Source organism: Felis catus, chromosome A1 (genome assembly GCF_018350175.1).
Source record: "Felis catus isolate Fca126 chromosome A1, F.catus_Fca126_mat1.0, whole genome shotgun sequence".
Lineage (NCBI taxonomy): Eukaryota > Metazoa > Chordata > Mammalia > Carnivora > Felidae > Felis > Felis catus.
Window position 1 is genome coordinate 204,516,973 of NC_058368.1, and position 72,089 is coordinate 204,589,061.

Consider the following 72,089-nt stretch of genomic DNA (forward strand, 5'->3'; position numbering starts at 1 on the left):
ACAAATACCATATGATTTCACTCATATGTGGAATTTAAGAAACAAAACAGATGAACATATGGGAAGGGGGAAAAAAGAGAACAGAGGAAAACAAACCACAAAGACTCTTAACCATAGAGAACAAACTGAGGGTTGACAGAGGGAGATGGGATGCGCTAGATGGGTGATGGGCATTAAAGAGGGCACTTGTTATGATAAGCACAGAGTGTTGTATGTAAGTGAAGAATCACTGAAGTCGACTCATGAAACCAATATTGCACTGTATGCTAACTAAAATTTAAATTAAAAAAAGAATAAAAACAAGGGTGCTTTGCAGTAAAAGATTAGGAAAAAAAAATCATCGTACATCTGTACAATCCCAAACTATGCAGCCCTTAGAAATACAATGGAAGGCATGATTTTGAAAAGCCATCCTAGAGGCTAAATAGGCTCCGGGCCTCTGAATCCTGGGAAGGCAGTGACTAGCAATGGGGCCAAGCGGGTATTATTCTAACCCAGGTGGGGAGGGAAGCACTGAGGCTCAGCCACCCAGGTAGGCTTAGAGAAGGGCAAAGTCTGGGGACTCTTCCCTATGTGGATACCCTCTTGCAGTTCTCTCCACAACCACCTGCCCTGGTGTTTTCTGGGTCTAATTCAGCCCCTGACCTCCAGTATTAGGCTCCATGAGGCTAATGCTGGACCAGAGGAACGCAAGTATCAGCTCTAAGGCAGGCCAGTCTGGTAGCTTTCCAGCTTCTCACTGCACAAAATCTCTGAGTCCCCATCATTTTCCCCCCTGTCCCGGCAGTTCTCATTGCAGGAGGTGTGCCATTCCCCCGAGCCTCCTCTCAGCTGCTGGAGGTGGCCCAGACCCGGGCTTCTGTGGTGTGCAGGGCAGGCAGTAGGCAGGGCTCCTGCCTCCTGCAGGCAGACAGCCAAACCCTTGCAGCACGATGACAGATGAAGCTCCAACCCCTCAGGCTTGTAGATGGTAAAACAATATGTCGGGGCCAAGAGGCCAAGAGAGATGAGAAGGAGGCACCAGTCTTCTAGCCTAGGAAGTTTAGTCGTTAGAAAACAAGGTGCTGCTGGGGCGCCTGGGTGGCGCAGTCGGTTAAGCGTCCGACTTCAGCCGGGTCACGATCTCACGGTCCGTGAGTTTGAGCCCCGCATCAGGCTCTGGGCTGATGGCTCGGAGCCTGGAGCCTGGAGCCTGCTTCTGATTCTGTGTCTCCCTCTCTCTCTGCCCCTCCCCCATTCATGCTCTGTCTCTCTCTGTCCCAAAAAAAATAAATTAAAAAAAAAAAAACAACGTTGAAAAAAAAAAAAAGAAAACAAGGTGCTGAAAACAGATGTTGGTGTTAACCTTCAGTGCAGATTGTTTCAGGAAGCCTGGCTTGGTGAGAGGAGATACATAAACATGCTCTTCCTGAATGACGTTAATCAGAACTGCGTCGAGTGCGGTTTTGGTTGAGTCTGCTGATTGGGTCGTGCTAGCATTTAGGTGGTCATAGCAAGCTTACTAGTGTTTTCAGAGAAGCAAAATGGAAAAAAAAAAAAAACCTTCCAGGAAAGGTGTTTTTCTCTTTTTTTCAGTGGCATCTACTTTTCCTCTCTTCGAAGCAACAGACAGTAAGCATGCCAGCAAATAAATGCATTAGACTATTTTAGTATAATAAGTGCTATCAAGAATGTTCTACAAATCCATTGAAAAGAAGGTAACAGGGAGGGTGCCATGTTACCTTGGAGAGTCAAAATAGAATTATTAGAGATATGGGAGTGTCTTTTCAAGTTAAATCAGAATAATGTGATGAAAACGCGACACAAAATCTGAGGGAGCAGTTATCAAGAGAGAACATCAAATTTAAGGACTCTGAGTCTAGAACAAGATTAATAAAGTCATGGACAGAGGGCAGGCAAATGGTGACTTTCTGTGGCCCAAATAGGATCTATATGGACCATAACAATCTCAGAGTCCTCTATCCAAGAGGACCTACTTGCATAGTCATACTTGATAAATAATTTAAAAGAAGGATCAAATTTTTGAGTTCATTTTGATTGAAAGATTTAATTACTGATAAGAACACTGCTCAAATATATGATCTTGACCTAATAAATTATGAAATTGATCAGAAATATAACCAAGGGATTGATAAGAGAGATCTGATAGTGTTGGAAAGTGTGTTCACATTTTTTTTTTTCTTCATTTGGTCAGATTATATGACCCTCCCCCCCCCCCCCCCAACACACACACACCCGCTGAGCTTTGTAGTTTTTAGGTATTGTGACACTATACTTGCCAGGTAGAATATAAAATAAAGAGAGTATTAAAAAAAAGTGTTATAAGTGGCTATTCAAGAAGCCTTTCCTGGCACTAGAGACCCATAGAATTTTTAAATTTTTTTTTTCAACGTTTATTTATTTTTGAGACAGAGAGAGACAGAGCATGAACGGGGGAGGGGCAGAGAGAGAGGGAGACACAGAATCGGAAACAGGCTCCAGGCTCTGAGCCATCAGCCCAGAGCCAGACGTGGGGCTTGAACTCACGGACCGCGAGATCGTGACCTGAGCTGAAGTCGGACGCTTAACCGACTGTGCCACCCAGACGCCCCGAGACCCATAGAATTTTGATTTAAAAGTAACATTGTAAATTTAGATGGTGTTAATTCCAGATCCCCTAATAAATTATCCTCTGTCTTAGCAGTTTCTGCCTAGGAGAGTTAAGAAGAACTGGTGCCCTGTTTGGTGCAGTTTGGAGGGAGAGGCATGTGAACTTGTGGGCTGCTCATTAGGTCTTCGCCTGGGTAATGGAGCTTCCCGTTGGGAAACCCCACTCTTATGAGTGATAGCCACCCAGGCCCCTTTTTCTCTCTACAACACAAGCATCCACTGACGGTTCACACCTGGATAGATATATCCCTGCTATCTGACACAGAAAGCTGAAGCCTGCTTTTGGGGATCACTGCTGAAGTAGATGATAACTTGCCAGTTGAGGCTGCTCCTGCTCTCAGGACCCTTTATCTAGACACCCAGAGTCCCTTTACAGGGATACTTTCCATTTCTGGTTGTAAAAGTTCCCATTATTTTCCTGATATCTTATAAGAAATGTGCATCACTTACGGTGATGGGTATTGAGAAGGGCACTTATTTTTAAAAAAAGATTTTTTAATGTTTATTTTTGAGAGAGAGAGAGAGAGAGAGAGAGAGAGACAGAGAGAGAGAGATAGATACACAGTGTGAGCAGGGGAGGGGCAGTGAGAGAGGAAACACAGAATCCCAAGTAGGCTCCAGGCTCTGGGCTGTCAGCACAAAGCCCAGCTAGGGTCTCGAAATTATGAACTGTGAGATCACGCCCTGAGCCAAAGTTGGGTGCTTAACTGACTGAGCCCCCCAGATGCCCCAAGAAGGGCACTTCTTGTGATGTTGTATGTTTGGGTGTTGTAGGTAAGTGATGAATCACTGAATTCTACTTCTGAAACCAAAATTGCACTATATATGAACTAACTAAAACATAAATTAAAAAAAGAAATGTGCATCATTTTAATCCTTATTGAAAAAAAGGGAAGTTAAATAGATTGCATAGGCACTCATTAGCCATGTGACTTTAAATGTGTGTCTTCAGACATCAAGAATGTGTGAACACCTGCGTTGTAGAGAGTAGACAGTGCCTGGGTGACTACAGCACACAGAGGGGGGATTTCCCAATGGGGATGCACATTACTCAGCCAAACATTTGCTTGGCAGTTCCTCATGCTGAAATATTACTTAAATTTTGCACCTCTACATTTTTTGCCTGTAAAATGCATTTAATACCAGCACCTAATGAAATAGGATAATAAAACCTGTTAATATAATGCCTCTCATATAGCAATTTCTCAGTAAATATTAGCTATTATAATTTAAAGGTAAAGTAAATGGGCATTAGAATCCTTTTATTTGTCTCTTAATAATTTCTAAATACTTTTACTGTTAAAATTTAAATATATTTTTACATGAATAGAACAGTAAGGTGTCAAGTGAAAACAGAACTTCCCCCCTCCTTCTCCCAACCTCCTAAATGATAGGTAACCAGTATTGATACCTTGGAGTGCATTTATAGTTTTATACAAAATCAAACACACAAATACAAATGCAAATATGTAAAAATCATTCCCCTCCAGAAAATCATATCACACACACACATCAATAATTTGACTTGTCAGGTATTACTGTTTGGGACACCTTTCTGTTTTTATTGGAAGACACTGTCTTCTATTTAATGCAGCATGGCAATCCAATTTATATACTATACTCCAGCATGAGTTGCTAGAACAAAAATTGTGTGAAAAAGTCAGCTTTGCCAAAAATAGTATTATTCTCACAGTCTTCATGCTTAATAGTGGAAGAAGTAGCCTCTGGTGCATTACTGTGGGATTCACCATCCAACCCCTCCCGTACTTAGACCACTGCTCCCCTCTTCCCCATCCATATGTCTGCAGGAGTAGACAAGTTTATGCTTAACACTTGTGTTAATTGGGTACTGGGTGTTGGCCTAAGTCTTGGCATCTTTTCCCAAGCTGAGTCTGTAAGTCCCTATCCTGGTTTTGAAACTGGGACTTAGAATTTAATCATAACATGGACTCCAAGGGTCAATTCCCTTCCTGTTTATTGTTACCTATGTCAAGTTTACGTGCAAACATGAGTTTTTCTCATGTCTTCCTATATTGTCCACAGAGCCATCACATCACAGTCCTCACTGTGGTCCACCCCAACATTCCCAGCTTCTCTGTAAGAAACCCTCACATCACTGCTGGTCACCCGCTGTGTGCCAGGACATAGTCACCCTAAGAGCATACTACTGTCTGTGCACCGATAGCAACAAAAGGGTTATTCTGTTTCAGGATGCATTTCCTCTACTGCCCCTTCTTTAATCCCTTCAATTCACCAAGGGTTGTTACACAAGGTTGAAGACAAACAGCTGTATCAATTTTGACAGGATTGCAGGCAATTATAATATAAAATGGAGAAAATTAAGCTAAATTTTAAATCTCGTTGCTGAGAGTACCCTATGGCCCTCTAGAAAAAAATGAGCCCCTTTAGAAGTAGTCTACTGATAGGGGAAAATAAGGGTTCAAATTAGAATCAGACACTTACTGATTCTATGCAATAACTAGTGCTAACCGGATATCCTGTAAGCTCCAAATCACATCCGCCCCTTCATTAAGTAAGGTGGGCCCACAGCTGTCACCAATTTCTGCACTAGGTGTGAGAGACTCTACTGTGGTTTTCCCCCTTAAGGAGCTTGCATTTTACCTGACTTCTTTCTCAAAAGCAAAAAGATTAGCAATAAGACAGCAATCAGTAGGCAAGGCCTCCTCATTCTAAGACCAGGACCCCAAACCCTAGAAAAAGGAACCCTCTTGCCCCACGCAGAGACTGTCCTTGATTTTCTTACTGAGGAAGTCCAATCCCTGCCTATATATGTTCTTGTTAACCATTCTCACAAATCTATATTCTTTCATGCTACCTTTTTCCTTAACAATAGACCAAAACTTATTTTTGGTATAGGTGGATAAGAAATGGAGTTGTTTTATTCTAAAATCCATCTACATTTTTGCATATCAATTTCAATGATTGTGAAGTCTATAAAATATTCTTTCTGTCTTCTTTTTCAAGTTTTAATTAAGTTCTAGTTAGTTAACATATAGTGTAATATTGGTTTACAGGAGTAGAATTTAGTGATTCACTACTTATATATAACACCCAGGGCTCAACACAACAAATGCCTTCTTTAATCCCATCATCCATTTAGCCCATTCCCCGCCCACCTCTCTCCATCAACCCTCAGTTTGTTCTCTATAGTTAAGAGACTCTTATTGTTTGCTTTCCTCTCTTTTTCCTCCTTGTCCCTTTGTTTCTTAAATTCCACATATAAGTGATATCATATGGTATTTGTGTTTCTCTGACTTATTTCACTTAGCGTTAATACTTTCTAGTTGTATCCACATCATTGCAAATGGCAAGATTTCATTCCTTTTGATGGCTGAGTAATATTCCATTATGGAATATTGTATATATTGACACTTGGACTCTCTCCATAGTTTGGCTATTTTTGATAATGCTGCTATGGACATTAGGGTGCATGTTCCACCTTTTCTTTTTTCTTTTTCCCTTTTTTTATTTTACATTTATTTATTTTTGAGAGACAGAGACAGAGCACAAGTGGGGGAGGGGCAGAGAGAGAATGAGACACAGAATCTGAAGCAGGCTCCAGGCTCTAAGCTGTCAGCACAGAGCCCTATGTGGGGCTTGAACTCACAAACTGTGAGATCATGACCTAAGCCGAAGTCGGACGCTTAACCCATCGAGCCACCCGGGTGCCCCATCTGCCTTGTCTTCTTGAAATCACTTAATTCTTGTCTTGAGAAAATAGCTACCTAGGCAAATCTTGCTGCTTCACATGCCCAATATTGAAGGATGAACTTGCTCCATGCCAACACACAGGGTCAGTGGAACATTCCTAGCTTTGATACTCAGAAAGGTTGTTTATGAATGAAACTTTAAAAAACAGAGGAGGTGCTATACTTAACATATGCTTCTCTTCACAAAATAAAAGGGAAAAAAATGAAAGAGATGGGGATCTCATAGATGAAAAGAGATTTTAAGACATCTCAATGGAATATAATGAGTAGATCTTGTCTGAATCCCGGCGATCCCCACTTTGTTGAGAAGGGGGCTAATCATCTGCAGTCTGGCCACATTGCTGGTTCTCACTGTAGAGGCTTCTTTCTGATGCATCTACAATGCGGACTTTCTCCCCCTAACCTCACTGGTGGGAAGCAGCTATCACTGTGGTTCAAACAAGTCTCTGGGAAGGTTCTACACCACCAAACCCAGTGAGCTGCAGGCTGAGCCTTCAAAGAGAACAGGGATGTTGAACCATGTTTGTCCCACTCTTGGACTCAGCCCAACAGAGCTTTCTGTCTGGAGTATCTGTGTCCCATGCCCTGAGTTAGCTGCAAAGATACCATGTTTTCCAATGAATTCCTTCGACTTAGTGATACTAGCTGCCTTGACCAGAGCTTCCAACCCTCTGCTTCTTCTCTTGTCCATGTTTTCATCCTTACTATGTCCTTATTTCTACCCCCAACCCTCTCTGTCTCCCTCTCTCTCTCTCAGCTTTGACTGCCTATCCTCTTTTTTCCTGTTTATTTCTCATTTTACCTCTACCATTGTCTTTTTTCCTCAGCTCATGAAAAAGACGGTCTTTGGTGGCAGTCATCTCAAACATTAGAAGTTTTCTTTCCTGGCACCAAATGAACCACCACAGGGAGTAAGAGTTGTCTGTGTCTCCATGGTTTCTTGACTGTGACTCTGTTCTCCCCCTGAAATGTGAGTTATGCAAAAGCAGGAACCCGTTCTTCGACTCTGCATGTGCCGTACCAACCACAGCACCCTGCTCATGGCGGGTGCTCAAAACATGCTTGTTATGCTCTTGGAATTAAACTGACTTTGTTACATTGAAGATAAACGTCTGATCAAGGAAATGTAGGTTAGGATACACTGACAAATTTACCAAATGGATGTACGAAGTCTGAAATATTTGAGGAAGGATGTAATAGGATTCAATTTCACGATAGATATGATGCAGGAAGGAAAAAGCAATCCACCACGAGTAATCACATACAAAAAGACATTTTATATTTTATTTATCGATGTTATATTTATCTCAGTGGCCATATCACCAATGATGACAATGAAAATAGTAATTGTAACAGAACAACTTATTTTCTGCCAGGGATATTTAATTACATAGCCTTTGTATCCAATTTAATCATAAAGGCTACCTTGTAAAATGTTGAGTTTTATCTCCAACCAATAGATGAAAATATGTCGATAAGAGAGGCTAGGTCCTAGCTGAGTGTCCCATATAGAGAAATGATGGACCGACCTTGAACAGAAACAGTATCTGGATCCTTAGATCTTGACCCCCTCCCCATCATACATATTGGCTGAAATTCTGAAGCTATTTTAACTTGGAAACAGACAAATATAAGATGAGGGTGTGAATCTGACTTCTGTCACTAACCAGCAGTGTGATTTCATGCAGAGATAGCCAGCCACTTCTCACTCTGGCCATCTGGGTAAAATCTGCTGGCATGTCCATGAGAATCAATGGATGGAAAGTTACCAAAAATTGTCAGGCACGTGGGATTTTTTAAAAAGTTATTATTTTTTTGTTATAAAAAATGTTTATTTTTGAGAGAGAGAGAGAGAGAGAGAGAGAGAGAGAGAGAGAGCGCACAAGCAGGAGAGGGGCAGAGAGACAGAATCTGAAGCAGGCTCCAGGCTCTGAGCTACCAGCACAGAGCCCAACTTGGGGCTTCACCTAACCAACCCTGAGATCATGACCAAAGCCAAAGATGGACACTTAACGACGGAGCCACACAGTTGCCCCTAGGATTTTCGTAAATAAAAGAGTAACCCTGTAAATAGCTTGTTTTGACCAAGCCCCTCCACCCAAATTTTCTTTTAAAACAAACACTCTTTAATGTCAGCCAACAAAATCAATTCAACTTCAGATAACTCCATCCAAGATGATTGACTTTGCCCTTAATTTCATCGGGCTCCGACTTCCGAGGCAATTTACACCTTAGAACACGTCCCCACCCATCCTAATATCCTGTGGGCCTATGCCCTGCGCCCAGGAGAGTATAAATTTGCAAGAAAGGAGTCTGTGCACACTTTCCCTCCCGTGGGCCGCTGAAGCAATGGGGCACAGCTATCCATGGGGCACATCCATCCGCTCTGCGTGCGCCAGGCTTGGGATTTGGCACAGCGGGAGCAGGGACCCAGCACGCCGCTGCCTTTGCACTCATTGAGCTCTGGGCCCTGGCCGCTCCCTTTGTATCCGAAGCTTGGCCAGCTCTCTAGGGACGACCAGGACTTCAAACAAGACCTGCTTCGTCGCCCTTGCGGGCTGCTGCACCAGTACTGCTGGCGACACGGACCCAGAAGCGGAGCACGTGGAGGCGAGGCTCAGGGCCGCCAGCCGCGGCCTCAATGCCCAGAGGCCCGCAAGCAACCAGAGGTGCCCCGCGGCAGAGCCTCCTTGCGCCGGCGTCGCCGGGACCGCCGTTCGCGGTGAAGACGCTTGAGAGCGGCGTCCTCCTCCTGCCAGACGAGCCACCCCTCGGCTTTCAAAGGCTCCGCGGATTGGGTCCCACGCTCTGTGGCCCGGATCCCCGGGGCGGCGGCGGCGCCGCCCGTCTGAAGCGCCCAGGGCCCCTGAGACTTCCTCTGCGAGCATGCCGGGCACGAATCTCCTGGGACAACGAGGCTACAGTAACCGCCCCGTTTAGTAATCTGTTCTAATTACTCAATGTAAGAATTTGGCCTTCACAGACGTTGGGAGATTTTCCTTTAGCTTTCTTAATAAAATGGTACAAAAAGTGCTCTAATTCTGATTTTTCACTTACGTTTCTGGTTGGCTGTTGGGGAAGGACGAGGCGCAGGAGCGGGAGTGGCCGGTGCCGGTCCCCGAGCGGGGACCCTGGGGCGCCTGGTTTGCAGTGCACGGGGTGGGCGGTGGGGGTTTTCTCCGTGCGCGCGGGGGCGGCCGAGTGGGGGCGTGGCGGGTTGTCCAACTTGCCCGCGCGCGGTGGCCTTCCGGGAGACGCGGCACCCGGGCAGCCAGCAGCCGCGAGGACTCCACGCAGCCGGGAAATGTCCCCGCTCCGTGGCCCTGGCCCTTCTGTGCTCAGATTCCATCTCGGTGAGTCTCGTGGCGTCTGCACGTTGCTTCACATGTTCGCAGTTGGAAACTCGCTTAGGTTTCTTTTATCTGCGCAACTCACTCCAATGAAAGAAACTATTGTGTTTACTGTTCTAATGTTAGCAGAATGACCTGAGAAGGAACAATTTCCATCTGTGGGAGGTTTGCTTATTTACAAAAACCATAGAGTCCTTCGAAGGCAGCATAAAACCTTATAGCCGGGCAGCTGTTGAATCCTTCGCCGCATCTCTCAAGGCAAAAACTGTGGAGGCTGCGGCGGAGGAAAGAAAATCTTATTCGGGAAGCTTTAGAACCCACCACCCCTGGAGACTGAGCACCAACTGCCCGGAGCCAAGAGGAATCAGCAGCACAAAGGGCAGGGCTGACTATGCCACTAGGCAAAATGCCTGGGGCCTCACAGTAAGTTCACGGCCTCACAAAATTCTTTTAGTTTCTTTTAAAATCAAAAGGGAAAAATGAAGTCCTTGGTCGAAGAAAATATTTAATATAAATGTAAGGTCTTAAAACCAAAGCCGACCTGAAAGAGATTGGTTTTTTTTCTTTTATGGATTGAGGGGCCAAGGAATGCAAAAGCGTGCCTGGGGCTCTCGAAGACCGTATATAGTCACGGGAAGTGTGGCGCTGTTCAAACTCCCCAGGCTGGGAGCCGCGCCGTCTCTGGACACGGGGCACACGGGGGAGTCAGGAGCTCGGTGAGGCCCCGCCGCGGAGGCGGAAGACGGGCAGCCAGGTCGGCAACTGCGCCTGCGCGGAGTGCTTCCTTGCTGGGTCCTCCAGCTCCGAAACTTTGCTTCCCTGAAATCTACTTATCGAAATTTATCTAACTCTTCAGTTTTAAATCATCTTCATTTCTTCCATAACTGTGTCCCCAAATCATCCATAAAATTAAGTGCCTAAAAATTTCACTGGTTTTGAGGACATCATTTCGTAATGACATTTTACCATATACCAAAACTTTTTTCTTTCGCTTTACGGATGTGGTTGATTCAGAGTTTGACCGTAGAGGCGGCAGGAGCGTTCCTCGGAGCGGGCGGGTGGGTGGGCGTGAGGGCAGCAGAGCTGGCAGTTGCCGCGGAGGTGGGGACGGAAGGGGGGGTGCGGCTCCTCTCTGGACCTAGGCTACCCGGAGCCTCCAGGTAGCGGGGCCGGGCAGCGAGGGCTGGGGGCGCGGGCAGCGCCGGGGCATGGAGGGGAGCCTGGGGGCCGCCGGACGGAGGTAGGACCTCAGTTGTGGGCGGGGACCCGGACGCCGAGCGAATCTTGGCATCCTCCCATCCCACGTCTAGGCTCCTGCATTCGGTTGGGGCGTCCGAGGAAACGGCGCCTGGCCCACGCGGACTCGGGAGGATGACCCGGGAGGAGGAACCGGTGAGGACCGGGCCGAGCTCACCCAGAGGCCCACGGCGGAGGAGCAGATTTGGGGGAAAAGGGGAAAGGCGCCCTTCTTCCAGGCTGTGCCGCTTTCCTTCGTTGCAGGTCTGAGGAAGGGAGGGAGGGAGGAAGGAAAGAAAGAAGAAAAGAAGGAAGAAAGATGACAAGAAAAGAAAGGACAAAAAGAATGGGAGGAGGTTTAGGAGTAGGGTCAGAAGAAAGCAAAATAGGAGTGCTTGGAATGCTTAGGAGGCTTGGCATTGACCCCACTCTGGCCGTTGTTAGGGCTGGTTTCCCGCCCACTGTAAGGACTAACAGCTTTTCTGCTTTCTTTCTCGAGAGTCACGCCCGGTCTTTCTCATTCCTCCACTCTTCGTTCCCTTCTGATGTTAACAACCTAAGCTCACCCGACCCTCCTGCGGTTGTGTTAGATCCCCGCAGTCCGGTCGGGGTCCTCTTATGGTGAAGGGAAGGAGAGTAATAGCTTTCATTTAACAGTTGTTTGATTTGGAGCCAAAAGTGGGAGAAAACTTATCTAGCCGCTTTCCCACAACAGCGTCTCAATGTGACTGCGCGGGGTGCGCAGTGGGGCTAACCGGACCAAATGCCCCGCAGTTTATTCCTTAAAGTTCCAGAGGAGGCTCTCCGCTTCCTCAATAATTCTTTCTTTCTACAGCATGTTTTTTCGGGCGCCACTGTGCTGGATCAAAAACAATAATAATAAAGCATGGTTTATCTGAATGCTTATAGGAAATAAGTATTGTACTAATATAGAAGGTTATTAATAGAGACACCTTAAATTTTTGATTTGTTTAAAAACGATATATATTAGTATATATAGAAACGATGTGTTTTTAGATTAAAAAATAGAAACAAACTGTAATGGTTATCATGAATATTATCTTTCAGTCTATAAGAAATTTCTATGAAAATTTGCACAAAATTTGCATTAATTTTGAAACTAAAATATTACCATATGCCTTTAATTATTTGATCTTAGGCTTCATACCTCCTTTAGATTCCCCCCTTGAAAAGAAAACCTCGGGCGCCTGGGTGGCTCAGTCGGTTAAGCAGCCAACTTCGGCTCAGGTCATGATCTCGCGGTCTGTGAGTTTGAGCCCCACGTTGGGCTCTGTGCTGACAGCTCAGAGCCCGGAGCCTGTTTCAGATTCTGTGTCTCCCTCTCTCTGCCCCTCCCCCACTCATGCTCTGTCTCTCTCTGTCTCAGAAATAAATAAACGTTAAAAATTTTTTTTTTTATAAAAGAAAAGAAAACCTCCTGATGTGGAGAAACGGGAACCCTCTTGCACTGTTGGTGGGAATGCAAACTGGTGCAGCCACTCTGGAAAACAGTGTGGAAGTTCCTCAAAAAATTAAAAATAGATCTATCCTATGACCTAGCAATAGCACTGCTAGGAATTCACCCAAGGGATACAGGAGTGCTGAAGCATAGGGGCACATGTACCCCAATGTTTATAGCAGCACTTTCAACAATAGCCAAATTATGGAAAGAGCCTAAATGTCCATCAACTGACGAATGGATAAAGAAGATGTGGTTTATATACACAATGGAATACTACTTAGCAATGAGAAAGAGTGAAATCATGCCATTTGCAGCAACGTGGATGGAACTGGAGGGTATTGTGCTATGTGAAGTCAGTCAGAGAAAGACAGATATCATATGTTTTCACTCATATGTGGATCTTGAGAAACTGAACAGAAGACCATGGGGGAAGGAAAGGGGGAAAAATAGTTACAAACAGAGAGGGAGGCAAACCATAAGAGACTCTTAAATACAGAGAACAGGGTTGATGGGGGTGAGGGAGAGGGGAAAATGGATGATGGGCACTGAGGAGGGCACTTGTTGGGATGAGCACTGGGTGTTGTATGTAAGCCAATTTGGCAATAAGTTATATTTTTAAAAATTGGAAAAAATAAAAAAAGAAAAGAAAACCTCCTAGGGATGCCTGGTTGGATCGAACCCCATGATAGGGCATTATGTTAAAAATAAATAAAATAAAATAACAGTAAATAAATTTAAAAATTGAGAGAATTGAATTGTTATTTAAAAAAATATAAATAAGTGGGAATTTTTATTTCTGGGGGGTCAATTTTAGAAGTACTTCCTGATGAAGCCTGTGGTTTCAGCTTACAGTTTCTGTTGAAGGAGCTCTTTGTACCACCTTTTGTCAACAATTTCAATATTTCCCATAATTTTCTTTCCTTTTCAACTAAATTGATGGTGGGTATTTTTTGGGTGAGAGCACAATATATGTAGCTTTGTGTATGGTAAAGGTGTCGCTCTTTTTTCTTCCTAGGTTCTGAGTTTATACTCAGCTTTGTAGTCACCAGATTTGGAACAGAAGTTTGTCTTTTCACAGAGTGGTTCAGGAGGCCGAAAGGATTATGTTACTGGGAAATCATCTTCTCCACTCCTGCAATTTCTATAAGGTGCAGTTTTCCAGAAATAATTTTCGTTTCTTGCTTCGTTTGTTAGTTTTCTCCACAGTGCTTGAGTCGATTATCTGTCTGTAGAGTTTGGAAGTGAATCCGCATATGAAAATTCCCACCCATCAATCCCACTCTTACTTGAGCCAGCTATCCGTGGAAAACACATTTTCTAGTGTGCGTGCTGCTCCATGCTCTACAGCCCCATTTGGGGAAGTTTGAGGTGTGTAGCTGTCCGTGTGGCTGGCTGGATGGATGTAAGTTTGCCATTCAGTGTTGAGAAATCCATTTTTGGTGTAGATATATGAGTCTTTCAGTCTAGTTTCTTGTGGGTAAGATTCTCCTGTATTCCATCCTCCATTTTCCTGTATTCCATCCTCCCAACGCTGCATTTGAGTTGATTTATTCATTGCTTTCACTTTTGTATAGTTTTACTTTTTATCAATATAATTTAATATTTTAAATATTATTTTACATATTTTAATGATATTTTTGTTTTTTTTCCTTATAAAACACAACTGTGCTGTATATAGTTTTGAAATTAAAAAAATTTTTAAGTTCATTTATTTTGAGAGAGACGGAGACAGCACAAGTAGGGGAGGGGCAGAGAGAGAGAGGGAGAGAGAGAGAGAATTCTAAGCAGCCTCCACACTGCCAGCGCAGAGCCTGATGCAGGGGTTGAACACATGAAGCTTGAGATAATGACTTGAGCCGACAGCAAGAGGTGGACACTTAACCAACTGAGTCACTCGGGTGACCCTGTGGTCTTTTACCCTTATTATTTCTCTGAATAGTGTACCACCACCATGATTTTGAATATTGTTGTAGTTTATTTATTTGAATTCTTGTAAAATATTCCATTCTGTAAATATACCACAGATCATTTAATCCACTCATCAATTGATGGACCTTTGATTCCTCCCTCTCCACCAGAATTTTGTTGCTGTAGACAGTGAAGATTTGGACATTCTATTCTATGTTTCCTGGTGTACATGTGTAAGAATTTCTCTTGTGTGTAGACCTTGGAATAGAATTGGTTGGTTATGAGATACTCCTAAGTTTTTAAGTTCTTCCTCATTTTACAGGCAAGTTGTGACAACTGAGCCTGATTCTATGTAGGCTTCCATTGAAGAAATACTTTACCCAACTATTTAAGCCTACTGGAGACTTTCTTGCCTGCTTAAGTACAAGAAAGCTAGAAATTCTATCTGCGTCCATGTAAATAAATTTTGTATGTTTCATGTCATGTTCTGACCTTCTTAGTATAGAACCTTTAAGATTCATTTCTGTACACGTTCCAAAGGTTTCTGCCAATGTAAGTTAACTACTTGTTGCAATTGTTTTGATACATGAGCAATAAATCCAAATTCACACTTTATAGTTGTCCCTTTGGGGCATTCTAGTATCTGCAGCTAGTTATGGGTTTGGAATGAATTATGTTGCTTATGACTTTAGGTGAATTGACATTCTTCTAGAAGCTAACTTTCTCAGGTGAGATCTTCTCTGTGTCTTTAATCGAGGAAGGGCTAGCCTCCTTAGATGAGGGACTCGTTCTTCAAGGGAAGCTCAGAGAGATATGGGGATTGAAGGTTCTTATATTGACAAAGATCCACCCACATTAACCCATTTGAATCCACAGAGTCCTATTACTTGCTCATCAGTCCCCTTGCTTGCACGTGAGAGGTGTGGCAAAGATGTGAATTCACCTTCTATTTTAATTCAGCCTCTAAAATGCTCCAATTTTGGGTCTGATTTTTGGCCCTCTCTTCACTGTACCTATGAGAAATAAGGCTTTTTAAAGGGGCATTACTGAAACTTTTTCTTTCAAAAATTTAAATCCTTGTATCTTTTGTTTTTGTGACTCCTACAATTCAGTGGAGGCAGCCATCACACCCTGTGGTTATTGTAGCCCTCACTCTCATCGAAATGGTCTACAAAGACAACCAATTAGACCTCCAGTATTTTGACTTCAGTAAATTTTTCACTGCAGATAATAAAAAGTTATAACCTGTCTACCATGTTTCAGTAGAAATGAAGCATTCATGTTCAAGTTTAGCAAATTTACCAATACTCATCCTCTAGGGTTATGTAGATTTCTGGGTCTGAAAACCAATTCTAAATTCTCCTTTTTAAATTGTTTTCTGAACCCACTCCTGGTCACATACACTCTACCTGTCAAGTTCAGTCAGGAAAAGAGAAACTCAAGCGGCCAATGCTGTGTGAGCCTGAGCAACCGTGCTCCGATTACACTGCCAAAGCCATAAGTGGCTTGACTTTTTCCTGTCTTGTATGCAAGCAAGGATGCCTTCCACGGAGGATGGGTATTCCGTGAAAAGGAAAACACCCCGCAGAGGCTGGAGGAGCTGTAAGACTGGAGAAAAAGGCCAACAAGTCCAGCTTCGCAAGAAATGGTTTATTAAAGGGACTTACAGACAGAGGTATGTCTTGGGTAGCTACAAAGTGAATAGATCTCCACAACCCCACCTCCCGTAAGACTCGCTTTTATAGCACTCCAGGCTGGGGAGTACGTGCCGAGGAGACTACCCAGGAGGAAATGTTTGAGGATCACAGTCATACCTCTACAGCAGGTTAAGGTTGTTCTACCCCAAGAGTGTACTCAAGGGTGCGGTTAAACAAACAGAAAAAATAAGGGGTGTGTTGCTGTGCTGAAGAAGTCTTCAGGTCGCAGAACGATCATCATGGCAGCTTTGTCCAAGATGGTGTTCGTCTGGCTCAGACACTCCACCCCTCAAATCCAGCTCTTGCGATCTCACACGCCCACCTCTTCTGCCATATTCCCTGAGCCATCATGGAGGGGCTTTTGGAGGTAGGTGTTTTTGCCAGATGGCGTTCAAATTGAGGGCTTAAACCACAGCAGCAGTACAGACAGCAGCAGTAAAAGAAACCCCTGAAAAAGGGAGGAAACCTCATTGCTAGCATGAATCCCACTGTAAACCATCTCTGTAGGTCTATGCCCACTGCAGAAAAGGGTTTCCTTCACTAGCATGAGAGAGGAGCAGCAGGCTAAGGACAAAAGAATAAATGCTTAGTGGGTACTGTCTGGGAAAACCCTCTCCCTCAGTATAATGCTAGTGGCTTCACTCTTTGTCGTGAGGACAGAGGGAGTCTGAGGTGCATGAGCAGGAGGGACACACCAGACACGTTGCCTGAGGCCAAAGAGTCAGCCTCTCCGTGTAAAATTAAAGGTGGTGCAAACAAGCATGTCAGGTAACCAGCCATATTGTGCTTTGTGGTATCGATGCCTGTGTGGAATACGTATATGTTGACTGTTTTGGCCCCAACTCCAGCAGGATCAACAGGGACCACTTTAGCCCTCCAGGATATTTCTCACACTCTGGCAAGAAACAGCCTGTTCAACTTGGGGGAAGTTGCCATTCCAAGCCCCATTCAAGCGTCCCCTCCCCCAGGGAGAATGGGCTGAGGAGCACAGAATACAGTTGTTTCTGGCCTGCTTTGAGCTCAGGAACCAGTGCTTCAGGCCTCGTTTTCCAGAAGGCATGCTGGTTTTGGTACCTAACCGTGGGTTTGGGGTGTGGCTACAGGCTGTCAAATTTAACAAGGTCATGGCTTCTGGCAAGATGTGCCACTGTAAGAGGGCTCTGAGTTGAGCTTTGAGAATGTCATTCTTCCTTGCAGTAAGTCCAGCAGCTTGTTGATTATAGGTTAGATGAAACTGCCCATGTATGTCCTGTTCATGAGCCCAGTCCTGTGTCCAGTGAAATATATGTCCTATCACTATGTATCCTTTGAGGTTATCCATACATGACACAAAGTTGTTTGAGGCCATTGATGTTGGCATTTTGATTAGCTCTTTTGCAGGGGTGGCTTGTGTGAGCCCAGAAGCTGTATCACCACAAGTTCTGATGTGCTTTTTTTCTTGACTTGTGGGTAGAAGACCAATACAATCAATTTGCCAGTCTAAAACTGGTTGGATCCCAGGAGGATTGTGTGGTGTGTGGAACCTTCCTAGGTCTCAGACTGTAAGAGATCAGGCAGTTGCTAACAGCTGCTAGGAGGTCAGTACAGCACTTCACTATGCTCCATCCCACCCTTGTACTGAGATGCTCACTGTGCTTATGAACCCCTGCAACCAATTCTAAACTTTGTATGGGGGTAAGGGCCCTGATCTTTGCTAAGGGGTCTGTCTCAATATTCTCAGGGGGTGAGGGAGGCCTATGCTCCGAGACATGGAAATTAGTATAGGAGGCAGCAGAGTCCTGTATCCTTTCCTATATATCTTTCCGTATTTCTGCTACTTATAATGATTTCTGTGGGTCCCTAGCCCATTGGGCCACCTGTGTTGTCAAACCCCTATAGACAGCCCAAGTGTCCATGCAGAGGGTAAGGAGCCAAGGTGCGTGTATATATACCATCCAGGCAGCTCTCAATTCAGCCCATTGGCTGCTTTTAGCCTATTCCAAGTCTCAAACCGGATAGTATCAGTCTGGGGCTAGATCGCTACTGTAGTCCAGTACTAGGATTCTCTCTAATAAACCCATCTGTATAGCAAGCTTCTTTAGGAATATGGCATTTGCCTTTCTTTATGTGTTATGGGGTCTCTCCATAGGAGGCTGGGGGGGCGTTAAAGATTTCACATTCTGCTGCCCAAAGTTAGCATGTAATTCAGCTCCCGATGGACTAGTGGAGAGAACACTCCTTTGTTGTAAGTAAGCATCTTAGAGGCTTGTGCTACTGCAGATGCCATTCTTGCAAATATACCATCTGTCCACCCCTTTATAGGCAAACTGGTCCAGGCATTTATCAGAGGGATGGTCATTAAGGGCTCCCCTTGTTAAAGGACCTTATGGACTCAACACTTGTTCAATAGGAGAATTTCAGCTCTCTGCTCCCTTCCAGAGTTGTGACCAAAAGCTAAATGGAGTTAACTTCCCATGCTGTTCCTTCCATCAAGCCCAGTTCACCTTATCTGGTGTAGCAGTCACATCTAAGGTCGGGGTATACCAGGGAAGGGTGCCCTAAAGCCTGAGCTTGAGCAGCTACTACCTTAGCTCGGTCAAAGGCAGCTTGATGTTCTACCCAATGCTGATGCACTCCCTTTTTTGCCAGATGGTATAGAGAGTGCAGGCATGTTAAATTTAGTCTCAAAGGCTGGAGAGTATGTTCTGGGGACCATCTAGGAGGAAGTGTTTGAAAATTACATTCATATCTCCAGAACATATCAAGGATGTTATGCCCTAAAACTGTACTTTAGGGTGTGCTTAAACAGAAAAAAAAAATGGGGAGGATGCTATGTTCAAGAAGGCTTCAGGTCATGGAATGGTCACCAAGGTAGATTTGTTCAAGGTGGTGTTAGGCTGGCTCACACACTGGTAAATACATTTATTATTGGAGAAAGGTAAAAAGAAGGTATTGGATGCTCTGGCCATAAAAGTTGAACAAAGTAAAAGACTTCTAGAGGTGATTGATTGTATTTTACAGGGACAGGAGGAAAAGAAGATAAATTGGTCACGTGGAAGACTAGAGGATCTTTAGCACCATGGAAAGATCAGAATCTTTGATGACAAATCCAGCAATCTGGAAGGTTACCTCCCTTAGCAATGGCCTGGGAGCTACGAATGAGGCATTATCTTTCCAGGCCAATGCCAAAGTAAAGAAAAGGAAAAGAGGGAGAACCTATTTCATATTTAAAGTATGAAGTCTTGATCCATTGTCTTGGGCAGAAGCAGTTTACCTCAATGCCAGCTACTTCTCTTCCCTGTCAATTTGTTTCAGAGGTCTCCAGTGTCTGTAAACCACCAGATATCAGGTGGATCCTTCTTCAGTTGTTACATGTGTACTCAAGGCTCAATGCCTTCCAATTTTGCAGCAGTGTCAGTGGTCAGGAGCACTTGGTAAGGTCCTTTTCAATGAGGCTCAAACACTGTTTTCTCTAATGCTATTTCCAGAATACCCAATCATCGATCTCCCCACTATGACCAACAAGATCCTTTGAATTGGAGTCTGGAGAGGCTTCTTTAACCTGTTGATGATAGGCTTTACCATAAGACATTGAAGACTTAAGAAGCCAGTCATATTAGCATGAGATAATAAAGGATCAGGAGAAAGTTGTATACCCATAGACATTGGTCTCCTGGCGACTATCTCATGTGGAATGAGTTTGTGTTTCCCAAGAGGGATACCGTGAATAGTCAGCAAAATCAAAAGCAATACCTTCGGTCAGGAAAGTACAGTTGTTTTGGCAAGTTTAGTTTAAAGTTAGAGGATCCCATTAGTTCTCTCAGCCTTACCTGAAGATTGAGGATGATAGGGACAATGATAATTCCAAGAAGTTTGCAAGGTTTTCATCCAGGTTCCTTGATTTGCCTGGTGAAGGTGGGTTCTTCTGTCGCTGGAGATTGGGAAAGGTATACCAGGTGGGAAACGCAATTTCTAACAGTTTCCTTGCTGCCATGAGGACATCAGCCTTGTAGCAGGAGAAAACTTCAACCCTTCTGGAAAACCACATACAATAACAAGAACATATTCATAACCAATAATGAGTAGCAGTTGAATGAAGTCTAGCTGTAGGTGTTCAAAGGGTCCAGAAGGAGGTCTGAAGCCTCTGGGAACAAAACCAGTTTTATAGGATTATGGACCTAGATGGAAATCAGACATTGCTGGTAAAAATTTTTTTTGCAACTTTATTGAAGCTTTTCACACAATGTTTATTCATAAGTTGGGTCATTTAGGATGGTGAAGGAATGCAAAAAGCAAAAAATGGGGTTTTCGAGGGAGGTAGGAGGAACCAAACAAGTGTCTTGGGTTTCCCATATCCCTGGGTGTTCATTTAATTTACAACCATTGTTTACCCATCTCTTTTTTTAAAATTTTATCTTTTATTTTTTAAAGCTTACATCCAAATTATTTAGCATATAGTGCAACAATGATTTCAGGAGTAGATTCCTTAGTGCCCCTTACCCATTTAGCCCATCCCTCCTCCCATCACCCATCCAGTAACCCTCAGTTTGTTCTCAATATTTTTGAGTCTCTTCTGTTTTGTCCCCCTCCCTGTTTTTATATTCTTTTTGTTTCCCTTCCCTTATGTATCTGTTTTGTCTCTTAAAGTCCTCATATGAGTGAAGCCATATGATTTTTGTCTTTCTCTAATTTCACTTAGCATAATACCATCCAGTTCCATCCATGTAATTGCAAATGGCAAGATTTCCTTCTTTTTGATTGCCGAGTAATACTGCAATTGTTCACCCATCTTAATTTCTCTGATTCAGGAGCAAAACGTTGCCATGTCATAAACACATCAAGATGGCAAAAGTCTGGCAGTGTGGGCCCATTTCTTGCAGAAAGAGAATGGACTTCCTCTACATCTTACAAATACACAATCTTACAAATACAATGTAAAGAAGGCTTAGTATTATTTGACAATACTTTCCATGAAATATACATATCAAATAAGCCTAATTAGTTTGGCAAATACTTTGAAATATTGTAGGTCAAAAAGACTTCATTTACAATTTGACTTTGGGAAATTTGTAAAAAATATTTTAAAAAAAGTTTTAAAGCCCTTCTCTACTTAGGACCACAGATAATTATGAAACCTAATAGTTGAAAGGTAAAGAAACTTGGGGAGTATAGCCAGTTGGTGGAGCGAGGCAGTGAGGTGGAAGAGGTCAAAGGTTGATGGTGGTATAGGCTCAGAGGCTCTCTAATGCTCCCTCTGTCCTAGAGCCCCTTGAAGGATTCACAATGACATCTTTTCAACAAGTCCCCTTGCAGACTTCCAACTTTGCCCATGTCATCTTTCAATATGCGCCCAAGAGGGGGGCCTGGGTGGCTCAGTCGGTTGAGCATCTGACTTCAGCTCAGGTCATGATCTCACGGTCTGTGAGTTTGAGCCCCACGTTGGGCTCTGTGCTGACAGCTCAGAGCCTGGAGCCTGCTTTGGATTCTGTGTCTCCCTCTCTCTCTGCCCCTCCCCCACTCATGCTCTGTCTCTCTCTGTCTCAAATAAATAAACATTAAAAAAAATATGTGCCCAAGAGTTATCTTCCTAATTCACACCTGGAATGTCATTGCACCGTAACTCCATATGTCCATCTACATCCAAAAGATTGGGTTGATATATTCAAGGTCGGATGGAGTACTGCTTGTGATTATCACACATTGTTATGGCCTTGTATGCCTGAACATTATGTAGAAGGAACCACCGTTAATTGTGTATTTGCATTTCAAGGATATTGCCTTCCAAATGATGATGGAGCATTTTATTAGTTCTGTTATGTTACCCATTAGGGTGAAATTCGTGGAGCAAGTACACCTTTCCAGTTGAGAACTTCTCCAGCTGAAGAGTTACTTACTATGGAAGAGGAAGGAAATTCTGACATGTTAGTGGTGACCACAAAAGTTGGCCTTCTCGAGTTGAAAATTGAGAAAACCATGAAAGAAAAAGAACTCTTACATTTCATTGATGTTCTGGAAAAAGAACCAGCACAACTTGCAGAACAAGTTGGAAGAATGCAAAGAGAAGGTAACCATGAGAAAGAAAGATGTGACCAACTAATTGCAATCTGAGCAAGAGGGTCTTGTTGAAGTATCACAAAGTTAGAAATGGAAAATGAAGGGTTTAAGAAGAGATACAGTGATGTTACATGCAAAGCTCTCCAGCTTGAGGAAGATATTGTGTCAGTGACACAGAAAGCAATTGAAAAGAAACTGCATGAGGCAGTTTATTTTTTTATTTTTATTTTTTTTTGCATGAGGCAGTTTAAAGGACAAACTCAGGAAGGCATGATATGAAAGAGAACAACTGGAACATTAGTTGAAGATGGAAAAGGATGAGAAGGAACTTTATTAAGGTACCTTTGAAGAATACTGAAATATAAAATACCAAGCCGTGTCAGAGGTCCAGACGTTAAAGAATTTAGATGGGAACAAAGAAAGCATGATTAGTCAGGCTCCTGGCTGACTCAGCCAGGGGAACATGCACCTCTTGATCTCTGGGTTGTGAGTTTGAGCCCCATGTTGGGTATAGAGATTACTTAAATTAAAAAAAACAACAACTTAAGAAAAAAAGCATGATTACTTATTGCCAAGAAGATATTGGAAGGCTGCAGTTCTGTTTGGCTGAAAAGGAAAATCTGCAAAGGGCTTTCTTGTTTATAACCTCAAGTAAGGAAGATACGGGGTGTGTGTGTGTGTGTGTGTGTGTGTGTGTGGTTTGTTTGTTTGCTTTTAAAGGAGCAACTTTGTAAAGCAGAGGAACAGATTCAGGCAACTGGGCAAGAAATGGTCTTTCTGGCCAAAGAACGTAGTGATGCTGTGAATGTGGGAGATCAAACAATGGCAGAGCTGCATGCTGCACAGCTGGAAGGTGAGAAAGTCAAAAAGCAGGTAGCTGATGCTGTGGCAGGACATCAACTAAATGCTGCGAAAAGAGATCAGGAAGAGACTGATACATGGGTGCACGATATGAGAAGAGAAGTGGAAAATTTGAAACATCATCTTCAGATGGCAGCAGATCATTAATTACAAAGATAATTCAAGGAATGCCAGAGGGGCCCCAAACAAATAAATACACTTTCAGACCAATCAGCCAGTAGCAACAGCGTATTCACCATGAAAATTGGGAATCGGCAGAAAGTAAAGGATGCCTCAATAAACACAGACCCAGCTACTGCTGGCTCTACTGTAGATGTAAAAGCCATCGCTGTCTGCAGCTGAGACAGTTTCTGCCCTTGTAACAAAGGGGCAAGTCTGTGAAATGACCAAGGACATTGCTGACAAGACAAAAATATAATAAATGTAAACTACTCTTGCAGGATGAGAAAACAAAATGCAATAAATATGCTGATGAACTTGCAAAAGTGGAGTCAAAATAGAACAAGTGAAGATTGCTGGAAACGTAAAACCAGCAGTGGTTGAAGTACAGGACAATGACAAACTTGAGAGAGAGACAAGGAAATAGATGGTCTAACTTCACATTTGGAAAACCTTTCCAGGAGCAAGGAACTTGAAAGAACTCTAGAAAATCAAGCAGAAAGGAAACGGAAGGTCAGAATTTCCAGGGTTCTCAGAAGATTTCACAGTGTCTCAACATATGCTCAGAGCAAAATGGTCATGTTGCTGCAGTGCTGAATATACAACCCGTTCTGCAATATGTTCATCCTTGTGCAACACAGGAAACCAGAGATGGAGCAGATGGTGCTTTTTTTAAAAAAAATGTATTTTATGTTTGAGAGAGAGAGAGCAAGTGGGGGAGGGCAGAGAGAGAGGAGAAACAGGGGATCCAAAGCAGCCTCTGTGCTGGCATCATGGAGCACGTGCAGGGCTCCAACTCAGGAACCCCTGAGATCATGCCCTGAGCAGAAATCTGACTCTTAACAGAGCCACCCAGGCACCCCACAGATGGTGCTTTTTACCCAGATGAAATCTGAAGGGTACCTGTGAGAGCCCACTTGAGGACTGAAGATGATGGTCTTTGCAGCCAGCCTGCCAGATACCTTAGTCGGCCTGATGGTTTAGAAGATCTGAGGACAAGAAAGAAGATGAGAGTGTGCCCACTGCTCCTGACCCTCCAAGTCAAGCATTTACATGGGCACATGGGCGCAGGACAGGCTTTTGCTTTGATTCCAGCTTTGATGTTCACAAGAAGGGTCCCCTCTGCGAATTAATGTTCCCTCCCAACTATAATCAGAGCAAATTTGAAGAACATATTGAAAGTCACAGGCAGGTGTGCACAATGTGCAGCAAGCAGTCCCCTCCTGCCTGTGACCAGCAGGGCTTTGAAAGGCATGTGTAGACCCATTTTGATCATGGTTTAAATTTGACTAGTTATATTTTATTATGAGTTAGTAATCCAGTTTAGCCATTAAAAAAAAAAATCACCTCAAATAGACCACTGTGGAGACCACACGGTATCACTTCCATGAACCGTCTACCACACTTTTCTGAACAAGGGCTACTTTTTAGTTATGTGTTGCTAGTGTCAGGGTCAATCATTGGCTTATCAATAAATATAATTGTAACTTCTGTTACTCTTACCAGCTCAAGATAAGACGTTTTTCTGTGTTTGTATCTTTTTTTTCTAATGTTTATTTATTTATTTTGAGAGTGGGGAAGGGCAGAGAGAGAGGGAGAGAGAGAATTGCAAACTGGCTCTGTGCTGACAGCGCAGGGCTCAGGACTTGATCTCAAGAACTATGAGAGCATGACCTGAGCTGAAATCAAGAGTTGGCTACTTAACTGAGTGAGCCACCCAGGTACCCCTCTGTGTTTGTATCTTTATTTATTCCTCACTTTGCAAAGGTATATGAATAAAAGAAATGGAGTATTTTAACGTTACTGTACTGAAAATGTATGTACATAGAGTGTGTTATTTAGCACAATATTTACAAGTTTCTGTTGACTTTGTTGATTGAGTGTGACTACCAAATATAATGTAATAAAAGTAATTTATCATAAAAAAGGTAAAGAAACTTTACACAGTATATCATAATCATACAATAAATCCCAAGAAAACTGTCCTTTTAACAGAGAGAAAACAAAATTTTAATTTCGCACCAGTTTACTTTTGATATTAAAACTCATTTTTAAGTAAATTAATTTTAATCTTAGTTTGACTACACATTACAACTCCTTTTCAAAGATTCCTTTTCTACGGTGCTGACAGCTCAGAGCCTGGAGCCTGCTTCAGATTCTGTGTCTCCCTCTCTCTCTGCTCCTACCCCACTCAAGCTCTGTCTCTTGCTCTAAAAATAAATTAAACATTAAAATTCCTTATCTATAATCCTTCTACAAACTTTCTTTTCTGCATTCCAATTTTTTCCTGTTTTTCTTCTTTAAACACCCTCACTTGGAGACAAAATTACTTTCTTTTCCCTTAAGAAAAAAATGTACCTCCTTTCCTCACATCTTCTCTTATTGAAACACATCCTACTTTTTTGGCACATGAAGATGCTTCCCTTATTATTTCCAGTAGTTTGAATTGCATATATTATTTAAATCACCTTAATTTCTAGTGAAAACTAAGTAAGCAATTGTGAACTGAGTGCTATAGCAGCATTTTTTAAATTTGCAAATTTATCAATACATTTCATAATTTCTAGAAGCATATTCTTTTTTCAGTTTTCCCAGATAGCATTAACATATCTGGGTAACTTTTAGTTTTTCTGCGATGAAAGGACTAGATGATGCCTAGAAACTTGACAGATAAAACTGGGCCTGTGTAAATGTGTCTGTGAGGATGTGCAAATATGCCTGTACTGCCTCCTCAGAGGGAATTATATCATTTTGTCCTCATATAATGTCATCAATATAATGCCCATATGGCATCTTTCCAATTGTAAGGTACTTACATCCTATCAAACCTGCTAGCAGAGGTGATGTGCAATTGCAGGACTGTTTAAAAATATCCCAGTGGGAGCTAAGAAAATGTATACCGAGTCCCTTAAAAAGTGAAAGAAAATTGGGCCTGGGACTCGTACACAGTGGGAACAAAACAGAACATACTAGCTAGGTCAGTGACTGTGAAGGATGTTCTTTGGGCCTGTTCTATGTCCTATAATCAGTTCTATAATATTAGGAATTGGAGCCTAAATCAAGGAACCTAAGCAGTGAGGTTTGGATAGATAGTCAACGGTGAGGTGTCATGCATTAGTGGTTGGCTTAATACCAGCCTGTGGGGCTATTGAAAGGGGGGAGCTTTGGGAATAATGACTTTTTTTTTAATTTAAAAAGTTTAGGGGTGCCTGGGTGGCTCAGTTGGTTAAGCATCCAAGTTCGCCTCAGGTCAGGATCTCACGGTTTGTGAGTTCGAGCCCCGCGTTGGGCTCTGTGCTGACAGCTCAGGGCCTGGAGCCTGCTTCAGATTCTGTGTCTCCCTCTCTCTCTGCTCCTCCCCTGCTCACACTCTGTCTCTCTCTCAAAAATAAATAAAGATTGGGAATGCAAGCTGGTGCAGCCACTCTGGAAAACAGTATGGAGGTTCCTCAAAAAACTAAAAATAGACCTACCCTACCACCCAGCAATTGCACTACTAGGCTTTTATCCAAGGGACACAGGTGTGCTGTTTCGAAGGGACACATGCACCCCCGTGTTTATAGCAGCACTATCAACAATAGCCAAAGTATGGAAAGAGCCCAAATGGCCATCGATGGATGAATGGATAAAGAAGATGTGGTATATATATACACAATGGAGTATGACTCGGCAATCAAAAAGAATAAAATCTTGCCATTTGCAGCTACGTGGACGGAACTGGAGGGTATTATGCTAAGTGAAATTAGTCAGAGAAAGACAAAAATCATATGGCTTCACTCATATGAGGACTTTAAGAGACAAAACAGATGAGCATAAGCGAAGGGAAACAAAAAGAATACAAAAACAGGGAGGGGGACAAAACAGAAGAGACTCATAAATATGGAGAACAAACCGAGGGTTACTGGAGGGGTGGTGGGAGGGGTATGGGCTAAATGGGTAAGGGGCACTAAGGAATCTACTCCTGAAATCATTGTTTCACTATATGCTAACTAATTTGGATGTAAGTTTAAAAAAATAAATAAAATTTTAAAAAATATTTAAAAAATTAAAAAATTTTTTAAAAAGTTTATATATTATTTTTGAGAGAGAGAGTGTGTGTGCATACGTGGAGGAGGGGGGAGAGAAAGAGAGAATCTCAAGCAACCATGCAGAGCCGGATATGGGGCTGGAACTTATGAACCCTTGAGATCATGACCTGAGTGGAAAGCAAGAGTCCACTTAACCGACTGAGCCACCCAGGCCCCCCATGACTCTTGGCTGAAGCATATCTTTAATAATGGGATAGGCCTTCAGTGCTTTGTTTAAGTCGTACTGGGGAGTGTTAACTGTCTTGACTAGAGAGGAGTGGTCAAGGCATCCATTTGGCAGGCCAGTTAGGAAGAACAAGAGCATGGCATCCTGTCAAGGCATCCGTGCTTATAGTTAGGAAAGAAAGCGCCAGGGGGCCACCACCAGAGGAGGCCATTTGAAGTGAATGGTCCCAATAGCTACATCCCAATGGGTTTATACACCTTTGATTGTTTTGTCAGCAATTCCCTATAAGGATAAGGACTTTCCTTTTGGGAACTGAGAGGGATTTCATGGAATGACAGTGACCTGGGCCCTGGTATCTAATAGGGGCAAAAAAAAAAAAAAAAAAAAAGACTGAAATTTTATTGTCCCACTGGACTACCAGAGTGGCATAGAGGAAATTGTCCTGGGAAGGTGGGACAAGCCCCAGGGAGTCGCCAATTCCTGGGGTAGAACCTGGAGTGGCTGCTAGGCCTGGTGGTTAGGGAAAGGGACAAGGTTGGTAATGGAATCAAGCTGGGGAAGGTCAGAGGAGGTAGAGGGCTATTATGTGGAAGTGGAGGGCCAGCAGAAGGGTGCTGTGGCTGACAGAATCTAGTTTTAGGCTCCTAAGTTTAGAAGCTGGTTGTCCAGAGATTAAGTGGCCAGGAACCCTGAGTCTCCATAACTCCCAGCAGGGCTTTGCCTGTGTATTCCCGAACAAGGAAACATTAGATGGGTAGGGTGTTACTGGGGAGGGAGTGGGGACTGCTTCTGCCACAAACGAAACAAAACAAACAACAAAACGACGATTTCCTTCCACCCAGTGCTTTTGATTTGGGAACGGACAGTGGAAGCGGTAGTGCTTGTACCACTTTTCAGGTGTAGCACCCGGTGCTAGTTTATGGGCTACAGCAACCCGGATTCAGAACCAAGGGTTTCCCACTAGAGCTGCCAGAATGCTCAGAACCGCTGGTTCCTCCCGGCACCACAGTTGCTCTGGGAGGAGGGATGTTCATCTTTGGCTCCACCACAGCCATTTGCTGTGCTGGCACAGGGAGTGTCCCAGCACCACTCCTTCTAGGGAACTGCAGGTCGCTCAGGCAGCTCCGTTGAGGGATCTCAGCCTCAGTTTCTCCTTATTTCCCCTGGGAGTACCCATCCAAGCAGGGGATTGGGAAGGCACATCTTCCTTCCCTGAGACCAACTCTCGGGCCCCTGCACTGATCAGTGCTCTCTGCTGGCCCTTGCTCCTTCCAGCGTTGGCAGGTGCCAGCCTCCCCTCCACTAGGTGCATGGCCCATGATGTGCGGTCACAGTTTCTGGCAGAGCCGGGCTGGCGCTTTCCCGGTGGAGGTGGCTCTGCTCGGCGCGGAGCTGGGTGTGTTTCGCCGGTGTCGCCCATCCTTTCGCTTTGCGGGGTGTTCCGTTCCCGGCCCCACTGGCAGCCGGAAAATCGGGGTGGGGGTGGGGGGTCAAGGGGCAGCACCTGTGCATGAGCCCAGCCAGGTGTTCCTCGGGGGGGGGGGGGGGGATAGCTCCGCGCCGGTACCCAGCAGCCTGTTTCTCGTCACCACTTTCGCGAGCAGCGCCCACCAGATAACTCGGGGATTTCGCGCCACCACTTGAACTCCGCCCAAAGTTCAGGGTCGTTGGGTGCCGTCCCTTCCTCTGCCCAGGAAGGCCTGTGCCGGCCTTCCGGTGGTCGCCCTTCCCGGCCGTCCCCTTGCCACTTTGGCCAGTAGCTCGGAGCCGGCGGTTTGTCTGTCACAGCCCGGATTGTGCACAGGCTCTGTGGCAGCACCGCCCACGACCCGGCGGGCACTGTTTCTCAGTGACGGCCCCTATTACGTGACTTCGCGGTGCGGGTGTTTGTCGTAGGCAGCACCGCTCGTCTCCCCCAGTTTGCATTTCTCTAATTGTCCCGATCTGGCCATTTGACAGGTGCAGTTTCCCTAGTTCCCCGGAGCATTCATTCTGTGTCTTGGTGGCTGCTCGGCGGCTAGCGTCCAGACCGCCGCTGCTCTTTGGCCCTTTGCTAGTGGAGATGCGCCCGCGCTCGCTCTTTCGCAGAGAGGACAGCGACGTCAGAACGCCTCCATCCGGACACTGGAACAATCACTGCCTGTGCTGGTCGGGTCTCGGTCTCCAACCCTCCAGGTTTCACCGTCATCATGCATTTCTTCCTTCTAGCACACCTGGAATTAGCGGTGCGTGGGATTTCCTTGTTGTAGCAGGTCCCGTGTAGTCGCGCCTGCGATTTCCAATCTTGGCCGAGTCGGAGAACAGCGGCCAAGGAGATTTCTCCGCGGTGCAGATCCCGCTTTAGGCGAATCAAGGGTTTAGCCAGGCCTGGAACTTCTTAGTCAAAGGAAGTCCATGTTGATTCTGGCAAATGAGTATTTAATCCTGCCTTGCAGATTTCTATGTCTGACCGGATCCCGGTTTAGCGACTTACCAGCGTAGCATGAGGTGGGCGCTTCAGTTCAGCCTAAGATTTCCAGTTGTAATAAGTCTGAATAAACCCATGTCTCTGGTATATCTGAGATCAGGTGAGCTCAATGTCAGACCGAATGTGTCCAGATTTGCAAGGAATCTGTACCTGTTCATCAGGCCTGCCATTTCTTTTTCAATGGTAGCAAGTGTTTCTCAGAAATGCGATGACCTGCCATGCCTATGTTTGTTATTAGGTCCCACAGAAGTAGGGATATATTGGCAAAACTACCTTTTTTGGGGGTAGTATTAGAACAGTTGTTTTGTTTTGTTTGCAATAGGAAGTACATTTTATTACTAAATCTGGGAGAAGTCAATATCAACAGAATACAAAAATTGCTCATTGGTCGGACGTTCTAGAAAATTCAGACATACTGTTTTTGATTATTAGTTTTCTAGAAGTCGGTGTATATTTGCTAAAGAGATTTCTGATTTGGAGTCAGTTCTGGGGTGTTCTGCCTTAAGTATGTTTGCATTATTAAGCCCGTAGAAGTCAATGTGTGAGGCAAAAATGTTTTTTTAATCCTAGCAGTGCTGCATTTGCTATAGGAAGTACCCTCTCCCCACTTACTAAGTCCTCTCAGAGTTGATATAAACTGGGGAAAATAATTTCTTCATCCTAGCAACTTCTGTAAGTCAAGATTTAGCTGTGTTCCTGTTTATTATGCTGTGAAAGTCAGTGCCTATAGAGACAAAAGCGGTTTCTTAATCATAGTAAGTTAGGGGTTGGAAACACAAGGTCTGCCAATCATTTGTTAATATGAAATCCCATGAAAATCAGTATATACTGCTGAAAATGATTTCTTCACTGTAGGCAGGTTTGGTTGTGCAAGAGACAGTCTGCCTTAGCTGTTCATTACATTGATTTCTTAGTTCTACCAAGTTAATTTTTTGCAATAGAAGTTCAAACTGTGCTTTTTATTATGAAGTCCCCTAAAGGTCACTGTCCACCAGCTGAAAAGATTTCTTGTTTGCAGAGAGTTCAAGGAAATTCTGATTTAGCTATGTTTTTGTTTAAGGACACTGTAGAACTCAATTTCTTGATCGCAACAATGCTGTATTTGCAACTGAAGTCGGCCCTTTCTCTTTAAATCCCGTGGAGTCCCTGCAGACTGGCTAATGAGATTTTTTTTTTAGGGTTAATAAATATTTGCTTAGCAGTGGCAGCTATTTCTTACTCCTGCTTCCTCTGGGTTTGTGTTTATGGAACACACGATTACGCTGATGGGAACCTCTGGGAAAGCAGCATTTAGCATGTTTGCAATTTCTTTCTTTCTCTCAGGGGGAGGGGTTCTATGAATGCAGTTGCTCCCTTAGTCTTCTATTCTCCTGCAGTGTATTTTCCTTGGAAATCGATGTGTTTTGGTTTCCTTTTGTGTTCACAAGGGTCAGGATCCATGTGTTTTGATTTCTATTTAGATTTAGGCAGTTTATGATCATTTTATTTGTTATTTCCTGAATTTAACTTTGTTATGTATCCTACTTATTTCCTTGCGTGTTTCACCACTCAGCTGCATGCTCTCTGACTTGCCTTCACCTACTGAGAGCAAGCTCAGTCTCAGCCCCACAGATGCTGGGCCTCCCTGTTTCCTGCAGGCTGCACCAGTCCTTCTGCCAGACGGGAGGCACACACTGCCTGCTTTATGGCCTGGAGCGGCAAGGACAGTTCTTGGTCTGGGCACCGTTCCTAGTACATAGTTTCTCCCACTCAGGACCCCAGGGTTCTCTGTGCCATCTCCTTCTCAACCCCAGCACAGCTGGTTCCCCGGGGCTGGCCTGACCTTTGTTGGGCATGGACATGTGAGGCCAGCTGGTGTAGAAATTGCGCTCCAAAGGCATCCTCTTCTTGCCCATAATATCGAATGTTTTATTTGTTGGGTTAGTTTCTGTATGGTTTGCTTTTGTTTCGGTTTCATTTCGGTTTGTTTTCCTCCTTTCCGTTTGTGTTCTGCCTGTGCGTTTGCTTTGCGCCTGTTGGTTGGTTTTAGTAATGGGCCTGTTGCTTTGGTTTATGCGTTCTTGCCAGGTTCTCCTTTTTCCTGTAGTCTCCACTGATTTGTTACCACTCAGTCGCGTGACTTTCTCCAGACTTCTGCCTTGCCTCTGCCCACACCCGGAGACAGCATAAGTACCCAGGCTGCAGTAGTGCTGTAGGCTAGCCTACTTCATCTGTGCAAAGCTTGAGTCCTGGAAATCAGAGCCCCGAGCGCGATGTAGCCGCATTTTCCTGGCCGTGTGAAAGAGGCTTGGGATTCCACAGCGGGGGCGCCAGAGCCCCAGCCTGCATCTCTGTTGAACTCAGAAGATTCGGGGCTTTGCCCACTCCCTTTCTATCCTGTGCTGGGAGAATCCTCAGGCCACGGTGGTGGTTTGGTTTCGGAACTGCTTTCCAGTCCTTGTTGGCGGCTTCGCTGGGTCTACCCGCAAAAGGAAGTCTTGCCCAGATCCCACTGCACCTCGGAACCCAGACCCGCTCTGCCCAATGTGGGCCTCTGGCCCGGGACACAGAAGAAGCCAGAGGCATCTTAAGGAGAGGCGGACTCTGCGGAGGAACCCGAAGGACTCTCGCACCAGCAGCTTCCCTGCACCAGGACGCGGCGCCTGGCGCCTGGCGACAGAAGGCTGGAGGAGACCAGACCGCGGGGACCCTTTGGAGCACCGCAGACCCCTGCCCGCTCGGTGGAGTCCCGTCGGAGCATTCTCAGGCTGCTTGGACTGGATTGGTCACACCGTGTACACCTTGAGTAGCGGCCTCTGCAGGAGCATCTTTGGGACTAAGGAGCCCTGAGATTGCAGCGGGAGCCTTTCCTAGCTGCCCTCGGCAAAGAGTCTCATTTGTGAAATTTACAAAATAAAAATCTCTTAAGATGTGCCCTTCAGAGTTCTCTGTCCAGTTCTTCTCATTCTCTGAGGTTTCTACTTTTCGTTTCTGGTTGATTACTACATTCGGGTCCCTTATATATTTTATAGTAAAAAGTAGGACTTGGCTTTGTTCCTCTCTCTTAAATTCCTAGAAGTCGGTGTACACTGGGGCAAAACGACTTTTCTCTCCTCGCACGTTCTGCGAAATCGCCTTTAATTTTGTTTGTATTTGACACCTCAGCGGAAGTCCTTGTATACTGGTGAGCACAGGATCTTTCTGCTAGCCGAATGATGGGAATTACCGCATGGACTTGTTCTTTTTGCTTCCCTTTTTAGAAGTCGGTTTACTGCTTAGGAAACGATTACTTTCTCCTCACAAGTTCTGCAAAATCAAGATTTACCTTTGCTTAGGTTTGCAATTTCAGTGGAAGTCGTTTTATACAGGTGAACACGATAATTCGTACTACCAATATCTTTAAAGTTACCGCATGGACTTGTTCCTCATTCTTCACTGTGTAGAAGTTGGTTTACAGTGGTGAAAAAGGATTTCTCCTGGCAAGTTCTGGGAAATCACGATTTAATTTTGTTCGTATCTGCCTCTTCCATGTATACCCGTGAACACAGTATCTTTCTGCTAGCAATACCACAGAAATTACACATGGACGTTTTCCTTTGTCTTCACTCTTTAGAAGTCAGTGTACAGCATGCAAAAGGATTTCCTTCTCGTAACATGTTGTCTGCAAAATCACGATTTAACTTTGCTTGTTTTACCACCTCAGTGGAAGTCTTTGTCAAATGGTGACCAGTGTATCTTTCCGCTAGAAATACCACAGAAATTACACGTGGACGTTTTCCTTTGTCTTCACTCTTTAGACATTGATATACAGCGTGAAAAACGATTTCTTTCTCCTCACGAGTTCTGCAAAGTCACGATTTAACTTTGCATTGGCCACCTCAGTGGATGCCTTTGTACAGTGGGGAACATGATATCTTCCTACTACCAGTATCCCTAAAAGTACAACACATAGTTTTTCCTTTTTCTTCCCTTTTCAGTAGTGAAAAACAATTGTTTTCTCCTCACAAGTTTTGGGAAATGACGATTTAACTTGGTTGCTATTTTTCACCTCAGTGAAAGTCATTGTGCAGTGGTGAACATGATATCTTTCTGTGAGCACTGTCCTAAAGACTACCACGTGGAGTTGGTCCTTTTTCTTCACTTTCTAGATGTTGGTGAACAGGGGGGAGAAATATTTTCTGTGTTCCTAGTCGCTTTAGGAAATCACGATTTAATTTTGTTCACATTTGCCACCTGTATAGTGGTGACCTGTATCTTTAAAAGTACGACATAGCCGTGTTCTTTTTTTTCCTTTTTCACTTTTCAGAAGTTGGTGTACAATAGGGAAATATTATAACTATGTCTTTCTTGTCGCAAGTTTTGCAAAATCATGATTTGAGAGTTTGTTTACATTTGGCACCTCAGTCGAAGTCCTTGCATAGCGGTGAACAAGATATCTTTCTGCTAGCGATATCAGCATAAGCTTCTGACTCTTGATTTTGGCTCGGGTCCTGATATCACGGTTCATGAGATGGAGACCTATGGGCTGCATACAGACAGCAGGAGTCTGCTTGGAATTCTCTCCGTCTCTCTCTCTCTGCTCCTCCCTGCCTTCTCAAAATAATTGGGTCGGCTTTAGCTCAAGAGGTTACTTCGTGTGCGGTTGTCAAAATAAATAAATAAAGTTAAGAGAATAAAAATTTTAAATCAAATGTATTAAAGCCATAACTGCAACAATATGTTATTGGATATGCAATATAACATATGCAAACTATAATATCAATAACCTAAATGTGAGGGAAAGTAAAACTGTAAAGTTAAAAATACTATCAAAATTAATTTGTTATCAGTTCAAAATAGGGTGTTACACGCACATAGTAGAATGCGATTTGGCCGTAAGGAAAGAATAAAATCTTACCATTTGCAACCAGATGGATGGCCCTAGAGGCCATTATGCTAAGTGAAATAAATTAGACAAATAAGGACAAATACCACATGGTATCCCTTGTATGTAGAACCTAAAATATGTATGTATTTTATATAGCAAATATATATTTTTAATATTGAAATAAATATAACTGAAACTAAGCTCATACATACAGAGAACAGATGGATGGTTGCCAGAGGTGGGGGATTAGAGGTGGGAGAAATGGGTATTGTGTTTAGTTTAAATAAATTGAAAAATAATTTTAAAAAAATAGGGTGTTACACATTTAAACTGATAAGCACATGGTAACCACAAGGAGAAAATTTGTAGTGAATATACTAAAGAATATGATTACAATAGTATAATGTAGTCTTTAATCCATGTTGAGTTAATTTTTGTGAGTGGTATAAGGTAGAGGTCTAATTTCATTGTTCTGTACTTGTTTACCCGGTTTTCCCAACACCATTTGTAGAAGAGACTATCCTTTACCAATTGGGTGCTCCTGGCTCCCTTGGCTAATATTAGTTGACTGTACATGTGGGGGGTTTAAATCTGAGCTCTTTGTTCTGTTCCATTGGTCTATGTGTCTGCATGTGTACTAGTACTATGCTATTTTTATTAATTTATTATTTTTTTTATTTTTATAGCTTCATACCACAGTTAGAATGAGGAAGTATGATGCTTCCAGCTTTGTTCTTTTTCCTCACAATCACTTGGATATTTGGTGTCTTTGTGGTTCATACACATTTAAATGGAGACCAGGGTTGAAAAACCCCTGGAGCAGATAAAACCATTTAAGCCACATAAGCAAAACTCAATCTAGCCTATTTCATGAGCATAGCAAATCTTAAGTTATTTCTTTAAATGCCTTTGATAATCATAAATGAAATTTATCATCTTTCCAAAATAGTGTAATATAATCACTTGTACCCAATCGCCTGCCATCAGGAAACTCCCCTTGTAATATTCAATCACTGTAAAGATTAAACAAGTTTCTCCTTTTCACTTTATAAGCCACCCTGTAAGGTCATGCTTCTGAACTTCAGACTACTTCCAGGTCTATCCATGATCTCCAAAGTTCTAGGGGAAGGTATCAGATTATCCAAGGATCTCTCCTGGGATGCCTCCCCCTAGTGGCTATTCTTTTTTTTTTTTTTAATTTTTTTTTTTCAACGTTTTATTTATTTTTGGGACAGAGAGAGACAGAGCATGAACGGGGGAGGGGCAGAGAGAGAGGGAGACACAGAATCGGAAACAGGCTCCAGGCTCTGAGCCATCAGCCCAGAGCCCGAGGCGGGGCTCCAACTCATGGACCGCGAGATCGTGACCTGGCTGAAGTCGGACGCTCAACCGACTGCGCCACCCAGGCGCCCCCCTAGTGGCTATTCTGACGTAAGTCTACCCATTTCTGCCGAACAGGTAGCATTTTGTGGTTAGGTATTGTTCCTGAGTTTGTGTTCAGATATGACTGCAGAGTGGTTTTGTTTTTGTCTTAATCCTCCCATGGCAGTGAGTAGTTTTCTCTGATTTGGTGTCCTGTGAAACTTTATATTAAAGAGGAGAACACCAGTGCCTACCCGGAGTCCCAGGCCAGCTCCGGGCAACACTAAGGAATAGTACAGAGCACCACCTCACACTTTGTAATTTAAATTAAAAAAATGTTTATTTATTTTTTTGAGAGAGAGAGAGAAACAGAGCGGAAGCGGGGGAGGTGCAGAGAGAGAGGGAGACAGAATCTGAAACAGGCTCCAAGCTCTGAGCTGTCCGCACAGATCCTGATGCGGGGCTCGAACTCACGAACCACGCCCGCTCTTTGATTTTGGAATTGCTTTTACCTCTCTCAGGTAGTATATTCTCAGCCATAGCTGTCAAATGGTAAGCCTATGTACAAATATGAGGAAGAATTCATTTTGAACTGAAATAGCAAAAATATCACCCTGTGGTCAGACTGTGGAATAAAGTAACACCTTTTCACTCTGCCTTGAACATTGAGGGCTTTAACTCTAAGAAAGGGCTGCAGCATATCAAGTGGGGGTGCTTCTTGCAGGTCAGGACCTCTCTACCACCTGCATTCTACTGGATCTGCTCAGATGTTCAGGCTCACTTTTTGAGGTAAGGTGGGGCAGCAACTTTTGTTAGTGGCCCTAAACCTGCTCCTCCAGAGGGAACGTTCAAAAAGTCAGGCAAGAGTCAGATGTCAAAGGTCTCAACGCCTAGGGAAGCCAGGCCCTCAGGTTATCAGGGGACCCTTGCTTCCTCCTTACACTCTCACTGCCACCCTCAGCCATCAGGGTGGTACTACAAGTCAAGCAGAAAAATAAACAAACAAAAAACAGGCACCTAATGCCTTCCCGCCCCTTTGATATTTCTCTGTAATTATACTAAGAAAGACAGGCAGCATTTTGCAAAGAAACATGAAGGCAAACTTTTTTTTTTTTTTGGAAACGAAGAGATGTTACTGTAAATAATATTCATTTTGGAGAGAAAAATGCAATAGAAGCTGTGAGCAGAAATCTCAAGGCTCCTGGACCTGGACCCCCGTGGACAATGCTGCGGTGAGAGCAGAGCTCTCACTGCTCTCCAGGTGGGAGGAGAAAGCCCCCTGCAGCATCCGGGGTCTGCCAAAGGTCCAATCTGCCAGGGTATCGCTGGGCACTGGTCTGCACATTTTGCCCAAGGGCCAGGCTGAGGAAAGCAGTGTGTGGGGGCGATCTGTCCCTCAGCTCTGAGACCCACAAAAAACGTGAAGGCATCATAACGGTACTGGAACCGAGGAAGCCCAGCTACACTGGGCTAGTAAGAGCCTTAGGGCAAAGTGTAGATTCCACCTCCCAGCGTGTGGCTGGCAAGACCCAGTGGGCTTGGAGGAAAGGTACTGTTGTGACCAAGAAGCCAGTCCCAGGAATGAGCAGTGCTCACACCCAGAACACTGGGCAAGGCAGCATGATGGTGCTGCTCCAGAGAAAAGGCCAACTCGGTGCCAAGAGGCCCAGTGACAGGAAAAATGGTGACCCCGCGCCACTAGGGAAAGTGCTAAAAAACACTGGCACTGTGCAGACGCAGGGCTGCCGTTAGGAACCAGCTGACGCAACCAGAAGGTGCCCTGGGACAGAGATGCCACCGAAGGAAGCACCAACCATCCCAGAGAGCTTGAAAACCAGGGCTCTGGCTTGAGGGAGGAAGCCTCCTGAGCTGCTGGCGAAAGTACTGCAGGAAACTCGGGCCTGTAGGGGAGGAGCACAGGGACTCTCCGGGTCTTTCTCGAGGGGGAAGGAGACCCAGCAGGGTGCTCCAGCTGCGCAGCCAACCCGGGTTAGAGCGCAGAGGGGTGAAAACTGAAATGCTCAGGCCCATCAAAAAGTGAAATAAGAAGAGGTAAAATAATAAATGAAACAAACATGTATTCACACAAGAAACTGCTATCCCCAGGATATCTGACAGAGTCCCTGGGGTTAACAAACATCAACAAACCCAAGTCCCAGTTGCACAAAACTGGCCTGGAGGAGGAGTTTCCCCGGTGAACACGGACTTCTAGGAAGACAGGAAACACAAACGTTGAGTCCTATGTTTTTTTAGACCTGGCGAGGAGGAAGATACTGTTTTCACCAGCAAACAATGACTTCCCCGGGTTAGCGAGCAAACAAAGTTGAGTCCTGTTTTTCAAGAATTTGCTAGGATGGGGCGCCTGGGTGGCTCAGTCGGTTAAGCGTCCGTCCGACTTCAGCTCAGGTCACGATCTCACGGTCTGTGAGTTCGAGCCCCGCGTCGGGCTCTGGGCTGATGGCTCAGAGCCTGGAGCCTGCTTCCGATTCTGTGTCTCCCTCTCTCTCTGCCCCTGCCCCATTCATACTCTGTCTCTCTCTGTCTCAAAAATAAATAAACGTTAAAAAAAAAAAAGAATTTTCTAGGATGAAGAAATTGTTTACAATAGTATATATTAACCTGAAAAAAAGGAAGTGAAGAAACAGAGTTGCTTCTGTTTCTGGCATTCCTCATCAGGGTCCATCTCTCCTGCAGATGCCTCTGGGTTCTTCTGTGTCCCTGGCCAAAGGCCCACAGTGGCTCTTGGCTCCAGGGTGCTCTGGGCTCTGGGCAAGACTTCGTTTTCCGGGTAGACCCAGTGAAGCCGCCAACAAGCACTGGAAAGCAGTTCTGAAACCAAACTACCACCATGGCCTGAGGACTCACCCAGCACAGGATAGAAAGGGAGTGGGCAAAGCCCAGAATCTTCTGCATACAGCAAAGATGGGGCTTGGGACTCTGCCATCACTGCTGTTAAATCCTAACCCCTTTCACACATCCAGAAAAACGACGCTCTATCGCATGGGTCTCTGACCTGGATGATTGAAGATTTGCACAGATGAAGCTGGCAACGCCCTCAGCTGTATGGCAGCCTGGGTACTTATGCTGTCTCCGGGTGTGGGCGGAGGCAAGGCAGAAGTCTGGAGAAAGTCACGCGACTGAGTGGTAACAAATCAGTGGAGACTACAGGAAAAAGGAGAACCTGGCAGAGAACGCATAAACCAAAGCAACAGGCCCATTACTAAAACCAACCAACAGGAGCAAAGCAAACACACAGGCAGAAAACAAACCGAAAGGAGGAAAACAAACCGAAATGAAACCGAAACAAAAGCAAACCATACAGAAACTAACCCAACAAATAAAACATTCACTATTATGGGCAAGAAGAGGATGCCTTTGGAGCGCAATTTCTACACCAGCTGGCCTCACATGTCCATGCCCAACAAAGGTCAGGCCAGCCCAGGGAAACCAGCTGTGCTGGGGTTGAGAAGGAGATGGCACAGAGAACCCTGGGGTCCTGAGTGGGAGAAACTATGTACTAGGAACGGTGCCCAGACCAAGAACTGTCCTTGGCGCTCCAGGCCATAAAGCAGGCAGTGTGTGCCTCCCGTCTGGCAGAAGGACTGGTGCAGCCTGCAGGAAACAGGGAGGCCCAGCATCTGCGGGGCTGAGACTGAGCTTGCTCTCAGTAGGTGAAGGCAAGTCAGAGAGCATGCAGCTGAGTGGTGAAACACGCAAGGAAATAAGTAGGATACATAACAAAGTTAAATTCAGGAAATAACAAATAAAACGATCATAAACTGCCTAAATCTAAATAGAAATCAAAACACATGGATCCTGACCCTTGTGAACACAAAAGGAAACCAAAACACATCGATTTCCAAGGAAAATACACTGCAGGAGAATAGAAGACTAAGGGAGCAACTGCATTCATAGAACCCCTCCCCCTGAGAGAAAGAAAGAAATTGCAAACATGCTAAATGCTGCTTTCCCAGAGGTTCCCATCAGCGTAATCGTGTGTTCCATAAACACAAACCCAGAGGAAGCAGGAGTAAGAAATAGCTGCCACTGCTAAGCAAATATTTATTGACTCTAAAAAAAAATCTCATTAGCCAGTCTGCAGGGACTCCACGGGATTTAAAGAGAAAGGGCCGACTTCAGTTGCAAATACAGCATTGTTGCGATCAAGAAATTGAGTTCTACAGTGTCCTTAAACAAAAACATAGCTAAATCAGAATTTCCTTGAACTCTCTGCAAACAAGAAATCTTTTCAGCTGGTGGACACTGACCTCTAGGGGACTTAATGATAAAAACCAATTAAGTTTGAACTTCCTATTGCAAAAACATACTTTGGAAGGACTAGGAAATTGACAAAATGAACAGCTAAGGCAGACTGTCTCTTGCACAACCAAACCTGCCTACAGTGAAGAAATCATTTTCAGCAGTATATACTGATTTTCACAGGATTTCCTATTAACAAATGATTGGCAGACCTTGTGTTTCCAACCCCTAACTTCCAATTTTAAGAAACTGCTTTTGTCTCTATACGCACCGACTTTCACAGCATAATAAACAGGAACACAGCTAAATCTTGATTTACAGAAGTTGCTAGGATGAAGAAATTATTTTCCTCAATTTATATCAACACTGAGAGGACTTAGTAAATGGGGGGAGGGTACTTCCGGTGTGGAATCTAGCATTGCTGTGATTAAAAAATCACTTTGCCAGTACATATCGGCTTCTAAGGGTTTAATGATGCAAACATAGTTAAAGTAGAACACCCCAGAACTGACTCCAAGTCAGAAATCTCTTTAGCAAATATACACCCACTTCTAGGAGACTAATAATCAAAAACAGTTAAGTCTGAATTTCCTAAAACTTCCACAAATGAGAAATTTTTGTATTCTGTTGATATTGACTTCTCCCAGATTTAGTAATAAAAAGCATAGCTAAGGTGGACTTCCTATTGCAAACAAAACAAAACAAAAAAACAACTAATGTTATAAGCACAAAGAAGAAATTGGTTTTTCCAATCTATTCCTACTTCTGTGGGACCTAATAACAAACATAAGTATGACAGGTCATGGCATTTCCAAACCACAACTTGCTACTATTAAGAAATGGCAGGCTGGGGTGCCTGGGTGGCTCAGTCAGTTAAGGTCTGACTTTGGCTCAGGTCATGATCTTGCAGTTTGTGAGTTTGAGCCCCTCGTCAGGATCTGTGCTGACAGCTCAGAGCCTGGAGCCTGCTTCAGATTCTGTGTCTCCCTCTCTATCTGCCCCTCCCCCATTCATGCTCTCTCCCACGTGCTCTCTCTCTCTCAAAAATAAACGTTAAATAAATTATTAAAGAAAGAAAAAAGAAATGGCAGGCCTGATGAACAGGTACAGATCCCTTGCAAATCTGGACACATTCGGTCTGACATTGAGCTCACCTGATCTCAGATATACCAGAGACATGGGTTTATTCAGACTTATTACAACTGGAAATCTTAGGCTGAACTGAAGCGCCCACCTCATGCTACGCTGGTAAGTCGCTAAACCGGGATCCGGTCAGACATAGAAATCTGCAAGGCAGGATTAAAATACTCATTTGCCAGAATCAACATGGACTTTCCTTTGACTAAGAAGTTCCAGGCCTGGCTAAACCCTTGCTTCGCCTAAAGCGGGATCTGCTCCGCGGAGAAATCTCGTTGGCCGCTGTTCTCGGACTCGGCCAAGACTGGAAATCGCAGGCGCGACTACACGGGACCTGCTACAACAAGGAAATCCCACGCACCGCTAATTCCAGGTGTGCTAGAAGGAAGAAATGCATGATGACGGTGAAACCTGGAGGGTTGGAGACCGAGACCCGACCAGCACAGGCAGTGATTGTTCCAGTGTCCGGATGGAGGCGTTCTGACGTCGCTGTCCTCTCTGCGAAAGAGCGAGCGCGGGCGCATCTCCACTAGCAAAGGGCCAAAGAGCAGCGGCGGTCTGGACGCTAGCCGCCGAGCAGCCACCAAGACACAGAATGAATGCTCCGGGGAACTAGGGAAACTGCACCTGTCAAATGGCCAGATCGGGACAATTAGAGAAATGCAAACTGGGGGAGACGAGCGGTGCTGCCTACGACAAACACCCGCACCGCGAAGTCACGTAATAGGGGCCGTCACTGAGAAACAGTGCCCGCCGGGTCGTGGGCGGTGCTGCCACAGAGCCTGTGCACAATCCGGGCTGTGACAGACAAACCGCCGGCTCCGAGCTACTGGCCAAAGTGGCAAGGGGACGGCCGGGAAGGGCGACCACCGGAAGGCCGGCACAGGCCTTCCTGGGCAGAGGAAGGGACGGCACCCAACGACCCTGAACTTTGGGCGGAGTTCAAGTGGTGGCGCGAAATCCCCGAGTTATCTGGTGGGCGCTGCTCGCGAAAGTGGTGACGAGAAACGGGCTGCTGGGTACCGGCGCGGAGCTGCCCCCCCCCCCCCCCGAGGAACACCTGGCTGGGCTCATGCACAGGTGCTGCCCCTTGACCCCCCCCCCCCACCCCGATTTCCCGGCTGCCAGTGGGGCCGGGAACGGAACACCCCGCAAAGCGAAAGGATGGGCGACACCGGCGAAACACACCCAGCTCCGCGCCAAGCAGAGCCACCTCCACCGGGAAAGCGCCAGCCCGGCTCTGCCAGAAACTGTGACCGCACATCATGGGCCATGCACCTAGTGGAGGGGAGGCTGACACCTGCCAACGCCGGGCGCCCGACGATGCTGGAAGGAGCAAGAGCCAGCAGAGAGCACTGATTGGTGAATGCAGGGGCCGGAGAGCTGGTCTCAGGGAAGGGAGCTGTGCCTCCCCCATTCCACCGCTAGGCTCTGAGCTCCCACGGGAAGCGAAAAGTAATCCAGGGCTAAAATTTACTGAAGAGTATCTCAATCATGTATACCTGAACAGGTATGTTTTTGTATACAAAAACGTCAAGGTTTGTTCCATATTTCTTAGACTTTAAGACATAATTCATACAAGCACATATTTTTCTTTATGCTAGTTAATCACAGGTCTTTGTTTGTTTGTTTGTTTGTTAAACATCACACTTATCCTGCCTGGGTGGCTCAGAGCATTGAGTGCCTGACTCTAGGTTTTGGCTCATGTCTTGGTCCCAGGGTGTGGGGATCAAGCCTTCGTGGGGCTCCGGGCTGGGCGGGGAGCCTGCTTAAGATCCTCTCTCTTACCCCCTCTGCCCTCCTCCTCCTTCTCTCTCTCTCTCTCAAAGAATATCACATATACATATTGTCAACTGAAAGAAAGCCAATATCAATCTTGGCTAGCAAATGCTTTATTCATTGTCTCACTGAGGATTATAGCCCAGGAAGCAGATATTCAGATTGCTCTGAAGAACTGTTCCGAAGCTTGTTAGCTACAATACATTTGATGTACAAAGTGGATAAAGGGGTTAGTACTTCCAAGCAGTTTTCCAAATATTTGCACATCACAAAGTATAATTTGTTCGGTTGTAAAAATTAAAGTTTACTGATTTCCACATAGACACGTGAAAGACCCGTAGATCATTTTAATACATTATGTGTCTTTCATCTGTGATTTTTGAAAAAGATTGATTGCATACCTCCACTTAACTGTCTTTCCAGTTTTTTCTGTTTTTGTTTTTTCTTTTTCTTCCCCCTGCCTATGCCACCCTGCCCCAGTTCTTCCTGTTTCTGAGATCTCCTTGAGGTTGCTTGAAATGGCCCACTGAGGGCTAACATCAGTTCTCTACTGCAGTTTAGTGCCTGATAATATATATCCCTGCATAGTTTTACATAACTATACAGATATACATAAACACACAATTGCAAAAATTATAGCAATCATTTAAAAATCTTAGCCATGTGTCAGGTACAATAACTCAAAGCTCAAAAGAATAGTTGGGTCTAAACTGGTTTTGGCAGGTGGTATAAGTTAAGGTTACCTGCTTGGATGGGTACAGCTTTTCAGTAAAGCCTTTAATTTACTACTATAAGATTTTTGTTTTTGTTTTTTAAATTTATTTTGGAGAGCACGCAAGCAGGTGGGGGCAGACAGAGGGGGAGAGGATCAGAAGCCTGCTCTGCACTGCACTGAGAGCAGCGAGCCCAATGTGGGGTTTGAACTCAGGAACCCTGAGATCATAACCTGAACAGAAGTCCAACCTACTCAGCCACCCAGGTGCCCTTAGCATAAGAATTTTTTTAGAGAACCTATTTTTGGAGTCATTTTGCTTTTTTAGAAACTTCTACATCCTAATAAAAGAATGCATTCCATTGTCTTAGAGAGGTTTGGGATTCTCTTTTTTTAAGGGCATCCTCCCTGAAATAGGCTTTCTTATGTAAGTTAAAGCTTCCCTAAAGTGGCCACTGCAAACTGTTTACCAGTTTTCCAAAAAGGAACAAGATCCAGCTCCCAGTTTGGGACCAGGTGGAACCCATCTCTGCCTTTAGATTCCCTGAAGACAAAAAATCTGCCCGGAACTCACTAATTTACCACTGCCCCCAAACCCGAGAAGCATGGGTATTCTGGCCTTACAGACGAGAGTGTGACTTACCAAAAAGCTTTAACGAAGTTGCTCAATTAATTGGAAAGGTCAACATAAAGGGAGTGGAGCTTGGATTTGGGAGACAGTACCTGGAACTCCATGATCAGCAAGAAAGCAGTGACCGCAGGGGACTCCGTGGGTGCAGCACTCGTTACTCACTGGACTCAGGGTTCTTCAGGGGTCTTTTTCAAGTCCCACTTCTGATGCTAGTCACTGTACAAAAAAATTATACCATAAAATCAGTATAAGTACTTCTGTGAGTGAGAAGCAAACTGTTCACAAAGAGGGAAAACTGAAATGCAAAAGTGATCTGAACTTCGGGGCCTTAATGTTATAGGGTGGCTTATAAAATGAAAGAGAGGAATCTGATCTTTACAATGATTGGTTATCACAATTGTGGTTTCCAGATGGCTGGCAATTGGTTAAGTGATTTTTATACATCTTGGGAAGGTATGCATCATCTATGAAAACCAGAGGCATTTACAAGAAATAACCTACCTTTCGCTTATGTTCATGATATCAGTTGACTTACATTGTTTATGTGACTAACCTTATGTCTGCTTGGAAGATTTTTGAGACTAGTCTCTATTTTATTATATTTTAGCACCTAAAAGGAAACAGGAGTCCTGACATCCAAGAGTTGGATGGTGCTATGTACTGTGACTTACTATTTCCATGAGCTAGCCTGGCACTCACAGGTAGGCATTGATGTTCTTCAGTTGAATATAAACAGTTTCATACAACAACACCATCACATATGGCCACCCAGTGCCAATATATGGATCAGGACAAAAAACAAGACCACCCTATAATCGTACCTGATCAGAGCCAAAATCATGAACTTTTTCCTAACCACAAAAATAAGCAAACACACCTGTCCTCGACGATATTAGTGGATTGCTGCATCTTTACCAATTTTAGCTGTCCTCTCTGTCCGGACTTCTATCCTTCCAGAGAGATTTATTAAGATAGTGAATCATAGAATTACCCCTGTCTGCTCACAGTATGTAATGCAGAGCAAAAGCTGCTTGCTGAGATCCTCCATAGGGTCAGCAAACAAGCCCACTCACATCCTGTAAGTCTCACCCTTCCTCTTGAGATGCCTCATGGTTCCTCCCAGGCATAAGTTGATCTTGTACGAAGAGTAATAAACTTACTCAACTGCAAGTGTATTCCTGGTGTTCTTTGCTCAGAGCACATTGACACACCTAAGAAATGAAAGAAATCAATAGATACTAAGGACATTAGTGGTTCTTTAAGTACTGTGATCTTTCCGATTGGCCTTTATTTCAAATGAATGCCTGTAAGAAAGGTAAGGCACAAAGCTGAAGTGGAAGAGTTGCTAGGAATTTATTTTCATCTTTTCCCTTAGATTTAAGAGTAAGACGCATTTCACAGGCTGCATCGGTCTTCCCAAATTCCTATGTTGAAGGCCTGTTGCCCATACCTCAGAATGTGAGTGTATTTGGATATAAAAATCATTAAGTGGTGATTAAGTTAAAATGAGTCCATTAGGGTGGGCCCTACTCCAATCAGACTGCTGTCCTACAGGGAGAGGAAATGTGGTCAAACACAAAGACAGCAGGCATGGGGACACCCAGAGGAAAGAGTGCACGAGGACCATGCAGAAGGTAGCCATCTGCCAGCTAAGGAGAGAGGTCTCAGGAGAAAACACCTGCAGATACCTTGATCTTGGATTTCTACTCTCCATAACTGTGAGATCATAAACTTCTGTTGTTTAAGTCACCTCATCTGTGGTGTTGTGTTATAGCAGCCCCAGCAAAGGGTACCAACTTCATCACTGGGGGGAATGATGTGAGGTGAGGGGATGCCAAATATTCCCGTAGGGACTTAAAACTGAAGTCTGACAGAGTATGCAGTATAGGTCTGCATTCCCTTATTAGCTCTTGACAATCCCGCATTTTTTAAAGCTTCTGGTTTTGCTTTTGTTCTTTGGGGAGTATACACAATGTATTTAGACTCTTTGGTAAAGAAATCCTGGCCTGATTTGTGATGAGGGTATGCATGGTGTTTATCAATTTTTAAAATTGCTTGATATTCCCCACTCTATATTATCACCGTTCTCAACATGTTGGAATACTTTTGTAGGAGAGAGTTCTAGAAGATTTAATTCATAAGACTCTTCATGTTACTTGACTAACATAATGTTGATTGGCACTTCTATGTTGTTCTTCAAAATGTTGTACTAAAGTAAACAATCACTTGCTCAACATGACAGATGAGTCTCTCCACTCCCAAGTGCCCTCCTAGCTGCCTGCCTTTCACCTAGCTGTGCCACAGTGCTCCCTGGTGCCTCAAAATCTAATTTATCAGATCTACCACCATATCTGTGGTTATCACTGTGGATTTTAATATGGGTTTGAATCATATGATCTACCGGAACCTCAAATGTACACACATAATGATAATATACACGTGATAATGGTGTATCGGGTTCAGTGCCTGGGAAAATTAGCCATTATGCTGGCAATGTGTTGAGCCTAACACTTGAAACACAGCTGAGTTCTCTAATGGATCAAATTCCTTAGAACTACCCAGAATGGTCTCTCGTGCAGTCCTTCCACTTCTCCATCCACGCACTACTTTAAACTATTCAATTAGAAAGCATCACATTCCTGTCAATTTTCACTCTTAGCCATTTCAAATTCCATTTTGGTCCAAACTAGGTCAGCCATATTTCAGTGTGCCTGAGATAGTCCCGGTTTCTTGTCCTGGTAAAATCATTAATATTCCCCCTCTCCCTTGATTCTCAAGTGTCCTGGTCCGGATGACACATTATATGCTTTTCCTGGCTTTTGCACTCCTACCTTTCCTTGTCTCTTTAAAAATTTCATAGCAAACATTATCTTTAACAAGTTACTGTTCCCTCTGCTCAAGTTCCTGACATAGTTAAGTCCTAGGAGAGTTTACATCCCATGGAATTAATTTTTCTTATTATGACAGAAGCTCTCAAAATGAAATCAATGTGTAACAGGCACTATAGATTCGAGAAACATCCCCACAGAATTAACAGGAAGTAACTCAAAATACCGTGATCCTTCTCCTCTACAGACGATATACATAAACTCAATAAATTGAAGAGTCACAGAGGGAATTCCTAGGAGTAGAAAAATTTGTGGCATTCACATCAATATCCCATCCAACAGGTAACCAAGATGTATCTCTCAGAAGGCAAATGAGGTTGTATAGTCCTAGGAATAATGTTCAGAACACTTAGGAAGCACTTGTAAGAAAGTAAGACATTTTGCTGCTTGACTGGATGCTGCCTGATTGGCAGAAAAGGACAGAATTACCTCAGAATGGCCACTGTTGTGAGGCACTTTCAGAGAGACTGTAGACCTCTTGCCTGCTCTTTGCCCAGATAAGCAAAGACTAAAAGGTCAAGGCTAAAAGATGGCTGAAACAAACTGTCAACAGGGCTGACAGTGCAGCACTGTGGTCAAAGTAAATTTCCACCACAGAAGGAGCTTCCCTTTCACACTGTGTCTGATGTAGAGGAAGAATAAAGAAGGTTAGCTGTAGGTGGTGAATTTCAAAGAAAGTGTTTCTTTAAAGGTGTTCTGTTTAAGACCAAACCCTCTTTGTTTTACATCTCCTTTCCCCAACTTAAAGGAAAAATATACCCCCTGTCCTTTGTCAAGAATTTCTCCTTAACTATGCATTTATTCCCCTTGGGACATAAACACACATGTATGGAACACATTTTTTAAAAAATCTAGAAAATCCTCACTTTTCTTCAGCTACTTTATTTCTCCATTTCACCGCAAAAGCACTTAAGAATTTGAAGATGAAAATAGGAAGAGAATGGGTTATACTTAAGATAGAAATCCGTTAGTCTCTACTAATTTTAAAATAGGCAAGAATGAAGGGTTCTTTTTTTTTTTTTGCTATTTCATTTTTTTTATATATGAAATTTATTGACAAATTGGTTTCCATACAACACCCAGTGCTCATCCCAAAAGGTGCCCTCCTCAATACCCATCACCCACCCTCTCCTCCCTCCCACCCCCCATCAACCTTCAGTTTGTTCTCAGTTTTTAACAGTCTCTTATGCTTTGGCTCTCTCCCACTCTAACCTCTTCTTTTTTTTTTTCCTTCCCCTCCCCCATGGGTTCCTGTTAAGTTTCTCAGGATCCACATAAGAGTGAAACCATATGGTATCTGTCTTTCTCTGTATGGCTTATTTCACTTAGCATCACACTCTCCAGTTCCATCCACGTTGCTACAAAAGGCCATATTTCATTTTTTCTCATTGCCACGTAGTACTCTATTGTGTATATAAACCACAATTTCTTTATCCATTCATCAGTTGATGGACATTTAGGCTCTTTCCATAATTTGGCTATTGTTGAGAGTGCTGCTATGAACATTGGGGTACAAGTGGCCCTATGCATCAGTACTCCTGTATCCCTTGGATAAATTCCTAGCAATGCTATTGCTGGGTCATACGGTAGGTCTATTTTTAATTTTCTGAGGAACCTCCACACTGCTTTCCAGAGCGGCTGCACCAGTTTGCATTCCCACCAACAGTGCAAGAGGGTTGCCATTTCTCCACATCCTCTCCAGCATCTAGAGTCTCCTGATTTGTTCATTTTGGCCACTCTGACTGGCGTGAGGTGATACCTGAGTGTGGTTTTGATTTGTATTTCCCTGATAAGGAGCGATGCTGAACATCTTTTCATGTGCCTGTTGGCCATCCGGATGTCTTCTTTAGAGAAGTGTCTATTCATGTTTTCTGCCCATTTCTTCACTGGGTTATTTGTTTTTCGGGTGTGGAGTTTGGTGAGCTCTTTATAGATTTTGGATACTAGCCCTTTGTCCGATATGTCATTTGTGAATATCTGTTCCCATTCCGTTGGTTGCCTTTTAGTTTTGTTGGTTGTTTCCTTTGCTGTGCAGAAGCTTTTTATCTTCATAAGGTCCCAGTAATTCACTTTTGCTTTTAATTCCCTTGCCTTTGGGGATGTGTCGAGTAAGAGATTGCTATGGCTGAGGTCAGAGAGGTCTTTTCCTGCTTTTGATGGTTTCCAGGTTTTGATGGTTTCCTGTCTCACATTTAGGTCCTTTATCCATTTTGAGTTTATTTTTGTGAATGGTGTGAGAAAGTGGTCTAGTTTCAACCTTCTGCATGTTGCTGTCCAGTTCTCCCAGCACCATTTGTTAAAGAGGCTGTCTTTTTTCCATTGGATGTTCTTTCCTGCTTTGTCAAAGATGAGTTGGCCATATGTTTGTGGTTCTAGTTCTGGGGTTTCTATTCTATTCCATTGGTCTATGTGTCTGTTTTTGTGCCATGAAGGATTCTTTCTTACGGCAGAATTCCAGTAGACAAATGTGCAGAGAGTGTTAGCACTGGAAAATCATTTGCAACCAATATATTAAAAGTTTACTTGGGCAGCAGTTGCCAATGGATGCTTAATATGCAAAGGGGACTTTAATAAGATGCAGAATATTTGCATTATCTCAACTTCTCTTCCTTTAGATTGCTTATTAGCTGTGGGGTGGGGGCGTCACATACGACCTACTGGCATTATCAAAGTTAACATCACCAGTGGGGAGCACGACATTATATACTTCCAAGGGTGATGCCTTGAAATTACACAACATCACTTATGCAGCATTCCAGCCAGAGACACATAATCTCAATCAAATCATGAGGAAACATCAAACAAACCCAAATTGAGGATTGTTCAGTAGAATGATTGGCCCCTATTGTTTAAAATGTCAAGGCCGGAGAGAGTGAGGAACTCTTCCATCTTAAGCAAGACTGAAGAGGCAGGGTAACTAAATTTAACATTTGATTCTGGACCTGATCATGAACTGGAGGAGTGAAAGTGCTGTTAACATGAGTAGGGAAATTGGCCAAGTGGAACTATGGAGTTTAGATTCCATAGAAGTATAGTGTACAGGTTAAATGTCCTCAGTCCAATAACTGTACTGTGCTTAATTAGGTAAGAGCCTTAGGTGAGGATACATACTGAAATGTTTAGCTATAGGTGGAGATAATATATGCAATCTAGTTTCAAGTTGTGTGGATGTGTGTCTGAGAGACTGAGAAAGAGACAGATGTAGACGAAACGTGGCATCCTGAACCTTGAGCCATATGGGTAAAATGTCTGCTGGATTTCTATAGGCTATTCCTGCATCTTTCCTGTGAAGTTCAACTTATTTCCAAGTGAAAACCACTTATTTATTTATTTATTTATTTATTTATTTATTTATTTATTTTAGAGAAAGAAAGAGAGTTCAAGTTGGGGAGGAGGGAGAGAGGGATGGAGGGGGAGAGAGAGAGAGAGAGAGAGAGAGAGAGAGAGAGAGAGAGAGAGAGGGAGAATCTTAAGCAGGCTGTACACTCAGGGCAGAGCCTCATGCGGGGCCTCGATCCCACCACCTGGGATCATGACCTGAGCCAAAATTAAGAGTCCCATACTCAACCCAGGAAGCCACCCAGGCCCCCCTCCCCCCCAAGTGAAAATCTTTAAAAAGTCACCCTAAGGGCACACATTCACCATCTCCATCTTTCCCTTCCCAGCCTCTCCTAACCTCTACAAGAACACTGTCATTTCCACAACGGGACTCTTATCCTCGCCATCCTCATAGTCCTTGGCTGCCACGATGTCCCAGTCTCCTTGTTTCTATTGTACTTCAGGAGACGCTCCTTCTCAGCTGGGTCGGTGGGCGTCTCTTCCGTGCCCGGCTTCTGCAATGCCCCCAGGACTAAATATTTTGGTTTCCTAAATATCTTGGAGTGATTGTGCAGTTGGAAAAGAGGCCTGTAAGCATCAACGTTGCCACAAAACAAATGCACACTCCACAGGGATAACTGAGAAGCGTTTAACGGAGTGACTCCCCGCAAAGGGCGGGTGGGGGCAGGTTAAAGGAAATGGACGGGGAAGCACTCCAGGCCAGGGCTGGCACCAGAAGGAAACAGTCGCCCCCTAGGTCACGGGAGAAAGGAGAACGAGTGGTGTGGTACCAAGGAAGTGCCCGAAGAGATGGCCACCTCACAACAGTTTTGGCCTTGGGTTAAGTAACTTACCCCCCTGAGGCGTAGCTGGGAGCGGCCAGGGGAAGAAGCCACCCACCTCCTGCTTCCACAGGGAACGCCCAGACCCGCTGCTCACGCACGCGGTCTGCGAGGTGGAGAAAAGGGCTCACCGGTGCCACGGAAGGAGACGGAAGGGCGGCTGTGATGCCGTCCAAGAGCAGGGACTGTGACCTTATAGGGCCTTAAAAAACAAAAAACAACGAAAAAACAAACCCAAACCACACAACCACCACCTCCCCCCCCCAGCCCCCGCCCCCGCCCCCGTCCCCCGGGACTCTCAAAGTCTGGGGAAGGCGAAGGGGGCGGGGCGGGTCCGGGATCGCATGCTGGGCACCCCACTCGGGTACTTTGGGGGGGGGGCGCAAAGGGCGCGCAAGCTGGGCAATTTCGCCCGAATCAGATCACCTGTTCTTTTGTGGTTTTTTTTGTTTTTTCTTTTTTTCTCCCTGTTAAAATTCTAGACCATCATGGGGTCATTTATGGTTCCCACCCCTGCCAGATCCCTCTTCAGCCCTGCTGGGCGCTGCGCCTCAGCCCAGTCCCGCCGTCGCTTCCCCCACGGGCGGCAGCGACGCCTAGGGAACCCCTCCCCTGGCGGCTCCGGGTCCCTCAGGCCCAGGAAGACCCCTTTCACCCCGAACTCAGTGGCCGTTCCCGCACTTCCCCGCCTTCCGCGTCTCCTGCAGTGGGGAACCGCCCCCCCCTCCCCACCCCCCGCGCCTTTGAGGGCAAATGAGCTTTTACGTTGGGAAGAATAATTTTTAAAGTTTGATATTTTGCAAAAGGAACAGAAACAGTTCCCCAGTTCCCTGAATGTCCATTCATTGTAAAGGTGAAGCCTGTAAAATTCTCTTCGCGCAAACGAAGGTGATTTCGCGTGGAAACACAAAAACCTAACAAGGATCCAGAATGCACAACGGTTTGAGCTCCCTCAGTGTCCCTGACGACTCAAGGCCCGGGAGGACCCCGCCCTCCAAGGTCCCGCTGGGCTGGCTCTGGCGACTCAGGGTCCGCCCGCGCCACGCTTTCTGGACACAGCCGAGGCCGCCGGGCCGCGCGGGACGCACGCGGGGTCGGCTCTGCGGCTCCCACCCGCCCGCGGGCCAAACCCGCCCTCTCCTAGTGCCGCCTCCGGCTCCAGCCCCGCGTGGACTGGAATCCGGGCGGGTCCGGGCAGGGGGCGCGGCTCCTTCCCGCCAGGGCTCACTCCCGGGGCCCCAGCGCGCGGGGACTTTGTGTCGCGTCCGGCCGGGCTCCAGGCGTGGGTTCCCCCCCACCCGCCGCAGGTCAGGGAGCAGAGCGCACGCCCGCCCCCGACCCATCCTACTCAGTGCAGATCGCTCTGGGCCTTCACCCCGACCCGCAGAACTACAAGTCCCCGAGGCCACCGGCACCGTGGGGAGCTCCTGTGGGGAGTGTGATAGGGCAAAGGGTTCGGTTATCGCGCAGCCTTCAGTTTTCCTCTCCCTGTCCTATTCCACCCCAAAGGGTGCAGGCTGTGAAGTTTTCACGCTAAAAAATTTTCTTCTGAATGAAACAGATGGACAGCATCCAGTAAGCAATTCTTCCTAAGCATTTTTGTGCAAGCCGGGATTAGCAAAAGAATAAACTTCGTGCAGGTTGGGTCTGATGCCAAACGAGTTCCGCAGTCCTGCCTCCATCTTGCACTGTAGGCTGGCAGAACCGTTTGGATTTGGGCATTGCTAATAAAGAACTGTGGAACTCTCCTCCGAATCCCCTCAGTTACGGACAAGAGGGTTTTTAAGGGACTGTCATTCTCTCAGTGAATTGAAAGCATGTTTCATTTATTACCCCCTTCCTCTTAAGTGTTACTATTCAAATCACTCCCCAGAAAAGCTGAGGATGAAATATAGAAACAATTCAATTCGGGACAATAATTTATCTCCCATCCTCACTCATCTTCTCTCTTAAACAAACCTCCCAATGGGTGGGGGGCGGGGGGGGGGGAGGCCAAAAAAGAAAATGAGAGACGTCAAGTAATTAATGTCTCCAAAACACATCTATGATAACAGTTCCTAGGGTGGTAGGCTAGCTCATATGGAAAAACCCTCCCTTAGATACTTTTGTTTTGTTTTGTCTTTTTGAGACTGCAAAGGGAAAATCCCCTTGTGGTCCAAGACATGGAGGAGCAAGTACTCTGCAATTCACTGAAGACATGGTGTTCACAGTGGTCCAGCAACAGCATCCACACCAGCAGAGGTGGCCCAGAAAATCCTGAAGGAGAGGAGGGAGAGAGTGGGGCATGGGATGGGATCTTGGAACAGAAGAGGTGAGGATATATATTTTACCTGTAATCGGTATTTTAAGCTGATGATACCCAATGTTATTAAGAGCATTAAGAGTGTAGGGCAGTGCCATATACTCTAAGTCAAATTTGTTGCTGCTGAATTTTGATTAGCAGTAAAACTATATTTAAATTTATAAAATTTATAACACAAGAACTTTATACAACATATAAATTTAACTTCCAGCAATGTATTCCACCATTCCATAGGATTAAGATAATTTAAGCCAAAAGGGAGAAACTGGGAAATGTCTAAAAATAGGAAATTGGAAATAAAAATTTCTGGCACCCCTCAAAATGACATATACAGTTGGTAAAAGAAAGAGCAGTTTCACTAGTAGGCATAATAAAAGTTGGCTGGGTATTAAACATGTTAAGAAGTAAAAGTGTGTCACAATGGTGTCTATATCATGATTACATATTTATATATAACTAGAACACATACAGGACATGATAGCTTTTAAGAATTACTTAGGGCACGTTTGGTTTAAAATTCAGAAGGTAGAAAATTCTAGACAGGCAAGTGAGTGCCCATGCTGATAGAACATAACCCTGAGTATCTTGACCTGTGGTTGGTACCACTCTGTCACATGATGTTTCCATTGTGGAAAGTATCACTATCTCTGTTAACTGGGAGAAACAAAGAGTGTGATATACCTTCTCTTCACTTCAGGTCTGCTTTGATGCAAAAGAGTTTTGGAGCCAATTGTGTGTGTGGAGAGAGTCCAGGCTTTAAGAAGTTTGGGACTGTAGAATCTCCAGTAAGACATTCTAGAACTGTATTCCACACTCTACCAGTGGTTATTGGCAAGCAGGATTGTAGAATCCTTTCTTTTCTTGTCTACACAGGAGCAATTTATCCCTTCTCCCTAACCCCCATTGATTAGTTATTGCTTTGGAAACAAGAAAAGGAAAGGTAGAGAAAAAAGAAACAGTGTAATTTCTGGCCAATTTTATCTTCAATGATTGTGTCTTTTCTTACACACACTCACTCAGAACCAACAAATTACTGTGTTTAAATAAAGGCACACTAGCATCTATAACATACGTCAATGTCTTCAATTCTTCAGGGGGTAGAATGTATGTTCACAAGCCAACTATGACCGGAGAAATCAGCATTGAGTTTGAAACAGCAGGAATATCATCCTGTCGCCAAACAGGTGGACTAGACAATGGTTTTCAATTCTCCAAGAAAGGCCAACACTTGTTTACTGGATAAGCTCCATACAGCCTCAGACCAGTCAGAAAATAAAGTAGGGTGAAAGGAGTTTAGGAAATAGCTTTTGGGGATGAAAGCCTAGGGCATTCAAGTGCCACAAATTGGTGAAATTTGTCCTCGCAAAGTTGCTGGAAAAGAGCAAATGGCATAAAATCCCAGTTAATATTTATCGACATTACGTGGTGCTGGATGTGTGCTTAAGGGAGTACACCGTCTAAACACATTGATGTGGCGGCATGTATAATTGAACGTTGTTTTCCTGAATGAGGAAAATGAAGCAGAAGGGATAAACTAACGTTTGAACGTCAAGAGGTGAGAGATTTGAACAACAGAATGACCACAGCAGAATCCTAACACTGAAACCTTCAGCCTACATGGGCCAGGTGTCTAATTTCACCATGTCTGGGGCCACCATTCTCAGTGGACTATCTCCCATCCCCTCACCGGGAACCCCAGACGACAGAGGCCTCTCTTCCTTGGACTTGCTCTGAGTTCCCAAGGTGACACCGAACAAGTGAACAAGTGTATATGTTTCTGGTGGGAGAAGGGAAGTTCAAGAAACACTAGTGCAAATGATGAACAACCCAAAGGTACTAGGAGGCACCTCAAGATAGACTCTATCGGACAATGTCCTAGGCCTCCCAGGGGAACACTGGTCTCTTATTTGTATTTTTTTACCCACCTGTTCTCCCCCCCACCCCCCTCACGCTGTCCTATCTCTTAGATTTTGGTGAGAAGGTCTTGCTGAGTGACTGCCTTCTTACAGCTAATCTTTTGGTTTTTGAGAAAGAAATCAGATAAAAAGCAGGCTTCATCCCAGGAAAACCACAGTGGTGTTTCTCACTCTGGTAATGCAAGTAGGTAGCATCTGTGGCCCACCTGACTTACAGGAAGGCTGTGATGTGGAGCTTATGGGAAATAATCTGGTGAGCACTGGTTATTGCACAGAACCAGTAATATTCTGATTCGGATTTGTACCATTATTGTGCCCTATAAGTAGAGTAATTCCAAAGAGGTGTATTTTCTCTAGATAAGTTTACATCTAGGAACTTATGTTAGAGGGTAGTCTATAAATTGGATTACCATGCTGCTTTAAGTAGAAGACACTATTTTTGAGTAAAAAAGGAAAGACGTCCAAAATATGAATAAGTGACAAGTTGTTGATTCCTGTACGTAATGCGATTTCCTTGGAGGGAAATACAAGTTGATTGTTTGCATTTGTATACGTTATAGAAATACTCCAAAATATATCAATAGTGGTTACTTAACCATTGGGAGGTAGGAAAAAGGAAGGTATAACTTCTGTTTTTACTTTGTATCTTACTGTTTTATTTCACTTGGAAAGAAATATGTATCATTTTGGTGGTAAAATGTTTAGCGATAACTCAAAAGTAATAAAATAATTCTATTCACTTTCCTTTAAAAAATTATCCTGGGGGCGCCTGGGTGGCTCGGTCGGTTAAGTGTCCGACTTCGGCTCAGGTCATGATCTCGTGGTTCGTGAGTTCAAGCCCCGCGTCGGGCTCTGTGCTGACAGCTCGGAGCCTGGAGCCTGTTTCCAATTCTGTGTCTCCCTCTCTCTCTCTGACTCTCCCCCGTTCATGCTCTGTCTCTCTCTGTCTCAAAAATAAATAAACGTTTAAAAAAAATTTTTTTTTTAAAATAAAAATAAAAAATTATCCTGAGGGACACCTCGGTGGCTCAGTCAGTTAAGTGTCTAACTTCAGCTCAGGTCATGATCTCACAGTTTGTGAGTTGGAGCCCGTGTCAGGCTCTGTGCTGACAACTTAGAGCCTGGAGTCTGCTTTGATTTTGTGTCTCCCTCTCTCTCTCTCCCCCTCCCCAACTCATATTCTGTCTCTCTCTATCTCAAAAATAAACATTAGAAAAAAATTATGCTGATATTTTTGAAGAACTTACTATATATTATGTACTATTCTATATGTTTTATTTTTATTGTGTTATTTATCATTTATTTAGATGTTATTATGTCTATTCTATAGGTAAGGAAATGCAGCTTTCCAGAATCTAAGTATTTGTTGGCATGAGGGGCTGCTTAGCAAGTGGTTAGTCTGGTTATGTGGCTCTCCATTGGGAGACTCCACACCTCTGTTATAGTCAGCAGGGCCCCCATCTAAAGCCATCACCTTTGTTTTCCTACCTGGAGACACATTATCTAAAGTCATGTGGCTGCTGAATGGCTATAGAACCTATTCAATTTGCTTTTAAGGAAGATAAAAATGATGTACATTCCTTGTAAGATGGGGGGGGGGAATAATGTGGCTTCCAAAGAGTCCCCCCTGCTCCAATGCGAAATTCAGAGAAATGAGCCCCCACTCCACTGCTGTGTCAAGTCTAGAGAAAGAAGAGGCAAATAATATTTATGTTATTAACAAATATGAATCCTTCTTTATTTTTATTTATTTTTTTTGGAGAGAGAGACAGAGAGAGAGAGAGAGAGAGCACAAAGTGGGGAGGGGCAGAGAGAGAGGGAGAGAATCTTAAGCAGGCTCCAGGCTCAGGACAGGGAATGGGGGGCCAATTGCAGGGCTTGATCTTAGGACTGAACCGTGAGATCATGTCCTGAGCCTAAATCAAGAATCAGGCACTTAACTGACTGAGCCACACAGGCACCCTGTGAAGCCTTCTTTAAAAACAAGAATGGGAACTCTCTTGAGAAATGTGAATTCCTGGAGTTGGACTCCAGCTGTCTGGAGGATGGACCCTGAAAGCAAGAGCAGACCCAACTGGCAAGTGGTCGTTGGGGATTGTAGTGGTGACCCCAGGAAGGTGGCTTCAGCATTTCCTGGGCTAAGGAGCAGGGATATGTCTCCCGAGGGTGAAGAGACAGTAGACATTTGCATTGTAGAGAGTGGGTGGGACAGGGGAGGGCAGTAACACACAGTGGAGAGGGTCTCCCAGTGGGAACCTACATTACCCAGGCAGCCTTAGTTCCATGTCAGTCGCGTGGAAACAGAAACCACCCACTGCAGCAGGAGATGCTCTATTAGGGAATCTTGATTTACACAATCTAAAAGTACACTCTTCTTTTTAAATCAAATGGTACTGGTTTCCTGGTCTCCAGTGACCATGAAAGTTTCCTTGAAGGATCACTTAATAATGTTTTATTCTTACACATTTTTTATTTTCTATTCTATTCTGGAAAACGTCTGTGTGTCTTAATGTAGAAACTAAACAGCTCAAATGAAATGGGGTAATATAATCTGACACACTTAGGAAGAAAATGTAACAACCCATCTCCAAAGACATTTGGTTGGATCTCCCTTGCCAATCTCTTGGGTACATGTCTGGTCAATCTTATAATTGATTGGGTCACTGTCATGTATTTGAGTGGTCTTATTGTCAGCAATCAATTGAAAGTGAACCAAAACTTCCATCTTTCATCTAAATCATTTCTTAGGTCTGCCTGGAGGCCAGCAGGCCCTCTTTGGACAGGATCGTTGCAGTCCAGATACCTCCCACCTGGGCCACCATTTGCCTTCTGTCTGTCCGTGATTGTATGAAACTTGTTCTAGACTCAGAGCCTTTGCAGTTTAATGTTCTCTCTTGATGATAACTCCTCTCCCAGGCTCTGCATGGCTCCCTCTATCGCATTATTCATATCTAAGTTGAAAGGATACTGGCACATCTCTGACAATTCTATCCTGACTACCCTAGCTAAGACAGCACCCTCCCAGCTACATTCCTTTCTAATTAACTTGCATAACATTTTTGATAGCACTGTCACTCACACATAGTCTTCTTTCTTTAATTTGTGAGCATGTGTCTTGCTTGTTTCCTTCCACGCAAGTGTCAGATACTTTACAGCAGAACTCATGTCTGCCTTGTCAGTTGCTGTATTTCCAGGGCCTTGATTACCATGTAGCCCAATATAGGCACTTAGAAGGTATTCATGAATGAAGAAGGAATGAATGCATACAAAATACTCTCCAGCCATTGGCTCAACAGAGGAAGGGCAGATGTAAATATTTTCCTTGGGAGCTTTGTTTGTTTGTTTCATTTGGCTTCTGGGAAGATGCAAGTAAGCTTGTCACCACCATCTAATGCTGGCGTGACCCAATCAATTAGACTTGCAAAGCTATGCTGAACTTCCTTTGATTAAAATCATACAGAAAGAGCATGTTTATGTGCTTCATCTCACCAGCCCAGGCTTTCTGAAGCAAATTGCACTGAAGGTTAACATCAACATCCAGTTTTCAGCACTTTGTGTCTGACAACTATTAGTCCTAGGCTGGAAGCCTGCTGCTTCCTTCTCCTCTCTCTTGGCCCGGACATATGATTTAACCATCTAGGAGCCTGAAGGATTGGAGCTTCATCTCTCTTGCTCAGTGGGTTTGATTGTTGCCTGCAAAAGTTGAGAGCCCGGGTGATTACCCCCTCACACGTGATACCAGCCTGGGTCTGGGACGGATCCAGGTACTGAGAGGAGGCTCAGTTGAATGCCCCAGACTACTGGGAATAAGGAGAATGTGGAGGCTGTGTCTGTGCCCCAACTCTTTAAAAAACTGCCTAAATGGGCTTACCTGGGAACTGATGCTGAGGTTCTGACTGGGCCATAGTAGACCCAGGGGAGGTGAGTCCTATAGACCGTATGGCTGAGTGGGACCCAGAAAAGCTGGGCCATGCCATTGCTGGTGGAAGCTGAGAGATCTGCGACCTGGTGTCCACGCAGGCAGAGGTCCTGGGACTCTGCCCCCTCTAGCCCTAACCTGGTGGTTTAGCCATAGCGGTTTCCTCTCTAACTTGGGTTTGTCCACTCCTTCCAAGCCTTGGTGTGGCCACTGCTAGTCCACGCAGTGCTGGGTTTGTGGTTCTGTAGGACAGCCTTTCAAAATAATTTATTTCATTTTACTTCTAAGGACTGCATAGTTTTGGGTTTTCAGATGTACCATTGCTTCCCCCAGCTCTTTCCTGAAAAACACATTTATTTGTTTGTTCTAATAGACTTTCTCTTTTAGAGCAGTTGTAGGGCACAGCAAAACTGAGCAGTAAAGAGGGAGAGTTCCATGTATCCCTTCCTCTACACCGGCATCGCTTCCTCCACAATCAGTCAACATCCTTCACCAGGGTGGTAGTTATTCCAATCTATGAACCTGCAGTGAACTTGTTACAGTTTCATGCTTGTAGAAGCAGAGCAATTTCTAGATAAAAAGAGTATTCACCTTTAAATATTTAATGCATATTGCCCTATTGAATTTACAAAAATCCTCTCAAATTTATTCCTACTGGTGTGTATTAATCACGTTTTCTGTTTTCTGTGTCTTGTGACGTTTTGACATCTTAGAAAACCTCTCTGTCTGTGGACAGACCGCCCCTCCCAGAGCAAGCCCATTTAGAAGTAGCAAAGGACCAGCCAGGAGCCTGCCTTTGCTGTGCAAACAAACCAACTCACAGCCATACTTCCTATGGCCCAGCCAGTACATTCCTGGAGGCAATATTCCTGTGTCTAATCATTGCAGGGCCAGGTGCCAGGCAACTGGGGACCACCCCTGTAGCCCAAAGCTGGCCCTAAATATTCGAACTGGCCAATCCTAAACTATTTACTCCGCATGCCTGGTCTTCTCCAAGGAAACTCCAATAAAGGCTCTGGCCTAACTGACTGCTTACTCCTGCTTCTGCTTCCTGACTAAAACCGGGTGTAATCCACTGGCCCTGAGTGATGAACTACGCCTCTCACTTCTAGGGGCACTGGGAGTAACAGTACACTTCTATTTCAATGGTGTTGACCTCTCTTTGGTGTTAATCAGTCACTTTTAGCAATTAAGACATGGGGACAGAACACAGCGGTGTTTGGGAGTTACTAATTTCCAAGCTGTCACCAAAATGGGGTATAATAACAAAAGTGTAATATGTCCTAATGCCCTAGGCAAAATTATAGTCATTGTTTTAAATTGCATTTCTTTGATTTTAGTGAGATTAAACTTACCTTTGGAGGTAAGCTTTGAAGGACGCTTTTCTGAAAATTAAGTTTATGGAAATTAAATTTTTGTCAGCAATTATTTTCTCCAATTTTTCTTTGGCTTTCCAAAAATTTTTTTTTAAAGTTTATTTATTTATTTTGAGAAAGAGAGCGAGCACAGGTGGGGGAGGGCAGAGAGCAGGAGAGAGAGAGAGTCCCAAGCAGGCTCCACAATGTCAGCCTAGAGCCTGACATGGGGCTCGAACCCACAAACCGTGACCATGACCTGAGCCAAAACCAAGAGTCAGATGCTCAACTGACCGAGCCACCCAGGTGCCCCTTGAAAAATTTTTTAAGAGGAGAGAACAAAGAATATTTAGCATTTATATATTCAATTGTGTCAGTCTCTTTCTTTTTAGTTCTGAGTCTACACTCATTTTTTTCCATTAAATTTTTTTTAACGTGGTGAGGGCGCACATGTAGACTTTACCATTGACCTGTTTTCAAGTGTGTGGTCAGTGGCATTAACTACATGCACGTTGCTGTGCAAACAGCAACACTGAATTCCATGCTCACAAAAAGTATTTCCACATTGGCCCCTCCCCCAGCCTTTGGCAATCCACATTCCTCCTTGTGTCTCTGTAACTTTGACAATTCCAGGTGCCTCACAGAGGTGGAATCACACAGACTTTGCCTTTTTTGTATTTATTATTATTTTTTAATGTTTATTTTTGAGACAGAGAGAGGCAGAACGTGAATGGGGGAGGGTCAGAGAGAGGGAGACACAGAATCTGAAGCAGGCTCCAGCCTCTGAGCTATCAGCACAGAGCCTGATGTGGGGCTCGAACTCTCAGAGTGTGAGATCTGACCTGAGCCGAAGTCGGATGCTTAACCGAGGAGCCACCCAGGCGCCCCAAGAATTTGCCTTTTTTGAATGGCTTATTTCACTTAGCATAGTGTCCTCTTCCTTCATCCATATTGTAGCAGGTGTCAGAATTTCCTTTTAAGGCCAAATAATACTTCATTGTATGCATATTCCTTATTTTACTTATCCATTCATCTACTGATGGGTGCTGGGTTGCTTCCACTCTTTTTTTTTTTTTTTTTGAGAGGCTGAGACAGAGAGAGAGAGAACAAGAGGGGGAGGGGGCAGAGGGGCAGAGGGAGACAAAGAGAATCCACCACCAGAGTAGCTTGGTGATGGTTTGATCCCATGATCCTGGGATCATGACCTCAGCCAAAATCAAGAGTCGCTTAAAGGACTGAGCCGCCCAGATGCCCCTGCCCCCACCTTCTGACTGCTGTGAACAGTGCTGCTGTGAACATGGCGGTAAAGATAACCTGTTTGAGTTCCTGCATTCCCTTCTTCTGTCTTTACCCCAAAGGGGAATTTAGCTGGATTGTATGCTAATCCTATTTGTAATTTCTTTTTTTTTTTTAATTTTTTTTTCAATGTTTATTTATTTTTTGGGACAGAGAGAGACAGAGCATGAACGGGAGAGGGGCAGAGAGAGAGGGAGACACAGAATCGGAAACAGCCTCCAGGCTCTGAGCCATCAGCCCAGAGCCCGACGCGGGGCTCGAACTCACGGACTGCGAGATCGTGACCTGGCTGAAGTCGGACGCTTAACCGACTGCGCCACCCAGGCACCCCAGTAATTTCTGAGGAACTGCAGTACTGTTTATCATTGCGGTGGTTCCATTTTTTACATTCCAGCAGGAGTGCACAAGAGTTCCAATTCCTCCATGTCCTTGCTAAGGTATCTGCTCTCTTCTTCTTTTTCGATAGTAGCCATAGTTATATTTACTTTTGTATTTTGGAAAACTGGGGGACAAAAGCCTAGGGCACAGTCAATGTGTGTTAAAATGTGGTTCAAAATAAAAAAACAAAAATCCTGTACTTTGAATTTAGCAGCTGTTTGGGCCAGACCTGTCCCCAGTACCTCACTGCCTTTCCTGAAAACTGTGGCTCAGAGAGTCACGTCATCTATTTTTACAAGACTGCACAGGAAGTAACACATGGTGAGAAGAAATATAACACCCAGAGGTCTGTGATGTTTATATTTTGGCTTTGAATCAATACATTGTATTATGCCAAGCACACAATTACTAAATTCCTTACACCCTCCATTCTATTATTTTTTCCATAAGTGTTTTTAGTACAAAAATATTACAAAACATTTATTATAAGCTTTCCTTTAAGAAATTGGTCATTAGAAGAATGGCATTGAGTAATAGAGTAATCATAGTCCTTATTTGAAGACATATGTGCTTGCATTTGTATTTACTTATTCTTTTTTTAAATATTTATTCTTGAGAGAGAGAGAGGGAGAGAGAGAGAGAGAGAGAGAGAATCCGAAGTAGGCTCCAGGCTCTGAGCTGTTAGGACAGAGCTAGATGTGTGGCTTGAACTCATGAACTGTGAGATCATGACCTGAGCTGAACTCAGACACTTAACTGACTGAGTCACCCAGGCGCCTCACGTATTTACTTATTCATTGATAATCCTATATTAAAAATCAATAAAGCCCCACTGGAGGGAGGTTCCCATTCCTTACACACCATGCCTCTGCCAGTCCTTGTCTGTAGAGACTTACAGAGTATCTGACTTACAGATATGAAATCCCCCCCATAACAATGGGGGAACAAAATCCCCCCCCTCAATTCACCTTTATGGTAGATCAAGTGCACTAAAAGGAAAAAAACCATGGGATTGATTGGTTGTACCTCATACCAAAAACAGGTGTCCTCATAGAACAATTTAATGCCTATTGAAGACTCAGCTGTTGCGCTATCTTGGAACAATACCCTGTGGAGTTGAGACACGGTTCTCCAGGATGTGCTTTGTGTATTGAAATAATGATGGACACATAATGTGATGTCACGAATAGCTATAGTGTGCAGATCTGGAAACTAAGGAGTGAAAGGAGAATTGGCTTCCCTCATGTCATTACCCATGACCTACACGTCCAGAATTTGTGATTTGCATTTCTATATCTCTCCATTCTGCTGGGTTGGAGGAGTTCTTGGTTTTTGTGATGAAGAGGATGGGGTCCCTTTTACCTGGGGACATAACATGGGTTCCACTAAACTTGATGCTATGCTATTGCCTAGGCACTTTGAGTCTCTATAATGGTGAACTGATAGGCAAAAGAGGAAAATGTTATACTGATGATCAACCTGATTATTGTGATAAGTTTTATAAAGAGGCACGGGGCAATATCTCTGTAATTTGGGGGACTCACCCAGGTGGTAACGATAATCAGTCAATTGTAGAGGCCGTGAACTAGAGCTTATAAAGAGTGAGATCTCTTGGAGATAGATTGAACATTTCCCACTACATCAGTAGCATCACAATGCTGGTGTGCTTAGAGGTGAGGAAAATCTAGAATGAGTAGTAGAGCGGGGAGAAGGTGAATATCAGTGATGGTTTTTAAAGCTGCTGCTTCCATGAATATAGTGGGTCTTGTTCTGTGTTCCACTCACCCTATATTCATAAGTCTTTTAATAGAGTTGCTATTGGCTACCACCTTGAAAATTAGTCCATGTTTCACCAACTCTATGGGTATAGAGGAACTTGTTCTGTGTTCCACTAATCCTATGGGCACAAATCTTTTCATACAGCTGCTATAAGTGCCACCTTGAAAATTTGGTGGCAGAATGGACTTAATATGACACATGGGAATATTTGTGGTACAAAGAAAGGACTGTAATATATGCTTGTGATGTGTGGGACCAACTGATTTTAGAAAACTGTGCTGGAGATTTCTATCCCAGCGAAATATCCCATCGAATACGTGTCTTGGAGGGTTTTCTTCTGCTTTTTCTGAAGCTATGGAAGACCACTTAGCCATGTGCAGTGTTCGTTCAGGAGTTAATATCCCTGGTTATAAGCCTCAGACATTTATGGAGCAGGAAAAATTAAGCGACTGGAGGGTGTATAGGAATCTGACAACTGTATGCTTGGCATAATACAATGTATTGATTCAAGGCAAGCATGTAAATATCACAGGCATTAGTGTTATATTTCTTCTCACCATTTGTTACTTCCTGTGCAACCTTGTAATTCTCTGAGACACAGTTTCCAGGGGAAGGCAGTGAGGTACTGGCCCAAACAGCTGCTACAGTGTTTAACCATTATCAACCTTTGGCAATCTTGTTTGATGTATGTGTCTCAGATTTCAGATAGAATGTTTTAAAGAAGATCAGAGGCATCATATTGTTGCAACTCTCAATACTGGAGTCTCTACACAGAACAGATCACACCTTGTTCATAGTGCCATCATAGTATCTTATAATTTTAACAAGAATTAACACCATCCAGTAGTCAGTACTCATGACCTTCTCCCCAGTTGTCTCAAAAATACCCTTTTAGACTTGAGTTCTTTACATGAGGATTCAGAGAAGGTCCATGCATTCCATATGGTTAATAGGTCTCTGAAAACTCTTGATTTACAATGATTCCAGTCCACTCTTTTTTCTTGCTTTTCATTTCTGAAAAAGCAGGGTAATAAATCCTGTAGAATAATCCACATTCTAGATTTGGCTGATTGATTGCTATGTGTTGCTTGTACTTCTATTCCTCGTAACTCTTTGTGCTGTCAGATTTAGAGGAGTGGTTAGATTTAGACTGAATTTGGGGGGACGAGAATACTTCATAGGTGATGCTGTGTTTCCTTTCAATTAGGGGCCACATAGCCTGAGTTATGCCCCTGTTAGTGGGTCCCACTGTGAGGGAAATTCAAACATTATCAGGGAAGCTTCTGGGTAAGAACCATGTTTCAGTATAAGTTTCAGTATAAGGACTGCCTACAACTAGGACTAAACGAGGAGGAGGAGGAAGAGGAGGTTGCTAGTGCAATGTGGAAATCCTGATGTGGTTCACTAGCAACAACGTCTGGGAAGAGGGACAGCATACGAAATAAGAAAAACTTCCATTCATTTGAAGAATACACACAAAAAAGTGAGAGATGACAATAAATAGAAGATTACTGTAGCATGGCTGAATTGTATGTGAAGAGAAGCTCAAAATCATTCTTGATAAGATAACACGCTAATTAAACTATGCAACTGTCAAAAGGACACAAGTTAGAAATGTGGGTAATTCATTGCTTTGTTGCTCAGGCTTCGAAGTGAACAGACCTCTCAAAAGGCTGGTATTCCTGTGAATTCTGAAAAGCATTATGGAAGTATTGGTGGAAAGCTTTGTCCTTTGTTTGTCTAAACAGTACTCCTGGACCCATCTCACAGAAAACATCTCATACAGGTCCCCAGGGATACATACATGATGACATTGATCACAACATTTTTTTGTGATAGAGAGAAGTTGGAGGCAATTGTGCTGTTTATGGAAACTGTCCTGTATTCATTCTATAAAATGTTCTGCAGCAGTTAGCTATAACAAACAAGTTGTATATAGAGCTCAACTGATTAATCTTAAAATCCTAGTGAGGAGTAACTAATTAAATAGAAAGAGATATATACCAGAATCACATTTATATACGTGAAGAATATTTACATGCCCAAAGCTACAGATTCCATGGGATACATGCATGATTCCATGTAAGATCCAAGCAGGTGAGCTATCTCCTGCTGTGTAACCAACTATCTCACATGTAAGGAACTTGAAACAGCAAACATTCTAAGATGAAGAGAGTTCTAGAGATAGGTGGGGATGATGGTTGGCAACATGAGTGCATTTAACACCGCTGGCCTGTGCACCTGAAAATGGTTAAGGTAGTAAATTTTATGTGATGTGTATTTTACCACAATTTGAAAAATTAGGGGATAGGAAAATCCTCAGCAAGCATGTACTATCTTACACAGCTTGTATTAACCAAGGAGGAACTTTGCGGGGTGATCATCTCACACAATTTCTGGAGATCAGGGAGGAGCTTAGCTGGGGTGTCTTGCGGAGGGTCTCTCAGGAGGGAGGGATCACTTTCCAAACTCACTCATCTCCTTGCTGACAAGAGGTCTTAGTTCTTTACCACAAGGGACTTTCCTAGGGATGTTCATACTGTGGAAGCTGGCCGCCACACATGTAATGATCCAAGAGGGAGGAGGGATCATGATAGAGTAACCAAAATAGACCTGCAGTGTCTTTTGCAACCTAGTCTCAGAAAAGACATATCACCCCTTCCTACATATTCTGTGGGTCCCACCAACCAACCCAGAACAATGTGGAAAGGGAGTGCAAAGGGATGTGAATGCCAGGCTGCAGGGATCATTGGTGGCCATCCTGGGAGCTGGCTACCAAGTCACTTTAACGTTTAGTTTCCCCCAACAATAAAGTTTAGTCCAAAGGGAGAAAATGTAGGAGCACCAGGTTGGCTCAGTTTGTTAAGTGTCTGACATAGCCTGGGGTCTTGATCTTGTGGTTTGTAAGTTTGAGCCCTTCACTGGGCTCTACATTGATGGTGTGGAGCCTGCTTGGGGTTGTCTCTCTTTCTCTCTGCCTCTCCCCCACTCATGCTTTCTTTCTCTCAAATGAGTAAATAAACTTAAAAAAATAGAAAATATAGTTACATAATAATTCTTAATGGCAATCAAATCATCAATGCTTCAAAAGTACTTACAAAGAAATAATAAAATCATGCTCAAACTCTCCAAAATAAAACTGGGATATATATATATATATATATATATATATATATATATATATATTCAAATCACTTGTATATAATATATATATATTGCCTATTATAGATATTTTAAGTTGATACCCAATGTTATTGAGAATAGGGCAGTATCTTCTCATATAATTCATGTAGGAAATTAGTGCCGCCATATTTTAAAGAACACTAATTTATATAAATTATATTTATTATGCACAGATCTTTCTACAACATAGAAATTTCACTTTTAGCAATGTATTCATCCAAAAAAGTTCCATACAATGGAGATTATATGAACCACAAAGTAGAAATGGGGAAATTTGAAATAGAATATTTTTACTCCCCTCAAAAAAGTGTAAGTAGGGTGAAAGAGAAGACTCCACTATGTGGTCTTTTAAAAGAAAATACCAGGATATTAAGAAGAAAAAATAGTTATAAAATGGAGCGTTTATCATGATTTCATATTTATATGTAACTAGGAGAAATATAGGACCTCAATAGCTTTTATGAGATATTAGGGGCAGATGTGCTTTAGGATTCAGGTTGTGGAGGGTTTTAAATGGACTCGAAAGTGCATATTTTGAGATATGGTAACTGTGACCATCCCGGTCTGGGGCAGCATTTTGTAACATATCATTGCTATTTATGGTGTTTATGGCATGAAAAAATCAGTAGTCATGTTAATTGGGATAAATAAAGAGCATAATACATATTTACCTCAGTTCAGATCTGTTGTGATGTCTCATACTTTGGGGACCAAATTGTGAAATAAAAAGAGGAGGTTTTAAGAAGCTTTGAACTTTAGAACTGCTAATAAGAAATTGTGCTCCAATCTGAATCTGTGATTATCGGCAAGGAGCTTTGTAGAATACTTTCCTTAATCCATTCGGGGACTGTTTATCCACTTTTCTTTCCCCTCCCCCAGTGATTAGTTACTAATTTGGATAGAAGAAAATAAACAGTAAAATTAGAAGTAAAGATGGAATTTCTGGCAATCTGTTATCTTTGATGCTTCCCTCTCTATTTTCCTTGCTCGTCTTAGGAATAAAGATTAATCCAAGGAAATTGAAGTATTTAAGTAAAGGCACACACACCAGTGTCTCTGGCATGTATCAACCTCTCTGGTGGTATGATTTATGTTTTATGGGCTAACTTTAACTGAAGTACTCAGAATTGATTGAAATAAAGAGATTATCATCCCATGGTTTCAATTTTTCAATTCCCCATGGAAAGGACAATGTTTACTTCCTGGAGAAGTTACAGTCTCAGCTCCAGTGAGGGAGGCCCAGAGAATCTTGTAACAGGAAAAATGGAAAGGGTGGTGTGGTGTCTTAAAAAATAAAGAAAGGGTGCCTGGCTGGTTCAGTCAGTAGAGTAGGCAATTCTTGATCTCAGGATTGTGAGTTTGAGTCCCATGTTCAGTGTAAGGATTACTTAAAAAATAAAATCTTAAAAAAAAAGAAAAAGAGGGGAGTAGAAAAATGTTTAGGAAGTAATTCACAGGGAGGAAGGTACATTAAAACCTTGGTTTGCAAGCATAATTGTTCAGACAACATGCTTGTAATTCAAATCACTTGTATATCAAAGTGGATTTCCCCATAATAAAGAATGGAAACTGAGATGATTCATTCCACAACCCAAAAATATTCATGTAAAAATGATTACAATACTGTAATATAATACAAAATAATAATGACAACACAAAATATAAAGAAAAGTAAACAAATTAATCGGCACTTACCTTTGAAAACCTTCATTTTCAAACAGAGATGAGAGAGGACGGTTACTGTGTAGGATGGCTTTCACTGTCACTAATGGAATCACGGCTATCTATTGGCTCAACGGAATCTTTTTCTTGCCATGGAACTTTAACAAGGAACCTATCCAATGACACTTGGTTTGGCCTCCTTTTGAGGATTTCGTGGAAATGGGACATTGCATTGTGGCTAAACAGATTCATCGCTCGCACTGCTACAGCCTTCTTTGGGTGGTTTCTACAACATTTTGCACTGTTTCCCACATTTTACACATCTCCCTAATCTCATTTGAAGTGAGGGATTCTCCACCTTTTTCTCCTCCTCTGCAAAGGAGAGGCAGACTTAGACTTCTCATAAAATCCTACAATTTTGGCCACTCTCATCATACTTCTCAATGATTTTCTTCTTTTTTTTTTTTTTTTTTAATTTTTTTTTTAACGTTTATTTTTGAGACAGAGACAGAGCATGAACGGGGGAGGGGCAGAGAGAGAGGGAGACACAGAATCGGAAGCAGGCTCCAGGCTCTGAACCATCAGCCCAGAGCTCGACGCGGGGCTTGAACTCACGGACTGTGAGATCATGACCTGAGCTGAAGTCGGACGCGCAACCGACTGAGCCACCCAGGCGCCCCTCAATGATTTTCTTCTTAACTTCCACCGTAATCATCTCCTCCTTACCGCCTTTCTTTTCAACATTTTCCTGCATGGGGGCCATTGTATATGCTCACAGGGATGTTGACTATAGCACAGTATTAATAAACTCTTGCCATATACTATATTTACGGTAACTGGCAATAAGGCAGCAGAGGAAAGGGTCTATATCTGCAGGCAGCCTGACCTAGAATGAAGCAAAGCATTCCTAAGCTTACTCTTGTATGGAAAAGAAAAGGACTGTCCATAGGTGCTTTGAAGTGACAAAAAATACACTAATGCCAGTTGTGGGCACCTTCCAACGTTCTGAAATATCACTGATTTCTGTCAAACACCACGGCCTGAGACCTAGCATCTGAGCATGGGAGCCAATCACCCACAATCTTGCAGTGAGAGAGAGAGAGAGAGAGAGAGAGAGAAGAACCATTGGCTCAGCTGTGATCATGTGATGTTCGGCATCACTTACTACTGGCATTATAAGATTTTGCTTGTTTATCAAGTGAAAATTTATTAGAAATATTTCCTCCTCTTTTGGAACACTTGCAGGGCAAGTTAATCACAAGGTTTTACTGTATGAGTTTTCAAGAGCTCCAAAAACTGGTACTGGTGAAATTTCTAGGAAGGAGGAATTAGAATAAACTCCTAGTTAACATTTTTTTGAGTTTACATTGTGCTAGATGTATGACTAAGGGAGAGTGTCCATTAAAGACAGTGATATGGTAGGAATTACAATTAAATTCTGTTTTCTGTGTTTTTAAGTACTATTTTTTTTTTTAACTGAAATATAGGGGCACCTGGTTGGCTAAGTTGTTTAAGGTCAGACTCTTGATTTTGGCTCAGGTCATGATCTGAGGGGCGTGGGATTGAGATCTGTGATAGGCCCGCACTGAGTGTGGAACCTGCTTAAGATGGTCTCTCGCTCCCTCTGCCCTTGTCCCCCACTTGTGCGTGCACACACACTCTCTCTCTAAAATAAAAAAAAAATTAAATAAAAAATAAATTGAAATATAGTTCACCTAAACTCTATTTTCTTAATGAGTAAAATGAATCAGAAAGGATCAACTAACTTCTGAAAGTCAAAGCTGCAAAAAACTCAAACAGAGAAACCACACCAGAATCCTAGTGCTTAATCTTCCAGGCTATAGTGGCCCCATGGCTGGTGTCACCACGCCTCAGCCATCATTGCCCCCAGACTCACTTCTCCATCTTCCAGAACTGCGATTCCCTGATGCCTTGGGCATCTCTTCCTTGGGCTTCACCTGAGATCCAGGGAGAGGTGCACAAGGAGGCCTAAATTTGTATGTCATCTGGGAGTATAGGGGTGTTCAGTAAATGTTGGTAGAGACGGCAAAGCAACGTAAAGATGCTTGGAGAGCTCCCAAGGTGGACTTGGAGAAAACTCAGGGCTGCCCCAAGGGGACTTCAGCAATTACACTCTCAGAGACACATGGGATCCAGTTCCTGTTGTTCAATTTCTTTCATCCCAGCCCCTTTTACTTGCTACTTTTTCTCATCTTCTCCCCCTTCTATTCTGTTTTCTGTCAACCTTTCTCCCTCATATTCTGAAACTGTTCTGTACCTGAACCATTTCCTCTGATCTCCATTTTTTTTCTTATCTTTTCCTGGGATTTACTTTTCTTTGCAATTTCTAGTTCTTGCTGCTGGATTCCAAGGTTTCACTGACCTCGATGTCGTGTTCTCTTGGTTCTTATCCATCTTTGTTCACAGCCTGATTCTGTTGGGCCCTCAAACCCGGCAGCCCTAGGGCTGATGTGAGGTGAGAGCGCAGTCCCAGGGGCCACCTGGCCGCCCCTCCCCTGTGGGTATGGAACCGAGACCCTCCGCTGTGGGACCCACGTCTTTCCTCACTGTGGAGGCCAAACTGCCTGGCATCCTTGTGGTTCAAAAGAATCCCTGAGGAGAGGGAGGGGAAGAGGAGCAGACTGACTTTGGGACAGGAAGTAAATCTGATCAGATTGGGAAGCCAACTCCACATCCAGACCACAAAACCACTCCAA

At 43.8% G+C, this 72,089-nt stretch overlaps 1 long non-coding RNA gene and 2 pseudogenes across 1 annotated transcript; 2 read left to right on the forward strand and 1 right to left on the reverse strand.

The window, feature by feature from the left end:
* Positions 1-15,971: 15,971 nt before the first annotated feature.
* Positions 15,972-20,198, reverse strand: LOC123380110. Its single transcript, XR_006585446.1, has 2 exons — positions 19,843-20,198; positions 15,972-16,481 (listed from the first exon to the last, which is right to left on the reverse strand). It is a non-coding gene; the product is annotated as an uncharacterized LOC123380110 (long non-coding RNA).
* A 1,373-nt stretch (positions 20,199-21,571) lies between these two features.
* Positions 21,572-22,716, forward strand: LOC109491372 (annotated as a pseudogene).
* On the forward strand, positions 22,715-23,513 carry LOC101092993 (annotated as a pseudogene).
* The last annotated feature ends 48,576 nt before the right edge of the window (positions 23,514-72,089 follow it).